At 39.5% G+C, this 72,089-nt stretch overlaps 2 protein-coding genes across 3 annotated transcripts in view; one reads left to right on the forward strand and one right to left on the reverse strand.

Moving 5' to 3' along the window:
- The first annotated feature begins 272 nt into the window (after positions 1-272).
- On the forward strand, positions 273-38,558 carry LOC118800366 (Wilms tumor protein 1-interacting protein). Of its 2 annotated transcripts, XM_036560569.1 has the most exons (9): positions 273-694; positions 817-2,050; positions 9,790-9,891; positions 24,869-24,936; positions 25,304-25,366; positions 27,977-28,107; positions 31,355-31,406; positions 36,442-36,510; positions 37,690-38,558. In XM_036560569.1, the coding sequence occupies exons 2-9, from the start codon at positions 859-861 to the stop codon at positions 37,804-37,806; spliced, it is 1,794 nt and encodes a 597-aa protein (XP_036416462.1). In that variant the 5' UTR covers positions 273-694; positions 817-858; the 3' UTR covers positions 37,807-38,558. The 2 variants fall into 2 exon arrangements, with proteins under 2 accessions (XP_036416462.1, XP_036416461.1); XM_036560568.1 differs by having other exon boundaries at positions 273-2,050.
- A 26,002-nt stretch (positions 38,559-64,560) lies between these two features.
- The window catches only part of LOC118800381 (immune-associated nucleotide-binding protein 13-like), a 30,648-nt gene continuing 23,119 nt past the window's right edge, over positions 64,561-72,089 (reverse strand). Inside the window, exon 3 of the mRNA XM_036560589.1 lies at positions 64,561-66,901. Within this exon, the coding sequence (XP_036416482.1) occupies positions 65,404-66,901 (1,498 nt within the window). The 3' untranslated portion in view covers positions 64,561-65,403. The remainder of the gene's footprint in view (positions 66,902-72,089) is intronic.

A 72,089-nucleotide genomic window follows, 5' to 3' on the forward strand; every position in this document is an offset into this window, starting at 1 on the left:
ATAGTAAAATTACACATCACAATAAACATGGTGATCAAATTTCAGGGAGGCAACTTATCAAGAAATGACTGTAACATACAGTATAATACAGTAGACTGTCACTGTTCCCAGAACACTTATGAAATAAAATAAACTACCTTCTGATATATAGTATAGCATTAACAACACTTTAGAAGTTATTATTGAGTGAAACAGCAGTAATCAGAGGATTCCAGACTGTGTTGGTGGGCTGTGCTGAGTTCAGACCCTCCTGTGTTTTTATGTTACTGCGCCTTTAAATACTAAAGAAACACTGGAAGCAGAGCTGCGTGGTACATTCAACCGTTTAAGCCGACTGAGAGCTGCTCATATCTGACTGCACAGCGAGCAGCTGAGAGAGAGACACACCGCGCCGGAGGGGTGAGTCCACACACTCTCTCACAGCTCGCGAGGAACTTCTGACTGAAGTTTGTGGAGGTGGTCTCGTGAGCGCGAGCGTCTTAAAGGCGGCAGCAGCATCGCGAGGGAAGAGCAGCTGAGGAGGATCTCTCTCTTTCTCTCTCTCTCACTCAGCCGCTTCATTCACTCTTACGCCGCTTTGAGGACGGAGTTTGATCACATTTTCCCTTTTTAAAGTGTAAAGAAGACGTTTTCTGTTATTTTCCCCCCACACGGATCACAGCGAGCTGTTCCTGGATAGAAGTTCATTCCTGCTGTAAGTACAGTTACTGCTGGACTCGCTTGTACTTTTCAACGTGTTTTCATTTGAACTGCTTACTTTTTAACATGGAAAAAGTCCACATTTTGAAGTGACTTCTTCACTCCCGGTCCTTTCAGTAGTTAACAGTGTCCTGAAATACTGATAAAAGCTTCGCAAACATGGATAAATACGAAGACTTGGGGCTCGAGGCGAGTAAATTTATTGAAGACCTCAACATGTACGAGGCGTCGAAGGACGGTTTGTTCCGAATGAAGAGAGACGCGGGAAACAACCCCGACTTTGAGGAGACCCGGAGAGTGTTCGCCTCGAAAATGACCAAAATCCACATGCAGAAGCACCAAGAGGAGATGGCCAAAAACAGCCTGGCGGCGAGGCTGAACGGGGGTCACGGGAAAGTGTCAGACGGCACGTTTTACACCAAAGACAGACCACCTATCAGTAGCTGCAGGCAGGGGGGCGAGGCTGCAGCTAAGCCGCCCATACTGTCCGGGCCCATGCCAAGCGCAGCCAGCATTAATCAGTATTCATCATATGAGGGCCAGAAACATCATCCAGCCACCCAACATGACGCTCCCGGCAACAGGGGTTATAGCTATGGAAACAGCCATGACCATAAGGAGCGTGTGGATTCCTACCATCACTCACCAGTCAGCCCTGGAAACTCTCACATCCAGTCATCGCCTACACATACAGGCCACCCTCCCAGCCCTTCTGGTACTTGGGCCACTAGGAACAATCCTCCCTGTCAGGCATCATCACCCACCCTTAGCAACAGTTCAACAAGTCCGAGCACACCAGGAGCTGGTCAGAACCATGGAGTCACTCCACCACTTCATCAAAACCTGCCATCCCAAACTTTTCCAAGTACTGGCAAGCCTGATTCTGTCCCACGATCACCCACAGGCACCTACAGAGCATCCACAGACTCCTACCACCAGCCTCCGACTCACGGGACCCCCTCTCATCACTTTGAGCCCACCCCAGCTCAAAGGCCTGCTCATGGAGACCCACGCCTCAATGGGGTTCCTCAGAGCATTGGGCCTACCCAGGTTACCCCACCAGCACACAGCCAGCCAGAATCTCATCAGAGCAGTCCCAAAGCAGGCCATGGTCTAGCGCAGGGGGGTCCGGCCATGCCAGGCAGCCAGGCAACCTCTTTCGCTCAATTAGCTGCAGCCGAGCAGCCGGCCCGCAGCGAAGCCCCCAGCCCCCCGCGGGCACTCAAACTGCCATGCCATACTCTCCATATACAGCAGGAGCATGGGCCATCTGTGGCTGAAATAAAATTAGAAGCTCTAACCGAACGCCTGGAAAAGGAGATGGACGCCCAGCCTAAGGCCGACTACTTCGGTAAGCCTGACGTGATCACTCCCTCCCGTTTTTTTTTACTTCTTCTTCTTCTTTTTAATCGTTTTCTCATCTGTAATTTTTGAGAGGCAAACTGTATTTGACAGCCCAGTGATCGAAAAACACGCTGCCGGTTTCCACTTGACCTTCACTGTGTGTGTGTCTATGTGTGTGTGAGTGAGAGAGTCTTGCCAGCTTGAGCGAAACAGCCAAGTGTCTGAGTGGTGTGTGTGTGTGCGTATGTGTGAATGATATACTGCTGCTCCCCACTGCTGGTCCGTCTCCAGCCTGTGGAGTCATGACTCAAGTCTTGTGTTAATCATTTGTCTCATTTGCTTCATCTCATCATCCTTAAATCTCCTCAGCCTGTCTCTAGGCCTTGGTAATAAACTATCCTAGGAAAGCTGTTCAGCTCTCTTATAAATCTAATAAAGAGGTCAGCATGTCATTAAAAAGTATAGTAAAGACTTGCATAGAATTAGAAGTAGAGACAAAACACAACTTGAGCTGGAGTAAAAAGTAGGGATGCACTGATCACGGATTTTTAAGGATGATTTTTGTGGCCGTTTTTTTTTTTGTACCCAGAGCTAATAGGGAGTGGGATAAATGAACAAATGGAACCCGCTAGAATATTTTAAGCACTTTTTATTATCCAGAGTCACAATATAAATAACATTATTTAATCCTTAACAGTCCAAACTGTTTTTATTGTAAATATTGTAAACAAAAGTTTCCTATTTAAATAACTATGCTATGCTACAACGTTTTGGTATAGGTGTAGCAGCAGCTTTCAAATACATTGTGAATTCACTGGCCTACCTCACATCATAAAAGTACTCCAACTGACCAAAATAAAAATAATAAATTGACCAATAGCTGATTGTATGGAGCAAAAATCTGGTGATTCTGCATTCTTAGTAAAAAGTTAACAGACCTAACACTCCTCATGTACCCAGTTTCCTAAAGAACTGCAGTGGAATGTTTTGGTACTTCCAGCATCTTTAGCATATGAACTGAGGACTGTTAGGAGCTTTTCATTTTTGTGATCTTTTTGGTCTAAAATTAACCTGGAATGTGAGAAGCAGTCCAAGAAAAGCTCTAATCCATCAGAATGTCACTTTTGTGGAACCGAGTAAACACCTCTGGGTTTAATGGCGTTATTAAAAAGTCTTGCACTCTGTTTTTGTGTAGGTTAAGTGTGTGTGGTTGGTAAGTACATGTGTAAAAGAGTTTTTTGGGGAGATTTATTTTATGAATGGCCCTTTTTACTAGTGGTCTTGTAATAAATTGAAACAGCCCTTAGGCAGCTATTAAGAAATACACAAGTTTACTAAACGTAATGGAGCAGTCAGACAGTGCAGAAAAAGTGGGTGTGAAAAGCAGCTTGGAGAGTGCTCACAGATGTGACCAACTGAATTTTTTTGGGGGGGAGGGTGTGGAGGGTGTCATCAAAACCTAGCTTGTAAGCCAGCATTGCCACACTTTCAGTTCCTTTTTTATTACTGTGTATCGCACTTGTTTGCTTCCTAGTTACTTGGTTTTTGCTGAATTGTGGGAGTGTGAACTTTGACCCTGTCTACCAATCTACTTATCTCCAAGGTTTTTTGTTCTTGGCTTTTGGAATGTTTATCGTGTATTATTCACCAAAAGTTTAGTCGTTTCTTTATCTGAACCCTCCTGAAGTGCTGATATGGAAATATTTTAATAAGGGTCCATGGAAAATATGCTGAAAAGTTGCACCCTACAAATGGTCCTGAATTTAGCTTTGTTTAAGAGGATTTGAAGGGTGAGGGATGACTGCATCTACTGTAAAGCAACAGTGTTCTGACTTGCACCGACTTAGATGAGATACAGAAGTATGTAGTTATACAGAGACCCAAATTCTCTGAGTATCCCAGCAGTCCAGCACATTCACTAAAGTGTTGCTAAGCCTACTTTAAACATACTAGTGCAACCACTAAGTGATTGCTAGCTTTTGTGCAACTAAAGGATCTGTCACATGATGAGTAGTGCGTGCCTGGCTGCCTGTCCTCATTTAGGTCCTGCTGACCCCTGTCCTTTTGCTTCAGACTGAGAATCTTTCTCTGACTCATACGCTGTGACAAATGAAGATTTTGGCCTTGGACATGCATATTGGACAAGCATATTTCCAGCCTAGTCATGCTTTTGATGACACAGAGAGTGAGAGGTGAGTGAGAGTTGAGCTCTGTGTCTATTCTCAGTCTTTGGTCTTTAAAGATGGCATTGCGTTGCATGATGCTCTCCACTCAGTGTCTTGAATTCTTTGGTCAAAAAATCATGAAAGTTTTCTAAGTTAAAAGTCTGCAAATCTGTATAATTCATTTTTTTAGGGATGGAGCTATTTTCCCCAGTCTAACATAAGAGATTACCTTTTTTTTCTACACAGAAACATCTTCTTTGATCTAAGCTAGCTCAGACCTTTTTGAAGCTTCCATACATGCAGTGTGCACCTCACTGATAGGCAAAGCAGTGCACAAAGTTTCTGGGAAAATGAGCACAGAGCCAAAGTGGTGCACCAGGGGGATGTTGAGGAATGTCTGGAAAACTGGCTCTGGAATTTACGGAGGGCCAGGGCCAGGGCCATGGGATGATAATAAATAGGGAAGAGCTACAATAGAGTCCAAACGTGAGAGGGACTCTTGCTGTTGACATCCAAATGGAAAAGAGCTACAGTGACCTTCCTTCTGTCTGGAGTCAGTTAAGCATGGCCCCACCCTGTTGGTCTCTTTTGTTTTGGAAGAGACAGTGGATGAGATATGAGGAGGGGGTGAGCATGGAGCAGGAAGAGAAAGAAAGGGGTGGTGGCGGGGGTCCCGGCTTGCACACGCAAACACACCAGCAGGGGACAGTTGCAGTGGTATGTTCAGTGCTGTTTTGATAAAGGATTACTTAATCTTTCTGTCCACCGAGTGTCTTTATCTTTATTCTGCCTCAAGTTTTCTTGGCTGCCTCTCTTAACATTTGAACTTTAGCCAAGTGAAGCCAATCTGAGCTTCTGTGTGTGTGTGCTTTTATGTTTGCGAATGCTTGCTGGATCTGTCAATAAAAGAATAAAAGAGCCCTTTTCTAATCCCTACAGTTTAGAGCTGATTAATCCACCATAACAGATTATGTCAGATTATGTCTGTCGAGTGTCTGGCTGCTCTCTGACTCTAATGTGAGGTTTTAGGTAGTTGATGCCAGATTGTCAAAGCTATCAAGAAAGTATACAGGATTCCATAAACATGACTGTTCATCTAAGGTGGTGTTCAGCAGTTGGATGCTGAGGGTCCTGATTGGATTGCCGCTCTAAGAGAGTCCATGGGTAATTAAACCTTTTCCGTGGTGTTTGGATGTGTAGGCTGATTAGCTGACTTAACATTAGCTTAGTGAACAGGCTGTAGATCCAAACAGTGCCACACACTACAGTACAGGTTTGATTCTGATTAGCTGGTGCTCTGCTGAAACAAGTTTAGATGATAAAAACAAATGTCCGTCAGAGCAGAGTTGAGTGACTGGTATTGGAGAGACATCATGTAGAAGTCGAACCTGTTCTGTGGTGTTTGGGATTGTAGCATTTTGGCTAAGACAGCAATAGTTTTGTTAGCAGGCCAAACATGCCACACACCACAGCACAGGCTTAGTTCCAGCTAGCTGATGTGAAAATGACGCCCATTTTGAAGATATCATGAGAGTGTAAAGTCGAGTGATCAGTGTTAGAGTGAAAGCTGAAATGGAACATGTTCTCTGGTGTCTAGCTCTTAGCAGTTGCTAAGCCGCTATCTTCAACTCCAAGCCGTACCTATCAAACTGTAAGCCCCTCTAAAATATAAATGGGTGGAGATTGTTTGAAAGTTCAGACGTGGATTAGAAATGTGACACATAATCATTTTTAAATACCGTGGTGTACCTTATTACTGTAATACCACCCAACCCTTGCTGAGGAGCGAGTTCATGCATTCTTACAGCAGATCCCTCACACAAAGGAGCACTCACAGACACCCTCTGTGCACTCTTACTGTGGACCACATCATTGTGAACTCTTAACCAAAACTCACAGGACCAGTCAAAGTGGAGGGCTTTGTTTACAGCTGCCTGACCATTATGGCTGGAGAAGATATTCAAGTCTGAGGTAAAATGCATTTGTCTATAAATTCAACTTGCCATTGAGCTGCATTATTCTTGTAATCTGGATTGAGCCACTGTAAATAAGAAATAATCTGATTTAAATCGCTGAGTATGATTGCAAGCATCACTTCACTTGGTACAGAACATGTGCAGCCTATTAATCGCATGGGTTTCTCCCAAATGCACACTTACCTAGTAGGTTTCTTGCCCTGTACTTTCAAAAGTTATTGATGTCACCAAAGTGCAGATGTTGAGTAGGACCACAGGGCCTTATAGGACAGGTCTTTAGACTGGAGTGTACTTGTGCCTCTGACACTGAGTGCAGGTCACTGGGTACAGAGTCTGAACACTTCCCCCCTCCTTATGGCAGGACATGGACTGAAGACTTCCTCTTAGCGGGAGATATTGCTGAGATTCTACTACACAGGAAGCTTATTTTCATTCCAGGAACTCTGTATTTTGACATGGCATTTAGGGCTGGGCAGTATGAATGAAAACCATTTTCGCAATAGTTGCACAAATCATCACCAAAGTATTACCAACTATGTGAAACTTCCTAATAGTTCTGCTGCATGATGGATTTCTAACTTCTTTATGCAATTTGTGTTGTGACTTTTAAATGTATTTTCATCTGATTAAAATATTTCATAGCATAATGTTTATCACAGATGGCACAATGCTGCTTTTTCATTTCTGATACTGAAACTAAGCTTTAAAATGAAATATGTATCTGTTTATATACCATGCCAAGAGTGCTCAAACACTCTACTACCCCACCTTTACTGTTATCATGTGACATTATGTGGTTACTGAGGTATCGTGTGAGCTACTTCTCTGCTATTTTAAGATGGATGTATTACAGAGTTTATATCAGTATAATAACATGCTCACCAACCCAACAACACTACAGCAGCGCCAGGTCCCAGTACCAGTGTCTCAGCTGAGTAAGGGATTTGCCTATGTAAAGTAATATTACAAAGTATAATGGAGTAGCTTGATTCAGTGGTGTTCTTGTGTGGAAAGCTTTGCTCATAAGGCAAGCAGTGTGGGTGTGGTAGTGTCTTCTAGTAGTGCTAAAAGCTCGAGGGTGGTTGGTTCCTTTAAGGCAGGCTTTACAGAGTGGGCAGAGGTTGGCTGCCTGATGTTTGCTGGATACCAGAGGAAACAGAGGCTTCTTTGTGAGAGTCCATTCCAGCTTCTGGCTGGGGAGCTCTTCCTCTGAGGAGAGTTTGCTCTGGGTAATGCTGTTAGCTCTGTGGGATGTTGTTGATCTTGCCTTTTCTAATCTGCTGTGAGCGTACTGTTAGCCACGCACATGTACAGAAGGAATGTTGTGAAAGCCTCACAAAGGAAACTCTTCTGTGTTCTTTTCATCAAGCGGCACAGCCATAGGTCTTGTGATAATCGTTGGGCGTCCTTCATGGAGCTGACTGAAGTGTTTTTTGAATTAGGTTTTATTCATGTGTTAAATGCCTGGTATTTTATCTGGCAGTTAGCTCAGTTTCTTATGTTCTAAATGGTGATTGATGCCCACACATGACCACCTAGAGCTAATACATCAACAGAAGTCCTCCACTCTCAGTGGGTGTCAAGTTGTGTGGAGTCTTCTCCTTGTCAGATTCTTGTCAGTGTATTATGGGTTGTAAAAATGCATCAATCTGAAGGTGGCAATTCAACTGTTTTGGAATGTTTGAATCAGTTATAAAGGGCTTGAATAATGTTCAGTAAAGTACACTGCTATGTAAAAGCCAGATGCCACCCTTAAATTATTTAAGTCAAATTGGGTATTAAGGACAAGTTATTCATTTTTAAGAAGACATTTCTGAAGAGATTAGATGTAAGACAGTCCACTTGCATAACGAAAAGGAAAGTCAAAGGGAAATAAGTGGAAAAACAAATGTTTTCTAAACAGGAGTTAAAAAATTATTTAGAGATACAGAGGAAAATATAGACTACTAACAACTGTGCAAGACCTGGTAGACCAGCAAAACTGTCACCATCATATAAACAGTACTTAAAGCTTTCGCCTTTGATAAATAGGGGAAACTGAAGCTCCACTCTTGCTCAGATCTGAAACAATCCACAGCATTTTTTATCTTGTGAGAGGACAGCTCAACGCTATGGTTCGGGAACAATGTGTAGCTGTCAATAAGCTGTTACTGAGAAAAGGTAGTAGACAAAAAAATTGTGGCAGATCAAACAAAGAAGCTGCTGGTGTTCTCGGAACAATGGACTGACCACCCCAGAGTCCAGACCTCAACATCCCTGAATGTGTTTGGGATTACGTGGATTGTGTGAAACAGAAAATGCAACCAACTTCTAAGACTGAACTTGGAGGTGTGGAATTCCCTGGAGATATCTCTGGAACAGAAATATCCCTGCAGATTTTTGTAAAAACTGGAAGCAAGTCTTGTGAAAGGAGTAAGCTGTGTAAAAGTAAAGAATGGGCACACTAAATACTGAACAATGTCATATCATACTTGGTGATGCAGGCTTATGTGTATTTTGCTATTAAATAAGTTTTCTAATCTGTACTAATTGGCCATTTTCATTGGACATCAAATAAATGAAGGGTGGTCTCTGACTTTTGCACAGCACTGTATATGCTTATTTTTTGGACAAAATAAGACTTGTGAGAAAAAAAGTTATAGTTCTTGTCACATTTGTGTATTCAGTATTTTTAACATAAATCTGAATTGAGTTTTTCCTGTGTTGTTTGTATTGGTTGGATTTCACCAGATGGGAGACTGAAAGTAACACATTATAAAGGGCTCAGTTTCCTTTTGCTCTCTTGTATGGTTTCACTGTGCACTAAGTGAGAGTCGTTATTGTGACTGGGCCATAATTATGTCTCTGCACCAGTCCTGTGGAGCTGTGGAGGCTGAGCTGGCAGACGAGGTGAAATGGAGGGATTGGAGGGGAAATACTGTAATCAGGCCTGTCCTCTCACAATAAACAGCGTGATAGGAAATGTCACAGCACACGGCCCTCACACTATGCTTGCCTCGAGTTGGAGTATGGTAAAAGTTTGTCCTAGTCTTTCTCATTCTCATTCCTTTTCTCTTTCTTTTTTTATCTGTACTTTGCTTCCTAATACTTTTTTCCACATCCTGTTGATAGAGAGTGTGTGCGTGTGAGTATGTTTAGTATGTTTGGCAGTGTTTGGTGGGAACCCTTCGTAGTCTGATTACTGTGTTCATGGGGCAGAATTCTCAGCCTGTGTGCCAAACCAAACAAGCGAATTGGATTATATTTCCGTCTATATTGATACAGAGTGTTACCAGCCTGTTCTGCCTTTCACCTCTCCCACCTCTCCCACCTTTTTTTTTCCCTTTATATTGGTTTGACAAATGGTTTTGTATACGATTTCATGTCGTTAAATGAATAGATTTTTTAAATATAGACTGGAACACAAGCGGTGTACAGAGAACTGGCACCACAGAAACCCAGTGAGTGCTGTTTTGTGTGGTTTCTACATGAGATCAAACCCACATCTCTCCAGCAGCGAGCCTGCAGACTTTACCACTGCTCTGTTTATTGAACTTTGTAAATAATAAGAAGTAGAGTGTTGTGCTGCTTGGCTGATATGGTTGTCTTGTGGTACTTCTTTGCAGGCAGTTGTGTGAAATGCAGTAAGGCTGTGTATGGGGCCAGCCAGGCATGCCAGGCCATGGGCAGCCTCTACCACGACAGCTGCTTCACCTGCAGTGCCTGCAGTAAGTATCCTAATTATACACACTTCACACTATCTATCTAATCAAAGATTAATAGTTTTTATATCGCAGTTTGAAGAAGTACAATTTTAAAAGTGCAAGAGCTGTAATTTGAAATGTAGTTTACATTGTCAACAACATTTGTCCTAAGTTTTAAGTGGGGCAATTTAACCTAATAACACTTAAAAAGCGGATGTGCTAGTGGCCAAAAAAGAAAAAGACTATAATTTGTAGAAAATAATCACAGTTTAAATTGCAGTCACAATATCAGTAAGAAAAAATGCAGTCTGATATTTTCTCCAAATTATTCTGCCCTCCTATCTATTAGAAGTGTAATGATATACATATTTTCAGGCTTTAAATGAAAATATTTCAATTCTGAGTTCAGGATCAGGCGGCACAGTGGCGCAGTGGGTAGCGCTGTCGCCTCACAGCAAGAAGGGCCTGGGTTTGATTCCGGGCCGGGGTCCTTTCTGTGTGGAGTTTGCATGTTCTCCCCGTGTCTGCGTGGGTTTCCTCCAGGTACTCCGGTTTCCTCCCACGGTCCAAAGACATGCAGTCAGGCTGCTTGGACATGCTGAATTGCCCCTGTGTGTGTGATTGTGTATGTCTGTCTGTCTGCCCTGCGATGGACTGGTGGTCTGTCCAGGGTGTAACCTGCCTTCCGCCCAATGACAGCTAGGATAGGCTACAGCACCCTACTGTGACCCAGAAGGATGAGCGGTTTAGATGATGTGTTTGTGTGAGTTCAGGATTCAATGAGACTTTCAGTATCGTATGTTTGATTTCTATAAAGCTCTAACTATAGACTACACAGATTAGTTTGGCTGTGCTAGCCCACTAACAGGATAATACTACAGGATAGTATGCACCCAGATGCTGAGTTTTAGTCATTAACATGGTTTCCATGAAGCAAAAGCTGTTGCAAACATTCATTGTTTCATTTGTCTCTAAAAGACAACGCTGCTTGTTGAAGGGATAACTGGCACAAATCATTTTCTTGGAAGGCATAAAATAAATAAAAAAGAATATAAACAAAAGGGCAATATCTATATAAAAGTAAACTATAAGGCTGTATCTGAATATAAAATAAACTGAGCATTACAAGTTACAATATGATCTCGGGTTTGTACACTTACTTTCTGGCTGAAATGGGTGAGAGTGGATTTTTTAACGTAGCTCAATCACACCTTGCAAAGTGTGGAATCTACAGCCAGCTAGAGGTGGACCAAATAGTGGTGAAAATTGTTAGCTATTAACATTCCTGTGGAGAGAGTTATTTGTTTCGCCTGTTCAGAATCGGCACTTAGCAGCTGCTCTAATCCTGCAGGGAGAAGTAGCTGCCGAGACTCGCCAGCTTCAGAATTTTCCCGTTCCACCTTAAATGGTGCAGCAGTTACATTCTGGGGCCTCAGGCACCATTTAATTCCTTTAATTTGAACAAGAAGCTGGCGAAGGAGAAGCACTTCAGCCTAATACATTTTACAAGAAACTATTCTACTTTTGCGGAAAGGGTATCCTGCCAGATACTGGCAGGTGCCAGAATGAAACTGCTGCACCATTTAAGGTGGAATGTAAAAATTCGAACAGGAAGCTGGCGGGCGGGAAGCTGAATCCAGTTTTATTGTGTTTGACAGTTTCTTGTTGCAGATTAAATGTATCAGGATGCCAACTGGAGTGCTTATAAATAAGTCCATTCGTCTTTAAATTATGGATGTTCATCTTGAATCTTTTAAAAATTAATTTTAACGTGTATCATGACACCCCTAGTATTGGAATCATTACATACCTACTATATCTGTCTGTCTACCTCTCTAGGCATCTTGTTTACTAACATCCATTGCGGCTGCACACCTGTGCACACGGACTGTTAGTCACTATCTGTTTACTAAGAATTAAAGTAAATCAAACATTGCTAAATAAAACGTTAACAAAATCAATCGTATTCTTTTTCGTCATATTTAACATGGACATTATTTTAAAGTTAAAGTTTCCCTTAGGAAAGTGTACATCTGAACCGCTTTAAACAGACTAGTACCAGACGTACAGTACAGGCAGTAACAGTAAAATTATGAATAAATATGAAAGTGGTTAAGGCATGTTTAAAGCTGTTGTAATACTTCATATTCGCACAAGACACCACACATTATTTATATCATGTATTAGCCAGACCTTTTTAAAAAACGTAGCAAGGAGGCCATGTATTACAGCAATTTTATAAATTTTTATAGCCAAGTATCCATAAGAGTTCACGAACGGATTACTGGTTAAACATGAAGAAGGAAAAACATTTAATTTAAATGAATGAGAGGAGAACAAACCATGTTTTATTATACAAAAATAGCTGAGGGAAATGGGTAGGTTTTCATGTCAGATAAGTGATACAATGGACACTCAGGTGAGCTAACAAGCTAAAGGTCAGCTAACTAGTACAACACAGGATGCTCATGGGGAGTCGTCGTCTTCTACAGGTGTTTTTCTCCTCTTCAGTTGACGATGTTAGTTTTTCAGAAATATATTTAAACTGGTTCTAACAACAGCTTAGCCTGTTTAGTTATAAAACCATACAAACTCCATCTCATTCACGTTCTCAGTGTGTCTTTGGCCACACGTCCATATTACGGCACTATTTTTCAGAGTAGCAAAGTATAGGATATTTGGCATTTTACTTAGTAGTTGGTCTGTGTATTTTCTCTGTCTTTCCATATGGAAATGCTACAAGTACCCAAAGAGTGATTTCAGTATTTGAATACTGCCACCTCAAATGGTCAACCAAGTTCTCGAGTACCTGTGAATATCCCTTATGAAATCCCAAAGTGAACTACAACTAAAATGCAGCAATGTGGGCCAAGAGTACCAAACTAGCTCTTAGTGAGGTGCATCATCTGCAGCAGATAAAGTGCTTGACTTACTCTTTAAAGGCATTGGATCTATGAGCAGTCGTTTGAAACTGAAGTATGAAAGGCTCACTCTGCAACTGCTTGTGCTCAAGCTAGTGCACAACTGTTAAAATCATTCTTTCATCAGCCATTGGCACAGAGGTGAGTGGAGAAAAAGAGCTGGCTGGCTGCAGAAATGATCACAAGCCACGTGGCATGCAGCATTTGAGGGTGGACAGTGGTGACTATGATAGCAAAACAGCTGCCAGGACCTGGATATCGTTGCTGTTGGGACCAAACCTTGCATGAAATGGTCCAGAATTACTTGGAATAAAGTTTTAACTTTAACTTCCACTGAAAGATAAGAATGTTTAAGAAAGTTTGCGTTTTTGAATACAAGATTTGTTCCAACAGTAATGCTGTGTAATGTTCTGGATCTGAAGATGTTTTTGATGCAGTTAAATTTATTCAGTTAATGTCATATTTCAGTACATATCCATTAGTTACCTGTGTACCCTGCAGACACTGCATGTCCCTTTTCCCCTAAATCTCTTACAGTCCTGCCTCTCTTGGTCTTTTGTGTGTGTGGTAAACTGGTTGCACTCACTTATTTGGTTTCAGGGAGTGTCTGTGTTCAGGTCGTGTCAGGAAGGTGTAAAGAAAGGTCTGAATGGAGGGACACCGTGGAACTGAAAGATCATGTGTCCTGTGAATATGGATGTTGTGGTTGGGTTGGGCTGCGTTGTATATAGCAGACATCAGATATCATGTCTTCTGAATCACCTCTGAATGACTCAGGGATTGACGTTAAGCTTTTTTTTTTAAGAGAGAGGAAGTCTTTTCTTATGGACAAGTAAATCTACTGTTTACTTGTCTGAAGACCAGAATTACTTGTCCGGAATGAAGGTCAACGGTAACATTTGCAAATGACTGCTGTATTACATGAGTTTCTTACAATGTTAAAATCAGCACTGAAGAATTTGTAATGTGTGTGAGAAAGAGACCACAAACCTCCATTTTTCCAGCTCTTCTCATCCTCTGATTCGAGAGAGAGAGAGGTAGAGAAAGGGAAAGAGAGAGATTTAAGGCCCAAACATATTTCACCACTTGCCCCTACCACTTAGCCCTTACCCCTCCGTTTTACGCATTCATGTCTGGGGTAGGGTGTCCCGATTTTTGTTGAGATAGAGGGGTAGTGCAAAGTGTTTGGGCTACATGACCCTCCAAACGGAGGTTTTTCAGATGCACACTCCAAATGAAGTGTTATGAGGGAAAAAAGAAAAAAACGATATGATGGCATGAACGAAACCCACAAATGTGAGTATTTTCCCTGTTAAAAAGTACGATAATCATGTTATTATCTTAGTTTAATGTCGTTTCAATGGTATTATGGTCCTTTTCTTCATAACAAGTATAAAAAATCACTAATAGTATGCTGAGGTCTTGGTAGCTAGTTAGCCAAATTTCTACACAATTAAGATTTGGGCTGGTATTGTCAGCAACTTTGAGATACTTTACATGTTACAATACAAGCGTCACGATACAAGACTATGTGATGACACAGCACATCAGATATACAACAGACACTTGTACTCACAGAACTTGTAGTTGAAAAAAAAACTTTATAAAAGTAAAATAATCAGTGAACAACAAAATCTTCACTAACATGGAACACAGATCCCATACATTACAGGTACATCATCCGTTTAGTAGTAATGTCGAAGTCAAAGCAGTTCTACAAACATGTAACTTAAATGCTAAATGTTACGTACTTGTCACAACTAATATAGCCGACTACATCCTCAAATTAATCTACATCTGTGAAATTGATTCTAACTCGAGTACACAACTAACAAGGGTCATACAGGCTTTAACAACTGTTAGTAATAGATACTTTATTCATGTACACAACAGCAAATGGTAAACTAATGTGCTCCATTTGTTCCGAACGTGTGACATGCTTAAGTGCAATGTCTTGTTCTCCAATGCAGCCTTTGGTACAAATAATAATAAATAAAGAGCATGTTTGCTACATTTTGGATGTTGTAAACGTCGCACTCTCAGACTTAAATGCAGTATCAGTTTTACTCACACATTAACATGGTGTAGAAGAAAATACAGAAATATTGATACAGCCACCACCCTGTCAGTGCTCGTATTGCCACAAGCTTATCCACAATATATTGGCATTGTAATATTTGGAACACAGCCCTATTCAAGATATATACTGAAATTATTATTCCCTATTCTCAGAACACATTTGTTTTTGTTTTGTAAAATAATTTTTAAGCCTGTTTGTTATTTTCCTTGTGTATTTACTTCCACTTGTCCGACACTAACTCTCACTGGTAATAGATAAGCATTATTGCTGAGCACTGTGTCTGGTTTATGTGTTTGTAAGGGGTCATTGTCCACAGCGCTGTCAGGTGTTCGTGTAGTTGTGTGTTGAAATCTATATGGATCAGGAAGCTGGAGGTCAGGGCTCTGCTTGGTGTGGAGGTGTCAGGGTTAAACTGTGTGTTGGCTGCAGCGTGTGAGGACTCGGTGGACATGCTGTGAGGTGTGAGACCAGGTGCTGACCAAACGTGAGCCACATGTGTGAGTTCAGCAACATCCTCTAAATCGTTTTAATAAATACCCCCTTTAAGCTTGGCAGCCACTATTGCAGTAGTGCCCAAAAACTACTGAAAGAGAAACTTGGTGAGGCATTTCTAAGCTTTTCATCTGCATGACTGGCGCTCTGATATGGCTGAGTTCTCCAATTAAAATTTCTCCCCTAATTACTCAGGCAAACAGAGAGGGCCTCTTGATGTCTGCTGCTAGCCATTAACGTGTGCCATGAAGCTGGACCTTTAGCCTGATCCGTCACTCATCGTGATGACTCTGAAACAGCTCTTGTGTGGCGCTGTGTGTGGCTGTCAGTAGTGCTGGATAATATATGGTCTGTATCAGTGTCACACAACAATATTGATTTTTATTTTTAATGGAATTCATAAAATCCATAGCCAACTGCAATGTGTGTCATATGATTCAGAGTGTTTTTTTTAATAGGAAACTAGCTGTTCAAATTTAAATGAGGAGCAAGTTTCCTTTTCTGGAAATGTGCTTTGTGTCTGCAATATTACGTAAGGTTCCCTTTGGCTTCATTTAAAGAGAAGAAAACAGTCCATTCAAAACGAACTATGTCAGGTTTGTGGCAAGTTTTCATTTGGAGTGCCAGTATTCAGGGAGCATGGGTTCCTTTACTTTATTAAAGAGGAATTCAACCGATTTTTCAAAATTTCTGCATAAATCAATCATTTAGATGTAAAGAAAGCCATTCAGGGTGGTTTGATTTGAAATGGTGCAATACAGATATTTACCTACTCAGGATTTTCTTTACAATGTGTTAATAGGGCCAATATATAATACAGTGTGATTTAAAAAGATTCATCGGATTTCAAAATGATTTATTTCACTTGTAAATCATTACAGAACAATGCAGTAAATTGTAAATGTTTTAAGTGAGGATAAAGTTTATAACATAATTTTACAAGTGCTCAATATGAACCTCCTCCAGCTGTACGGACAACATCAACGCCATAGTCAAATTCATCCCATACTCAATTGAGCATGTCGGGCGTCACTGTACTCTCAGCTCTTTCAATGCAATTTCGGAGATCCAATGTTGTGGAACCAGCGCCGAATACTCTGAGCTGTTGGAGGTTCACTGTCAATGAAAATCACGCTGCACAGTTATGACGGATTCACTCTTATTGAAGTGGAGAATGCAAAACGCTTTCTGCTCAGGGGTCTCCATCTCCTTGCAGACTGAAGGGAGCCATCTTCCAGTGACAGTCAAAAACTCTATGACCCCCTCCTTCAATTGGTATGTGATTGGTTCCTAGGCACCTCACGGTTGTAAAAATATGGTGCTTTGAAAGCAGATGAATCTTTTTGAATTACCCTGTATATGCAATATGTACAATGCAGATCTAAGCATTTTATTTACAATCAAAAACCAGTTGTTGTGCGTAATATTGATAATGTTAAAATGGTGGTGAATCTGAAAAAATTCACGTTTTAGGTATTATTTCACTATGCATGTATCTGTCCACCATTTAAAGATTTTTTAATAATAAATAAAATAAATAAATAAATAAATAAAAATTTTAGGCAAAAAGCTAGACAACTATCAGATAATAATGTTGTAGGCATCAGGTTACTTGTAACTTTCATGTAATAACTTTCTGTGAGGGAGCTTTTAGAAACATTAATCGCTTCAGATGTCTGGTTCCTTTCACCACCACTGTAAACAATACTGACCTGGCATTCCACATCAAATCACTCTGAACGACTTTGTTTACATCTTAACCACTTAATTATTTGGAATTTAAAAAAAAATCTGAGGAATTCCCCTTTTAGTGCAAACCTAAATATCATCTGTTTCAGTGATAACACACATGGCCGTAACTAGTATGAGGGCACAGAGGCCTGGACCACTGTAGTTTCAGAAGGTTTTTTTTCATGTTTTTCATCTCCATTCATTAGATTTAATATGGAAACAGCAACATTCTAATAATTTGGTAGCATACTCACAGGCCTACCCAGTCAAATGGGGATAGAATATTTATTATGCCCCAATTTTTAAGACATTTTGCTGTCACTGTGTTATGGTCAGTCAAAATCATTAGGCTCTAAGCCACACTCTACCTTATTTTCTCAACCCTCCAATCACTGCTTAGTAACCGCTGCTATCTGCCTTTGCCTAAAGCATTCAGTTTGTTATCAGCACCCACCATGTCTGTAACTAGCACAGGGACACTAAGGTCCTCGGTAGTTTCGGAACAGTTTTATGAGATTCAGTGTGGAAACAGTGGCAAGACTACACAGACAGTGACTGGTTTTCAGCCAACCTCAGAAAAAAAGTGTTGTTTGACCATAGACTGACTACTATGTTTAGTAAGTATGGGTTTCAGCTTGGATTTACAGCTGAAAATAAATGGATAAATGAATAGTTATTTCATTAAAATGACACAGAGTAAAGAGTTTATGGAAAAGTAATAACATTTTATGGGAAATTTGAGGGATGGGAAAGGATATAAAAATATAAATTAAAGGAAAAAGACACGACAATTATGGAAGGGTGCAAAATGAGTAATGATCGGATTTTAAAAAAATCAAAAAGAGAAATTGACAGTTGGTGTAATATACATATTCAGCAGTTAGTTTATTCACAGTGTGATGTAGGTCACTTTTCTGCATAATGGACCTCCCTAAAAGTTTGATCCTAGTTATGGCCCTGATATAATAATATATTTGGAAAATATCATGAAATTGAACTTCATTGATATTATTAGCTAGGAGTAGGAGTGCGAGGAGTGCGAGTACCAGAGTCCACCTGTGTTCACTGTTTATGAGTCTCTGTAGGTGGTGAGAATGCACAGTGTAAAGTAGGGCTTCAGGGTGCAGGGAGGCTGAAGGCTGAATGTTAAGAGGGGCCCTGCTGGAAAGGAATGTGGCCAGTGAGTGCAGTGTTTGGTCCATGGGTGGGATGAGCAGATGGAAGCATGCTTGGTGTGTTATGTCAGCTGGACCCTGAGAGGGAATGAGGCACCAAGAAGGACAAGAGGAGAGAGAAGAGTGTCTGGTCTACTCGCCACATTTAACACACTAACAAACAGTAGACCTGTCATCTATGATAAAAAAAAAGTTGTATACGAATATTTTTCTTTTTAAATATGATGGGTTAAATTTTCAACTACATTTAAATACTAAATGTGTTGTTTTCCTGTCATTCTCAGCCACAGTTTGTATCGTTTATTTGTTCCCCTCTGTATTGTATGTTTTTGTTTCATTATTGTGCATCTCTCATGCAGAAACATTCTCATTTCTGTGTATGTGACCAATGGATATGGCCATAAGGTAGATTTGACACAGGAATGGTTAAACTAATAAATGGTTAACCATTCTGCTAAAAGTGAAAATACTGATACTGAGAATACTGATTATCAAATTCAGAAAATTTTTCCCCAACTTGACCAACTGGACAAGTGTACTGAAAGTTTACATTGTCGCAAACAAATTTTTGCTTTTCCTTTTTTTTTCAAAGATATGTAAGCACACATGCATAGATGTATTTGGGGCAGTAAATTTACTCCTAAAATAAACTTAATAATAATACTAATACTACTACTACTAATAATAATAATAATCAATAATTGATTATTGAAAAAATGAAAAGAAACAGATTTTTCCACAAGGAAATAAAGTTTCCAACATAATGTCAACATTTTGAATGAAGCTTCACTCTACAGACAATTATCATCAATGTGACTGGCTATATTTAACTCAAGACACAAAAGGATTAGACCATTTTTCTTACAGTGAGGTAGTGTTTTGGATCTAAAAGTGAATGAAATCAATTTCAAGTACTGTACATGGTTCATTGACTCAGCTGTCTCAAAAGTCAAAACATCAGCTTACCCAGCTTCATTTTCACTGCTGTCCTAACTTAGCGTTTACTCGCCCAGGGCAGTCGTTAATGTTCAGCCCTGAGCTGAAGTGTATAAAGTCCACAATGGGCTGTGAAGAAAATGTATTGTCGTCATTTTTATTTTGTTTAGTTTTTAGTAAATTTTGTTTTATTTTTGTGTTATTTACATAGTCGACCTACCTCAGACCAAGGTATCAGTTACAGCGTAAATACAAATGAGACGGCTGTCAATAAGTGAGGTAGAAAAAGTCCATATTATTAAAGGCATGCAGTGTTTTGTGACTCAGGAATGATTCCATGAAATCATGCACTGCAGTTTCTCTGGTTTTTGAAACTTCTATGCTGAAGAAGCTTTGAAGATTAAGGAAAAAGTAATGTTTATGTTAAAAAAGACCCTACAACTGAGAAGTAGTATTGTATCCAATGCAGGGCTAGTGTTTTGGGGCAGGGCACCCACAGATAAAAGACACAGTTAGCTCCATGACCTGAGGAGCATTGTGGTTCACAGGCTTGGTCACATTTTATGGACAAAAAAGTGTCAGTATTTTTACTATTTTTAGTAGAAGTTCTCACTAATGAGGGATTGTGATGTGCCGCTAGGTTTTCTTAAAGACTTATATTTTATCAGACATCTAGCATCCTTCTTTAACCTTGTGTCAGCAGTCTTTCACAACACCATAAAAGCCTCTATCAGTCCTCACATATAAGTACCTCTTGTCAGTACCACTGCCTAGCACAAAGGGCTGCTGTATGGGATTGTGTATGGTCTAGAAATAGGGTACTAGCCAAGCACAAAGGCCCATAAAAGGGGAAAGCAGAATCAGAGGCAGAAAGCAGATCTCTCACAGGCAGAGAGAGGGACTTCTGGGAGATTATGGTCCCTCTTCTCTAAACATACCAGGCGCCAGAGAGTGGCACAGGAAGTCCGCTAGGTACAGGCCACTGGTTAGCAAGGCATGCTTTCGTATCTATATTTACCCCTATCTCTGTGCCATCCTCTTTTTGTGAGGGGCTCTTGGTCAGGGCAGTGAGACGGACTGCTCCTGTTTTCCCACCTGTGGAACATCCATCACCTTTGGCTACTCTTGATTTGCCCTTTCAAACCCAATTTGGCTCTATTTGATGTTCTTTATGGGTTGACTGTTAGCCTTTCGAGTTTGCCAGCTGTACCGCTGATGGTTTGTTTGAGAGAACAGAGTGTTGATTGTTGGAATGCTCTGAGGAGCAGCCGTGCTCCTGGTCAAAACTAAACCCCTCAGTATCAGACAGTTTTATCAGCCAGGCCTGGGCACACAGCAGAAGAAAGCCTGCAGTTAGACTTTGAACTCCTTTTCATGAATACTAGATAAATAATCTTCTTGCTGAAGGGACCACTTCAGGATTTCTACCAATAGTTCTGTAAGACCCTCGCTCTAAATCAAACCAAACAACAAGGAAAAAATGTTGTATGAATATGAAAAGGGCATGGACTGGGCATGGGCTTTTTTCCCTGCCTGGCTTTTTTTTCCAGGCAGTATTTTTGTTTTTCATCCTTCAAGTGAAAGGGGATTAAGTGGGATTGTGTGGGATTTATGTCTAGAGAAAGCCTCCACAGTCTCGCTCTCCAGTTCGCATCAGAGAAAGGAAAATTCTTCTGTGTTATGAATCGATGCATGACATTGTTATTTGTCAAAATCTGCGTGTTTTATAGCAAAAAATTCTTATAGCTGACAGTCTGTCAGGCTGTTATGATTATTTAAATCCTGGAGACCTCAAAGACTTAACGTTCTCAGAAGGTAATGTAAAATATGGAGCCAAGGATTTTCATTGCTCGCGTGTTCTGAAATCTTTATCAGGGTAAGTGGTCTTCATCCTTTTATTTGTCTTTTATCAAAACACAGCCTTGGCTGCTCTTCTCCTCCCTGGAGACCCTGATGGCTCTATCAGGAAAAACGACAGATCGAGAGGAATGTGAGAGGCGAGAGCACTCTGTCCAGACTTCAACCATTCATCCCTGCTTTTATTTTTCTTTCTCTCTTTTTTTTGGGAGAATGTGGAAGTACATGACAGATAGCAAGAAATGATCAGCTCTCAGAAATGTGTAGATGAGTTATTTCAGTAATAGGAAAGAGATGCTGCTGAGGAAGACTGAAATTGACCCCTATGGAGTATTCTTCCATTTGGTGAGGTGAGGTCAAGGATAATTAAACATCTAGATGAGAAAGCAGAGAGATATTTTACAACCACAGCGAATTCACATTATAAAATTATGAACTGGTGTGTAGTTATTTCATTATCCATGAAAGAACCCCTCATCCTGTGAGGCAATGCAATCAATTATTTCATTATGTTAAATAAATTGATATTAAGGCAGGCGAATGAAAGCAGTTTATTTGCAGACAAAGAATTGAAAAGCCTATTGTATTTTTGTTCTCAATAATTACACAATAATTTGTTTTTCGAGGACAATTTAAAATATAATATCGCAGCATATTGTCCAAACAATCTACAAGAATGTAAATGTACAATTTAGAAGAATGTTCTAACATTTTAAATACCGAGTAGTTTTTATTAAGCCCTATTTAAAGTTAACATGAATTGGAAATCGTAGAGGTGGCGATATGGAAAAAAAAATATATTGCGATACTTTAGGAAATTTTCACAACACACATGAAACATCATTGGTTAAAGCTGCACTATGTAAGATTTGGGGATTTGGAAACCTCTCTGGTGGAAATGTGTAATTGCACGTAACGTTCAGTAGAACATTTTGTAACATCGATTCTGACCCCTTTTCTTTGGTAAAGAATCATATCTTCATCATGTTGATTTGCACCTTCTTTTTGAGTCTGTACATGTGACCTCAAGGTGTAAAGATGTATGAAGTGGTCCGAAAAGCTACCGCAAAATACGATCTGTCACCTCTGACATTTAAACAGTTATTTCAGGCTTTACAGGGCAACTCGCAGCACTAGATTAGCATTATTAGATTGTAATGGATTTATTGTTGGTTGTAAATAGCAGAAAGCTGATTTAATTAAGTTTTAAAAACTCAGATCGCCATTTATGCTGATGTTTCTTAACACCAGGATACTCTTTGGGTGCTACTTCTTTATAAGCTTCATAATTAAGCACATAAAGCCTTACACATAAACCATCATTAAAAGGCTGTAACCATTATTTTATGAGTTTGGACTGTGCCTTAAATGTATGGTGGTAGTATGAGGAGAGAGGACTTGGATAGGACAAACATAGAACTGAGGAACAGGGACGAGGTGGGGTGATGGTGAGGATTGTATTACGGGAAATGGAAGGTAGAGATGGGAATTTATAGGGTGTTATATTGGAAGGAGGAGGAGTTTCAGGCATCGTATCTAAGCATTTTGAGAATATCAAGTAGAAAAACTATTTATATTATTTCATACGCACAGTTATTTTTTGTCATCTTATCTGCCTCAAGATTTTATGAGCAATTCTGAAAATGCTTGAAATATTTTATAAAACATAAAAATGGCTTTTAGTGTTTTGTTTTTAATATTGAAATTAATATGACTGTGATTCTAAACTTCCAGTAGCATATTTGTTGAGAAATAGTCTTTCTAGGAGCAGATTTCTGTGCTGTGTGTATTGATGGTATTGTACTGTGCAGTTGAGAGCAGTCTTTACATTGCATTTTGAACATCTGGCTGTGGCAGAACACCCCTCCTCTGTATTTATTAGCTTTCTGTACGAATCCAACTTTAGAACGTACAGTGGACCCACTGACCCCGGAGAAACATGCACATATTTTTTTAACGGCTGAATATGTTCTCTATCTCTGTACCAGCGGTGTGTATACCACCGGAATGTTAGTAGCAAATAGAAGAAGGCTCTTATTGATGCCTTTTTTCTTGGTGGTTTGTAAGGGTTAACTACATTACCCTGTACACCCCTCCTTACAAAATGTGTGGAATGTTTCCCCTTTCCTGTGGGACAGGAGTTGTGTGAGTGGGAGGGGGATTTTGTGTGTGTGTGTCTGTGTGTGTGTGCATTTGCATTTATGTTTATGGAGAAGGGAGAGCCAAAAAAGCCCCGATTCAGACAGGAAGTGCTGACAGTCAGCTCCATCCTATGGACTGATGGAAAACAGGGTTGATGGTCTGAGCTGCCTTCACTGTGTCTGGGAAATATATTTATATATAGCACTGTTTCTGAGACCAGCTGTTCATTTATTTAATTTCTTGTACTGCCATCAAGTACAAATTATTCATTTTTCACTTTCAGAAAAACTCATATTTAAAAAAAACATATATTTATTAGCAGTATTTTATTTGTCCACTCTTTACTTTTGTCCACTTTAACCATCCTTTCACCAGTTACAGCTGCATCCTCACAACAAAAGCTATTCCCAAAGGAGTTACTGATATTGTGTTCCAGACACTACCATTTGCACAAGCAGCCACCTAAACACACCTTAGCTGCCTCGCAGATTTCTTCTTCATGTTCATCTAAAATGGCTAAAGGAGATACCTGTGAGGTGCGGAGGTTTTGTGGACTGTGGAAAAATATCCCTGCAGATTTCCTGAAAAGAGTGGAAGTTGTAATAAAGGCAAAGGGTGGAAACACTAAATACTTAAAAAAAATCTGATATTATTAATATGTGTGTAATGACAGTTTTGACTGGATATTAAATGAATGACTAAACTGCAGTGTATCTAATTTGCTGGGTGTTTTAGATTGTTTACATTCAGATCACCCAGCACTATAACAAATATATGGATGTAATATAGTTGTTAGAGCTTTTTGAATTTTAAATGGAGGACAAAGTATCAGATGATTGTTACAGCTTTTGATTGTGCAACAAAGGTTTAATGTGGGAATTAAGTTATAATGCTATTAGAAAAGAAACTAAATTAGAATAAAGGCGGTCTGTTCTGAAAGACATGAAACATGATTCCTGTCATGCCCCCCCCGGGGAGACTCTGCTTGGACTCTCCCTGGCTCCACCCACTCTCTTTCTCACTACTCACATATGATCACATCTGATTCAGGACTCATTAAGACTGCTACTTGTACTACTTTGTTTCCACCGTATGTCTGCGAAGTCTCTGTGTTCTTAGCCTGAGTTCTGAGCCTGTTTATTGAGTTTGGTTTTCCCTGGTTTTGACCCCTGCTACTCTTTCTGATTTTCTAATTATGGATCTGCATCTTTTCTTGCCTGCTTGTGTTTTGACCCCTGTCTGCTGTGACAGTGAGTACTGGAATGCCCCTAATAAAGTCACTTCACATTTGCAACCTGTCTCTGCCCCTACATTACAGAGGACTTCACGAACACTCAGTAAAAACTAAGCAGTCTTAATGAGTCCAGAATCAGATTCAGGTGTAAGTAGTGAGAAGGAGAGTGGGCAGAGCCAGGGAAAGTCCAAGCAGAGACTCCCCAGAGGGGGAAGACATGACAAGTCCAATTGTATATTTATTTTTTCATGAAAGTATGCTATCCAGGGAATTTCCACCATAAAGAAAATTTCACTTATCATATCTTGCTCTTTTCCCAGGCGTAGGTGTAATGAGAGGAAATTTAAGAACTTTACTGTGAGCTCTTGCTCAAGCTGTCTCGAGCTCTGCTGAAGTGATATTAATCGTTCTGGATTCTCTTTCTTGCCTGCAGGTCGGAGGCTCAGGGGGAAAGCGTTTTACTATGTCTGTGGGAAGGTGTTCTGTGAAGAGGACTTTCTGGTAAGCCGTCTGCCCCTTGCTTTGTTTATAGAGCCAAATACGGTCGGGCCTGTACCTCTTTAATTGTGTTTACAGTTAAAGTTTATGTCCTAAAAGCGTGTTTCCTACAAGTGTGTTTTTATTTTACTATGTATGCTGCAGACATTTTTTAGTGTTTGCATAACTGGAAAGTATCTCTCACTGATTTTGACTTTCACATTGGTAATGTTTCTGTAAAACAAAAGACTGAGTGCTTCTAGCATGGTTATGAAGTCTGTATTACAGTAAACAAAGTAAACATGAGGAATGTTAACATCTTAGCACTGTTACTGGCTTCTTCTCTCTCCTAATGAGCCACCTCGGCTCTCTGTTCTTTTTGACCAAACAGTACTCTGGATTCCAGCAGTCGGCAGACAAGTGCAACGTGTGTGGCCACCTGATCATGGACATGGTGAGTCTACTCCGTGTACAGCACTGATCGCCAATAATTACCTACTCTTTTACAACATTATCACGATAACATTATCACAACAATTACCTACTTGTTTTACAACATTATCACAATATTGCTTTAACAAAAAGCTACATGTATGGGACTGAACAAACTACATTCTCAGTGTCAATTTTATTTATTTTTTTTATTATTATTTTTTCTTTTATTTTTTTTTTGAATATGAATGTTTCAGATTTATTTTGTTTGTGATTCATTTTTGATTATTTTCCATTTAAAGAACAACACCCCCATTCCAGCCCCGACCCACACACACATGGGACAAGAGGTGGGGGAAAAAAATAAATAAATAAATAAATACCAAAAAAACAAAAAACACAAACAAAACATAGCTACCACATAGGACACGGGAGAATTACATCATTCAAAACTTAAACGCAGCATATAGTTAAGCAAGCACAAGGGTCCTGACTTTAGAAATTCCATGAATCCATGTATTAAGAGTTCCAGGGCCAGCATTGCCAATTCTTGCAGATGACAGTTTCAGTGTCAATTTTTAAATAGCAGTACACTGTACAATCAAATGATCATTAATGATAGAATAAATAAAAACACATACTCAGTGTGTGAATAATTATGATATAGACTGATTTACAGTTAGGAAGGGAGAAACCCTCCAAAAGAGCACTGCAACCCTTTTAGAGCTTTCTGGCATCTGTGAAAATGCTGCAATGCAAATAAAGCAAGAGACGTACAAGTTATTTCTTAACTTCTTTAATCATATAATCATAAACATGCATCAGCCATGCATGTCATCGTACAGGGTGATCCAAAAAGATTCATCCAATTTAAAAAGCCCTATATTTTTACAATCATGAGACACCTAGGAACCAATCACATACCAACTGAAAAAGGGGGTCATAGGGGGTCAGTTTCTGACTGTCAGTATGGCAGTGAACCTCCAACAGCTCAGAGCATTCATCGTTGGTACCAACAGTTCAAAGAAAAAGGTCACCAGCATCTCCAGATGTCACGCCATGTGACTTTTTTTTCTGGGGTTACGTTAAGGATTCTGTTTATGTGCCACCACTCCCAACAACACTGGATGATTCCCGAAATTGCATTGAAAGAGCCGTGAGTACAGTGACACCCAACTTGCTTAATCGAGTATGGGACGAATTAGAATACTACACAGCTTCAGCCTACGCACTGATATTTGAAGCTTTTAACAGACACTCATGTAAAATATTTTTACTTTTTAAATTCCAGTTTTTTGTTGGAAGAAAAAGTTCTGAGCTGGTTACTTACATTTCTGATCCGTAGTGATGTGGATTCTTCAACTGACTCATCTGAGAGTCATGGTTGACTCTTGGCCAACGACTCTAACAGTCAAAATGCTTGGATGTGATTCTTTGTCAGCTCTACATTATTTCAAACATAATATCATGATTTATTATATTGGCCATGAGACTGCTGTGATTCATCACTCCAGAGTACATATTTCCACTGTTCCAGAGTCCAGTGGCAGGCTGCTTTATACCACTCCAGCTGACACTTGACGTTGCGCATAGTGAAATAGATGCTTCCATTTCACAATAATAACAAAACTGGCTTGTGGCAAATGTGTCGTCCTATGACAATGCCACTCGGCTCTTAGTACGACCCATTCTGCTGTCAGAGTTTGTCTGTGGAGAAGTTGATGCTTGATTTTATACACAAGTTAGCAATGAGTGTGGCGGGTTGCTTGCCATAAAATCTCATTAAATTAACATAAATTAAAGTTTTCCCTTTCTTGTTACAAAAATGCATGTGACCAAAGGAAAACAGTGTAAAATGTTTTTTGTTTTAAATCAGTTTGAACAGGATGGGGTTTATTTCTCTGAACCATGGGAAAATGCACAAGTCAAATAAATGCTTTCCCTTCCATTCTCCCTGAGACCAAATTAGTTTTTTTTACTATTTTTTTTTCCCAGTTCTTGTTAAAAGAGTATCTGGCTTGATACTGTTTGAGTTTTATGATGCCTGTGCTCTTTAGTGGATGTGTAAAGCACCCATTTGGAGTAGGAAAGATGACAGTGTGACTTGTATTATTAGTCATTTCCCATGCTTTTATTTACATTCGTATGGGTGGCAGCACGCAAACGCATGCTGGATTTTCCCCCCGAGACACATGTGGAGAAGAAATTGAGAGGACGTAGTTATTTCCATGCTGGCCTCAGAGATGCCCCGCACATGGACACAGACACACAGAAAACAGCCTCATAATTGTGGCGAGGGCATCACATCGCATCTGTATTCATCCACAATGTAGGCTATGTTGTGGCTCTTCCTTGTTGTGGCTCTTGCTAACTGTTCATAGCCACAGTATCTAGCACTGTGAGCATACAGTGCAAGTCCACTGTGTTAGCTGTTAGAACACACCATAAAGCTTAATATTTAGACATTCAAAATAGTTAGCTGAAACAGTTATAGTACGTACAAACAGGGCATAAACATGGGTGTAAATTTTGTTAAACTCAGTGCACTGTATGCTGATTCAGCAGTAAACTGGGCTTTGATTAATTACCCTGTGGTGTGTTCATAGAGCACTAACATGGCACTCGTCCACAGATCCTGCAGGCGCTGGGCAAGTCCTACCACCCAGGCTGCTTCCGTTGTGTCATCTGCAATGAGAGTCTGGATGGAGTGCCTTTCACTGTGGACACAGAGAACAAGATCTACTGCGTCAAAGACTACCACAGGTGTGTCTCTGTATCTGTGTGTGTGTGTCTGTGTGTGGGGGTTAAAGATCAAACACATTAACCCCTTAAACCCTCAGTCTTATAACTGGGTTTTTCTCACAAAAATGACAAATACTGGGACCGAACTTAAAAAAGGAGGATGACTAAAACTTTTTTTTTTTTATTAAACTATGATGTCTGGTAAAACAATTCAGCACAGAGCTGAATAATTTAAATGATTTTAAAAAGAGTTTTAGTAATATTTTCCAATATAGGTGGCTAATTTTCATCACTGCAACATGGTAAGACTTAAATCTCTAAATAAGGATTTTTCACAGCCTTTCTTTTTGTACCTCTTAAAGCTGATTATTAAAACACACATTTTACGAGCTATAGTATTTTGCAATTTTATCTCAGTACCGCAACACATTGACAGCCATTAAAGTTTTTCCTTTTATTTGTGCCATGTCACATTTTGTTGTGTTGGTTTACATCCTTAGAAGGAAAACATTAAAGAGATATAAAAGTATTACAAGCTTTTTTTTCTAATTAAAGAAAAGCAGAAAAAGATGAATATCAGTCATGGGAAACAGACCTATTGGTGCATCTGGATAATGAATTGGGATAAAAATGCCAAAAAAACTTTAAAATAAAAAAATTAATAGTTTAACTTTTTGTTGTACCTAATAGAGCTTCAGTGTATGTTTATCTGTGTGATGACTGACTGATATTTATGGACAGTTTTGAGGTGTTTTGGCCCAACTACATAACTAACATAATACTCTTAAAAATAAAGCCATTTTGGTTCTTTAAAGACCTATTTTTATAAGTATGAAAAACCTTTTTAAAGCTTAAAGAACTTTCACATAATGAAAAGTTCTATACCTATTTAAGATTTTTCCTAGATCCGTACATCTAAGCCAAGAGGTTTCTGTTTAGGAAAGTTTGTCTAAGATTGTAATCACCAAATAATGAACATAAGTAACTGAATAATGAGTCTTCAGATTAATAACTCAGGGTTCAAGGTGTTCCCACTGTAATGAGGCATCATATATTTCAGTTGTGATTACATCGACAGGTTTTATTGTTGTTGTTCCCCAGCTCAAAGAATAGGTTTGGTTGCAATTGCCTGCCTGGTGCCAGTTTTATTAAGTAGCTTCAGCTGTAAACTGCTACTGTAGTTATGTGGCTACTGGTTCAAGCAACTGATCTTTGCTAGTCGCCAGTCTCATACTCTAGCAGTGCTTTATGGTATTTAGACAGATGCACTAAAATAATCAGAATTGTATGAATTCTCGATATATAACCAACATATTCACATTCTTACCTTCGTGTACTGGAGTTCATATGTCATTTGGTCAGGAATTTTGTGGGCTTTGCTCTCTCTATTCCCCTGGGGTAATCTCTGAGCCCCCCAGTGACAGTATGCTTTTGCTGAAATTAAGAAAAATACAAAAACATTTGGAACCCTGCAGGACTCCCACACTGAATCCATGTTATGGCAACAGAGTGGAACTAGCCCACATTATAGCCCCATGGCAGGGACAGGGTATTAGAGGCTTTTGGTTTGTTTTGTGTTTACAATGATTTGTGTTTGGAAGGATTCTTTGAATGAATGAGAAATGCCATGAATACTGGGGAAGAGAGAAGTGGCAAGTGTCTTCATCTTAAATGTGCTTCTACTGTCAAAAACCGTGATATTACCATTGTAATGTAAAATAGCTCCCAAATCATAAGTCACGTTGAAAGTCAACTAATCATGGAATGTAATTGTATAACAAACACAGCTAGAGCATAAATTAAAGTCCTTAATCTCTATGATCTGTTATAGAGGGACCCTCACCCTCCTCAGCACTTGCACAGCAGTTTCATTTTGCCTGTAAATTGTTGTATCATGTGTTTCTGTTTTTCAGAAGCAGAGGAAGTGTTTCTAAAATGTGTGGGAATGGGTTAGTCTAGATTAGTGTGCTTTAAAATGTGCTTGAAGTTAGTGTCATTTTAAAACCTCAGACGATCAGGTGGTGGCCATATGCAGGAAAAAATCCAGGCACGGAATGAAACGGAACTTTTCCTCTGGTCTGTTTTTCTCCTCTTTTCTGCTCGGGGTTCAGTAATTCACGAGGCATGGGAAGAGCCAACACATCTGCTGCTTGGCCCACCACCTCTGTTTCCTCTCCCCTCCCCCTCCTCTTCTTCCACCTCTGTCTTTTCAGACCCAGACAAGGCTCATTACCTATTTTCATCACTTTGAATATTTTTATATAAGAATCTTGAAGAATACCCCTTAACGTTTTTATGCCAGCACCCACTAAATAATCTGTAAGGTGAAATAAAACAAATGCTTCATAAAATCTTGAGGGTCTTTTAGCTTCAGCCCATTTTTACTCAGTATACTGTTCTTTCCTTCAGTAAGCACAATAGCAAACATGATAAAAGACTGAAACATTTGTAGGCCTACACTGTTATACTTAGTGAGATTCTGGAATATAAACATAACACCAACACTTAATTATTCTTTGTAGAGATGTAATCAGCCTGGCTCTTACCTTCAGTCAGAACACTAATATTTAGCTGCACAACAGTTGTCTTATTTAAACTTGTTCAAATCCATGTTGTCTGCTAGATTAGTCGGCTACCCTGTGCTCTGGTCACCACTCATCAGGCTAAATCAAGCTTGTTTTATACTAGAAACAAATCAAGCAGGGCACAGCAGCGGAGCGGAACATATATAGAGTATTTGGTACGTTTCTAGTGGCAAACAGATATACTAGAAGCTTTGATCATGGTGTCTATCGTCATTTGTGCGACACTTAATAACTGCATTTAAAAAAAACGCATCACCATGCGTGCTGCATGCAGCTGGAATGCCACACTGATAACACAGGAGTGCTCTGCGAGTGTTAGCGGTGCAGTGCAGAAACAGCATGGCTACTGCTTTAGATCTAAATGTGCTTCATATAGCTTTGCTTTTGGGGAAAAAATTATGTGTTGATGCAGCTTCCTCACAACCAACTCAGCCTCACACTCAGCTTGAAAACCACTGCATTAAACCCTGAGGGCCTATATGTGGCCCTTCAGTTGTTCTTCACTGTCATAACTACAGAACTTAGTAGTTAGTTACTGAATAATTAGCATTACAGTTAATAGCTGAATTCTAAGTCTGGGGTTCAAGGGGAGAATGTCTGTCTCTTTGAAAAGTTGTCTGTCTTTGTCACAGAAGTTGAAGAGGTTGATGTGTATTCATGTATTTCCCTCTTCTCTTACATAGGGTCCTTGCGCCTAAATGTGCAGCATGCAACCAACCAATCCTACCATCTGAGGTAAGTCACCTGACTTCACACAGTAGTATCCATTTTTAGCTGCAAATGTGCAAGCTTTCACAGTGTAGTGTGGAATCTGTGGCTATGTTCTTCAACTCTGAGACTGTGTAAACATTTGTCTCCAGACAAAATGGTATACAGTGTGTTTAATCATTGATCTACATTACACTGCCCTACGTGCCCTACTTACTGATAAGAAGAGGACTATACTGAGAGCTCCTGCAGGTGCAGCTTTTATTAGCTGAGCACTAGAATAGTTTAACTCTGTGGTTTCTGATCAGATCCTGAAATAGTGTGACACATTCTTACGTGTCCATAGATGTTCAGATGTTTATCTTTTGACCTAGAAGGTGAGAAATGCCTTATATCTTAAAGATCAAGTGTCCTCTAAACTTCTCTGATGTCATTTGGAGAAGGAAAGGGGATGTCTGGACATGTGGCCAATGTCTCAGTCTCACTTTCCTCTTCACTGTTCTAATGCTAAACCTCCATAAGTATTATATTTAATTACATCGACAGCGGTACAAGATCAGCTTTTATCACATTGATAGCAGTTTTCAGTTCTTTCCATGTTTCTATCTATGCTACTGCATTGAGTAGTAATTACTAGGAATGCTAATAGATTAGATTGCTAGAACTGATTGAATATTCACTGAAGAGAGTGTATGTTAGTACACAGAAACACGTGATGCCCTTCACATTTAGAAGCATAATACTCTTCTCCTCGTGGTATTTCTATCTGCTGCCTCTTTGACCTTTTCCTCATCCGTCAGACCATAATTAGAGATGGCCCCTGTGGAATGTTGCCCCTTCATGAGGGCCCTGAGGGCTAGAATTGAGAGCAGGGGTCAGTTTATCTTGTACCTGTTGAGAGCTCTGGACAAACTTGAATGGAATTTCATGCTTCCCCTCTCCAATGCTGAGAGCATTTGTAAGGTTCATTCGACTGTGTTTGAGTAAATAAGAAACTCTTTAATTCTCTGTATGTTGTGGACCCATGCAGGGTTATGCAGTGAAGGTGATTCTACATATAACCCTAGAGAACAAAATCTCTGACTAGAGTGTAGCCACATGCAGTGATCCTGTCTTGCAATTACCGTTAAGTTGAAATTCAAACCTTCTGATCTGCAAACACTCCACCACTAAGCCTCAGCAGGACTTGTGGAAAGACAAATATTTCTGAGACAGTATATACTGTACTTGCTAATATGGTTGATTTAAATTTAATTGGATGATTTTTAAAGTTTTTAATTTGACATTTGAAAACTTTTAATGTAAAAATATTGAAATTTTAGCCTGAATTGGCCAAATATAGATTTTCATGTAAAACCTGTTCAAACTAAATTTAGCATACTTCCTCAATTTGCCATTCTGTATATATGGTCACAACAAGACAATCTTTGGTGGACTTAAAGCTTAAAGTCAGAATAACCCAGCTTGATACTGTTGTAGCCTCACAATATGAAAAAGTCATTACTTTTAAAACAATTATTAACTTAAAATGACTTACTTTACTTAAAATAATTATTTACTTAGGTCTAGTTTGCAAAAGTAGGTTTCACATTTTATGCTAATTATCTCGAAACAGTGAGAGGCATACTGTAGTTAAGCCACAAATTTTGTGTTTTTTAACTTATAGTGTATGAAATTCAGATGCCAGAAAAAAGACAAAAGTTTAGACAGTGTGCTCCAATCTAACAGTTTCATCTTGAAGACTCCACTAGCCAAGATCAGTCAACAGGAAGTGCCCCAGAAAAAGTAACATTATAAATAAGGCATGTGGTATGATCTGAATTATCATCTATCCACAGAGGTGTCATATTATTCCCATTGGTCATATTAATTAGACTCGAGTCTGACTCAAATCATGAATTTTAATGACTGAAAACAAAATAAAAAAAAAACTTGTGATTTGGCTTTGACTTGAACACCAGTAGCCACCTTTACGTGCAGCCTAACAATCCATTACTAATCTGACTAATAGCTCGGACTAGAATACCTCCATGTCTACACCTCAGTCATGATAGACTAGTCCGATTGAGGCCATTCAGAATTCAATATCTATCTCATTGATCGAGGTGGGTAATCCTGTAAATAATCAGTTAAATAGAAGGATAATAACCATGTAAATGCCTGTATCTGATTATATTCCCAATCTGAGAGTTTAAGTACGTTCTGCGCATGTGCATGTGCGGCATAGCTTTATAACAAGTTTATAACGTTCAAAATGGCGAGGGCAGAAACTGGTCTGCAGAGGAGACGAAGTTTATGCTTTGAACTTTAAAAGACGGCAGCAGGACTGACGTCCAGCTTAAATGTCTCAGAACATGACGTCTTCCTCTCTGCCTTCTTTAATAAGCACATGTGAAGTACATTTTCCTGAGTCTGACATAATTTTAAAGTACAACCCCATTTCCAAAAAAGTTGGGATGCTGTGCAAAATGTAGATGAAAACAAAATGCAATGATGTGCAAATCATTTAAACCCTATATTTAATTGAAAATAGTACAAAGACAACATACCAAATGCTAAAACTAAGAAATTCTGTTGTTTTTTGAAAAATATTTTCCCATTCTGAATTTGATGACAGCAACACGTTCCAAAAAAGTTGGGACGGGGACATGTTTACCACAGTGTTTCATCACCTCTTCTTTTAACAAACTCTGGAAGCCTTTGGGAACTGAGGAGACCAAATGCTGTAGTTTTGAAAGTGAAATGTTTTTCTGTTCTGGTTTGATACAGGATTTCAGCTGGTCAACAGTTCTGGCTCTCCTTTGTCATATTTTTTATTTCATAATGCGCCAAATGTTATCAATGGGTGACTGCAGGCAGGCCAGTTTAGCACCAGGACTCTTTTAATACAGAGAAATGATGTTGCAATGCATGCAGAATGTGGTTTGGCAATGTCTTGCTGAAAGGCCTTCCCTTAAAAAGATGTCGTCTGGATGGCAGCATATGTTGCCAAAACATGTATATATCATTCAGCATTGATGGTGCCTTCACAGATGTGCACATCACCCATGCCATGTGCACTAATGCCCTCCTATTCCATTATGAATACTGGCTTTTGAACTGTGCACTGATAACAAGCTAAGTGGTCTTTAGCCCTGGAGGACACAGTGTCCATGATTTCCAAAAATAATTTTAAATTTTGATCGGACTACAGGACTTTTCCACTTCACCTCAGTCCATTTTAAATGAGCTCCGGCCCAGAGAAGGTGGCAGCATTTCTGGATCCTGTTTATATTTGGTTTCTTCTTTGCGTTTTAGAGTTTTAACATTTGCGGATGCAGCGCCAAACTGTTTTCACAGATGGTGGTTTTCAGAAGTGTTCCTGAGCCCATGCACTGATTTTCACTACAGAATCATGTTTGTTTTTAATGCAGTGCCGCCTGAGGGCCAAAGATCACCGCCAGCAAATACTGGTTTTTGGCCTTGTCCCTTGCACAGAGGTTTCTTCAGATTCTCTGAATCTTTTAATGATATTATGTACCGTAGATGATGAAAAGCAAAAGTTCTTTGCTGTTTTACGTTGAGAAACATTATTCTTGAATTGTTGCACTATTTGCTTGTGCAGTTTTTCACAGTGGTGAACTCCTCTTCATCTTTACTTCTGAAAGACTCAGCCTCTCTGAGATGCTTTTTTATACCCAATCATGTTACTGACCTGTTGCCAATCAACCGCCAGGTGTTTTTTTAGCATAACACAATGTAACCAGCTTTTTGTTGCCCCGTCCCAACTTTTTTGGAATGTGTTATTGGCATCAAATTCAAAGTGGCCATATATTTAAAAAAATACAATTTCTCAGTTTCAACATTTGGTATGTTGTCTTTGTACTATTTTCAATTAAACATAGGTTTTAAATGATTTGCACATCATTGCATTTTGTTTTTGTTTACATTTTGCACAGCGTCTTAACTTTCTTTTGGAAATGGGGTTGTAATTAAAAACACAAGCACTGCTTGCTGCTGCTCGTCTCACACTGACTGGACTTATGTGATGCTCGTTGTCATGGTAATGTCTACACTAAGTGGTACTAAGTGGTATTTTAGATCAGATTACTTGTGTGCATGTAAATGGAGATTTCTATCAGATTGTTAAGTAGAGTGAGCATATAAACACCTCACTCTTCATCTATAATCAGAATGTATTCAACCGAATTGGTAAAACTCTTTGCATGTAAACATAGCCAGTGATTTGGATTTTGACTTGGACTCGAGACCCAAAGTGGAAAAAATGTGGAGAGGCATCTGACTGCAGATGGGACTCTCTACCCAGTCAGTTACTTTCCATGTGAATTAATGTGTCCTGTCGTAAATTTGATATATAGCAACGTCGTCAAATGTCCATTACTGTGCTTATGTTTGGATAATTTTAGTTCAGAAGACAAGTGAAGGATGAGTATTCAAGTTGCCTTCATAAGCTAGAAACAAGTAATGCATCAATAGCATCAATAAGCTCAGCACAGTGCTTAAAATCCAGTCTTACTGAAGAAACTTACCAGGTAAATGACTATTTTCCTCATGTTAGTTAAACGAAAGAAATAGCTCACTCTATTTGGATGATTTTAACAGCTTCCTCATAAGGCTAAAGTTGACTTTTTATTGGCCAGCTTCATTTACAGAATTTACCGTTCAGGCTGTATTACCGTTACCACTGTTTTTGGTATTTACTATTGAAATGGCCTTAAATTTGCTGAAGAATGCATACTCACTTTAGGTCTCAATAATTAAGAATTGGGACTCGATTTAAGACTCACCAGTACTGACTTAGGACTCAACTTGAGACTCAACTGTACCGACTTGGGAATTGTATCGAGACTTGACTTGGGACTTGACTCGGGACATTGAGTGTCAAGACTTGAGACTTACTTGTTACTTGCAACTTAGTGACTTGTTCCCACCTCTGTCTATCCATATGATTTATGAGACTATATGTGGCCAGAAAAGAGGCCAGCTCACTGTGTGTGGGCTAAAGTTAAAGGCCAGATGGTTGTTTGTCCATTTCCATTTCACCACCTGTCTGTTTTTTCAGGGGTCTGATGAAACTATTCGAGTGGTTTCTATGGACAAGGACTATCACGTGGAATGCTATCACTGTGAGGTGAGTTAAACTTAGGAGTAAACATCAAAAATACTAGAATATTGCATACCAAGTGGTACATTGCAAGCTGATAACCAAACAGCGTGTCCTGCATTCAATGCATGGCATTGTTTATTGTTTTATGTGCAAGATCTCTCGGGTCAACATAGTAAATGTTTGCTTTCTAGTGATTCCGGCAGTAATGCGAAGAGAAGAGCATATGAGTACTCTTCTGCAATATTTCTGTGCTCCACAGCTGTGCCAGAGGTTGACTGACAGATATTGATTAAGGGAACACAGGCAATCAAAGGCTACTGTGGAGTATACGTTTTAAGTCACTTTGCTGCAATGGCTACATTAAACATCTTACAATGGCTCTTGGGTTCTCTTATGTTTAGTCAGCTGCTTTCTTGTCCCATTGACTGGTGAATTTAAAGGGGCACTCTATCCAATATGAAAAACTGAACCATTGCTGCGTCAGATGTAAACATGCCTATTTGCCTCCAACAGTGTAATACAGTTGGCTCAAGAGTGAGATTTTCTGGTTTAAAGACAAGAAAACCCTCTTTTCATGATATTCCCTGAAGGTGGGAGGAGCGTTTGACAATCTACAAGGGCTTTAGGGCAGATACATCAGTGTGGGCTTTTGATTTTTTTTCCCCACCAGCTGACAAATGCAGAAGGAAGCCAAATATCTAATGTTACTTCTATATTAGCCTGGGGTTTCCCAGTGTTGTATTTGTGTAATGCATGCTGGGTACTGTAGTGAAAGAACATTGATGGACGAAAACACAAAGATCATGTGAAACTGATAAAGCAGAGAGATACAGTGCTGTGCTACAGAATATTACATAGCATGACAAATAACAATAAATGCTAGTTTTAAGCCAGAATGCATCTATAAGGTGAAATGAAGGAACTTTTTCACAGTCATCTTTTAGAAATCTGTCCTTTGACTTCTGCAACCACCTGAAAATTCAGTAACCCAAACTTGAGCCAGCTACAGATTCTTGCTAAAAAACATCAGTTTTCACTTAAATAGACTGAATATTCACAGTCCTTTAATGTTTTCTTGATGCACATTCATGCAGCAAAAAAACAAAATTACAAAATTATAAAAAAAAACAAAATAACTACCAGAGAGGACTACAGATCGCCTACCCCGAACTGTCTCTTAAGCATGTGCACTTCTCTCTACAGGACTGTCAGATGGAGCTAAACGATGAAGAAGGACACCGTTGTTACCCGCTGGATGGTCACCTGTTGTGCCACACATGCCACCTTAAACACATAGAGTCAAACTGCCCTTCGGTCTGATGCTGCCAACTCGCATAATCAGTTCTGGATATCTGCTGCCCTCTAGTGGCTGTGAAGAGACATCAGCAATGCCAAAACCACACACCTGAATACCTACCAGTACAATCTCAATGATATGAATCTCAGGTTACCCTGGGGTCACAGGATTCTGTGTCTGTCCGTCTGTGTGATTAGAATTTAATATGTAGAGTATTTTATTTTGCCTTTTTTTCAGGAATAGTTCAGACTTTCTGTGTTTTTCTATAGAATCTTGTCAGATACACATCTTGCATATTTGCTGTGTTTAATTCAGCTGCTCCTTCCATGCATATGTAATAGAAAAAAACATGAGTAATCCAGGTTAGGTAACCAGGATAATACTAAATAATGAGCAAAAAATTGTGTACAATGAAATGTTGGATTATGAAATTAAGTAATACATTAGATTTTTTCCAGGCTGTTCATAAAGATCCGTAAAGAGCCATAACCCCTGCTGCTCATAGTTTGCCATTAAATTAACTTGTAAGCTGTTTTAAGTATCTAAGCTTAAATGGTAAAATGATAATGACTGAAGTGTTTAATGATAGATTACAACTGCTTTATTCTACAGAAAAATAACTCTGTTTTTTATTTTGATGTGTGAGTGTGACTGAGTGACCAAGAGAGATGAACTGTTGATGGTGCTTCACTGTAGACATCAGCTTTATTTGTCCTGTATGTGTCTGTTATTTATCCTTCCATTCTTGTTACATAAATGTAGCCTGTGAGGATGATGCCGTCTATCATTATGCCTATGAGAATGCCAAAATACAGTGTGTTTGATTTCTGAATCAAATACACTCTTTTAAAAATGTGTCTTTCTTCTTTGTGCACCAAATCTTTGTTTTTACATTCTAGGGCCTGTAAAAGCTTCATGAAGTAGGACTGTTGATTTAACATCAGATTCCTCTCTTGTTGACATTACTGACTAGAACTGATTCAGGATCAGCACTCAGTCTGAAGCTGCATGAATATGGGCCCTGGTGTGTTAGGTTAGTGTTGGAGCTGAGCTCTGCATGGTGGTGGACCTCCAGGACCAGGACTGGGCACAGCTACTGTAGTCTGTCTTTTACAGAATGGCTAATATCACTAGCTGCTGAAACGCTGCTAGTTTTACAGAGCTGAGGCAGCAAAACCTACCCGAGGTTTGTTACCATGTCATTGTACTAATTTTTAAGGCCAGCACATCACACTCATATTTATCAGAATCAGCATTCACAGGAGTTTTTAATCACAAGTCTATCAGTTTTACCTCAGATCATATCGGCATGTCTTTAACTAACTACACACACACACACACGCACATCCTCTAATCCGCTTATCCTTCTGGGTCGCGGGGGTAGCTGAAGCCTATCCCAGCAGTCATCGGGTGGAAGGTACACCCTGGACAGGTCTGACTAACTACAGAGGACTTTTAATTGTTTATTAGCAATTACTTAACTGATCGTGTGTAAGTTTTTCTGTCTTGTGAGGCATCTTGGATAAAAAATATGGTATATGCAAAAAGCATCTTTGCAGGTCAGTCTGTGTACAAGTTTTACAGCATACGTGCGTATACGGCCGGCCTGTTATTAGCAGTAGAGATGCATGAATACCGTGTTCATTTACTCGCAAACGAGGCTCCGATACCTTGTGCCTAGTGCACGTCAGCTACGTTACGCTAATGAGAAGACAACTCAAAATGTCGGCGATCTGGAATTATTTCACAATCAGTGATGGCAAAGCAGACTGCAAACTGTGCTCTGAAAATATCAAGAGAAGGTACTTCTGCATCTCCCTACAACACAAGTAACCTGATGAAACACAAAACTCAGCACGAGGAGTTCGCAGCTAACAGACCACGCCATCAACCAACACTGCAGCAAACGCTAGCTGGACGAGATACAATGTCTACACACAACCCTAGATCTGTGACAATAACAGAAGCTCTTACCCAGTATATTGTTCTTGATGATCAACCATTCTCGGTCATCGACAACCAGGGATTTCGGCGCCTTCTTGATGTGTTAGAGCCCAAGTACGAAATTCCCAGCCGTTATCATATAACGGAAACTGTCTTACCAAAGATGCACGACACGGTGCAAAAGCATATCAAGAGCTTGTTGCATGACATTCCAGCCTTAAGCTTTACTACGGACATCTGGAGCAGCAACGTCTGTCCAATGTCTCTCATTAGCCTAACTGCACAGTGGATAGACGATGGTTTCATTCTCCAGCGAGTTGTACTGCACGCAAAACAATTCCGTGGGTCCCACACAGGCCAAGCAATAGCAAGCACATTTGAGGAAATGCTCAAGACTTGGGAAATTCCTAAAAGTTCTGTCCATGTCGTGGCGCGCGACAATGCTAAAAACATGACAAAGGCAGTGGATGATGCTGGACTGCCTAGCTTTTCATGCATTGCACACACACTTCAGCTGGCAGTAAACGAGGGTCTGCTTGCACAGCGGAGCGTCGCTGACGCTGTGGCAGTCGGACGCAAAGTTGTTGGGCATTTCAAACATTCTACTTTGTCGTATTCCCGCTTGGAAGACATTCAGTTGCAGCTCAACCAGCCAATTAAACGTCTCCAACAAGACGTGAAAACACGGTGGAACAGCACATTCTATATGCTACAGCTGTAGACTAGTCCCTCACTGAGCAAAAACGGGCTCTCGGGATATTTGGGTGAGAACATGAGCTCCCCGACAGCCTCAGCCTTAATCAGTGGAACCTACTAGAGAAGGCAAGGACAATTTTGGCGCCATTCGAAGAGTTAACTCGACAAGTGAGCTCCTCTGATGCATTAGCCTCTGATGTGATTCCCGCTATCGCCGTATTATAGAGACTGCTGTCCAAAGAAGCCGATGAGCAGCCGGGGATCAAAACAATGAAACGTACTTTACTTACAGCAAATCCAACTCTTCTCCACGCTTCTCGATCCAAGGTAACTAATGTGTGTGCATCTCATGTTGCTAATATATTGGGGGTGAAATGCGGGAAAATGCTCAAATAAAATATGGACAGTTCCAGAGATGAACGATAACGTTTTCTATTCTAAAATATCAAATAACAAATTGATTAATTTGTACTCTTTTGTTGTAGACTGTGTCGGTCTATAATTCATTTACATTTTGTTCTCTCGACTACACTTTAACCCTCTAAGGTCGGTGCTTCTGCGTGCGTGATGATGTCGCCAAAACATTCAACAAACTCTCATAAATACTGCTTTTCAAGTAGTCATCAGAAGCTGACATTTTATTATTCGTTAGATTATTATTTTTCAAATATTTACATTACTGAGGTTTTTTTTTTCTCCTTGCTTATCTGGGTTTTATTTTTTAGATTTAACATAAACACGCATGCGCGCTAAAACGTGACCTCTTGATACAAATCAAAAGTAAAATATATTTCTGTATGTGTGTCTGTATTCTTCACCATTGTTTCTTCACCGTTTGACATCCTGGGATCACATTTTGCTATTTATTTGGACACCTATAAGTCCTATATGTTCTCTTTCAGATATAAGGACCGTTTTTTCTCAAGCTCCAGCACCGCTGAGAATGCCAAGGAGAAAGTGATGCAGGAGCTGCAGAAAATATCTGGCAGAGACATATAGGCCAACAGGAGAATGAGGAACCATCTGTCAAAAGGCCAAGGAAGGACCAGTGCAGCAGTCTGGTGTCAGTGTGTTTGATGAAATCGCTGATGAGCATGCTTCTGTATCATTAAGCAATGTTCCACGGGCTGCTGCCATACAACCGGAAACATACCTTAGAGAGAAGACAACTTCTCGCCAGCTCGTATTATGAAATGCGTCGTGACACAATTTTGAACGCAACTACGCGCGAAACCCCGTCTGCGTAGCTCGAAGCGTCTGCGTTCGCGTCCTTGCGTGGAGTATGTTTCGGGCCCAACAGTGTCAAAGTTACAGCAGAGTTCTCCCCCACATCAGTGTGTATTCTCAGTGTGTTCTAAATGAATTGGAGCTTGTTCAAAAAATGCTTTTGGTTGTTGGTTTTGGGTTACTTGCTCTTCAGCATTTGAGTCGTTCTGTGGAAACGTCCATTTTTGTGTCCCTAGCATTTAAAGATATATTGCACTTCAACAAAAACATGTTAGGGTTATAATTTATGTATATTTTTCAATAAAACAATGTCATTTTAACAAGTACACATTCTTGAGCCAACAATTTAGCAATATTGGTTTATAAATCAATTATATACAATTTCAAGCACCACAGAAGTGCTCATCCTCACAGACCTGTAAAGGGTGAGGCTATATTTTGAAGAAAAAAACACATTTCTCTGCCATTTTAACTACAATAATCTATATATGACTATGAAATATATTTTATTATGAATATTTTATTTTGAAATAAAAATCACACTGATAACATCACTTCCTTTTACCTATTTTCTGAAAATCTATGAAGCACAGGGTAAGTCCACTGTGTCTTTTCAGTTAGAATTTTTCTCATTTCGCTCATCATTTCATATGAAGCTTTTAGTTGAAGTCACTGGTATGACCTACTTTATTCTTAGGTAACTGTGAAATTCATACATATGGATTAAATTACATATGTTAGTGGATATTCCATGATTGACAGCATGTGGTTTGATGCTCTGTAGCAGTCATTTTGTCTGTCTCTGGTGTTACTTTTCTTACGTGTAACACCAGTGATGATTGGTAACACCAGTGACTCCCAGATACAGATAAAAAAATGGACGTTTCTGTAGAATGACCCATTTATTCACAGGTTTATCCTGCTAAGGACTCTTATTCTGGAGGGAGGGGCTAGTCAGGGGCTTCACTCAAGGGATATGTTTCATGTGAGCGGAGAGCTGAATAGTGAACAGGCTGTTAATAAAGAGAAAACCCTGCTTATGTTTGGCTTTGGCCAACAACAGCTGGAGAACAAAGCTCCACAACTTGTGCGAAAGCTGTGTTTCTTTTAATAGTGGTAAAACTGTATTCAGAAGTTTCGCTGCAGGGAGGCATTCTGACAATTCAGCCGCTAGCAGCTAAGCTAAGCTATGTAGCTCTGACAGAAGGGACAGAGCACTCCGTTTGTGTGAAAATAGAGGGAGACAACAGCAATAATGCATCTGCAAAAGCATCACAATGGGGGCTAAGTTGTACTGCCTAGGAGTGCAGTGAGAGAGCAGTGGCTGTGAAAGAAGAGCCGGGCTGGGAAGTGCAGCTAGCTCAGTGGGAAACCACCACTGTGCACCATCCTCTGCATATGTAACATCAGCTGGAAATCCGGGTGCAGATGTAAACAAAGATGGGAACGCCCATGAGCAGTGTTGAATGGTAAGCACTGAGGCGTGTCCCCCGTAGTGCCCACTGTGTGAGACTAATTACACGGCAAATACTCTGGTAAAGCGGACTGGGAGGCTTTCCATACCCAATTTTAACTGGTGGCCAAACTGTGTGAGTGGTCTGATGAACAGAGAGCCCTGCAGCTGATGCTTTGTTTGACCAATGATTACAGCCTGCTATTGCTATACACTTGCAGGAGATCTGATTTCATTGAATTGGTTGGTGGGTCTTCAGTGCCGGGCGTGTGGTCAATTGGGGGCCGCAGCGAGTGAGAGATACTGCAGGCTCCTGCATCCATGTTCTGCACTTCCCAGAAGAATGCTACCCTAGCCACAAAGAACAGCTGCAGCAGCGAACAAACAGTGGCCTTAGTGTGGCAAACATCCATTTCAGACTTCTCCTTCAGCCACATTTCCATCTACATTGAAGGGGTTCCATGCACTGCATTGGTGGACACAGGGTTGACAGTCACAGTGGCCTGGCCAGAAATTGTACCTGCAGGTTTTCGGTGGAGGACACAGCAGTCCATCTTAGCACAATGACCAGTGAGCTAACATCAATGAGGGGGAGAGGATGTCTGGCGCTGACAGTTGGGGGCAAGAAGATGTACCACTTAGTTGGGATGGCTGAGGCGCAAGACATGTTCTGGGCCTGGAATTTTTCAGAAACAATGGGTGCCAAATGGACCTCGAGAGTGTCACATTGGGTTTCAGAGACAGCCATGTGGTGACAATGAAGCCACCAGATGTCCAGTGCACAGTTGAACTCACAGTGTCAGAGCCAGTTAGAGGATTTCTGGGGATGGGGTGCGCTGTCAGGTTGGGGGCAGCATGGCTTTTCGTGGGTGAAGCCGCTGGTAATGAAGGAGCCGAACACGCAGCGCCCGTGCCGGTGCATGTATTTCAGAGGCGCATGAGGAGCACTCTCATCAGCGTTGACGATGCAGAGGATGTCAGAGAAATCAGAAGGCAGGCAAAAAGAGTGCTGCTGCTTCTGCTGTCATTGCCCTCAGTGGCTCTGGACCTGATGCTGTGGGCTGTGAGAAGTTCCATTGTGCCCAGGTGGAGAACACAGAGCTGTGTGTGCATGGCAAGGACAGGACCATCGATAGAGAGGATACGTTTTGTTATTTGGATTATTTGCTCTTCAGCATTTATCACGCAGTATTCTGCTAAAGACACTTATTGTGGAGGGCGGGGCTCATTCACGTGTTTATATGAGTGGAAAGCTGAGAAAGTCAGACGTAAGCTGGATAGCAAACAAGCTATTAGTAAAGAGAAAACTCTGCTTATGTGCGCCACAGCTGTGGCAGACAAAAGCTGGAGAATAAAGCACCATGATTTGTGTGACAGCTGCTCTGAAACCAAATATAGCTTGAGAGCCTAATGCCAGACATCAACTCAACTCACAGCACTAAATTTTGAATCTGATCTTAAGTACTGCGCAACACAATAGTGTGTGAATCTAACCTGAGTGTGTTGTTTTACTTTTGCACACACCCCAAGTCTTTGTGTACCTCAATACCACCACAAGTGATTCCTGTGTCATTTTAGTTCAAGGTAGTACTAGTAGGGAGGAAAAATTAAGTAGTGAGAAAAAACTAACCACAAACAGCTGGACACTCATAACTATCCAGTTTACACTGTGGTCTTCATGTAAAAAGGGACAAATCAACAACTTGCTTGCCCTTGACAGGAAGTTTACTGTTTTACTTAAGAGGACAGGCATATGATGGTGCCACAAATATGGCAGGGAAATATTCAGGAGCACAGGCTATTATTAGAAATACAACCTCTTGCTCTGTATGTCCACCGTAGTGCCCACTGTGTGAGACTAATTACACAGCAAGCTTGTACTGCCCTACCTGTTACCTGTTGCTCAATACAGTGGGTTCATGAACTGGGACTTTTGTTTGGGCATCAAGTAAACTTAAATCTGTCTTTAAAGCAACTGCAAAGACGAATTGCAAATGCCTCTTTGACCCACAAGGTAGACAATTTGCTCAAGTGCCATTCATAATCATGATCTGTTGATGGTAACTCAGAGGCAGCAGACAGGGCAAATTTCAGATAGATTTCTTTAGGGAAATGTAGTTCTTGGTCTCTTGCTCACATAACCGAGGAGACAGAGGAACTGGAGAGCCAAAATGTATTGCTCCAAATTCAAACCCAGCACATAGATGGAGTGCTTTCTGCTGTAGCCTATGTGAAAGACACACTTGGGAAGAAGAGAAATCAAGACAGTTTCCAAACTGTTTACACAAAAACAAATATCTGAAACACTTTGCCTCCACATTGTATTACCATGGCAGTAGACATTTACCCTCCTAGACATTTCATTGGTGAGGTTGTGCACATTTACATGCATCCCCATATAAGAACTATAGAGCAGAGTTTTTTAAAGCACAAACAAAACATGTCATTTGATCAAGGTGCCAAAACATTTGCATATAACTATCTGTGGTCCCCCTCAATTTTAAAATGGTTACTATGGCCCTTGCTTTGATTAATAACTGTCAGTCAACCCAGCTGTGGAGCACTTAAGCTAAGCCAGACATGACAGAAATATTAGAGAACTGTAATTGCAGATCTTTACATGCACAAAAAGCTACATAACACACTAAAGGAAAGGAAGAACACAGAAAATCACAGCAGCACCTCATCATCAGTCCTGCTCCTCATTTTATCACCACTAAAACACTGCACTCCTGCTCCTCATCATCACTAAAACACTGCACTCCTGCTCCTCATCATCCCTAAAACACTGCACTCCTGCTCCTCATCATCCCTAAAACACTGCACTCCTGCTCCTCATCATCACTAAAACACTGCATTCCTGCTCCTCATCTTCATCACTAAAACACTGCACTCCTGCTCCTCATCATCACTAAAACACTGCACTCCTGCTCCTCATCATCACTAAAACACTGCACTCCAGCTCCTCATCATCACTAAAACACTGCATTCCTGCTCCTCATCATCACTAACACACTGCACTCCAGCTCCTCATCATCACTAACACACTGCACTCCAGCTCCTCCTCATCACTAAAACACTGCACTCCTGCTCCTCATCATCACTAAAACACTGCACTCCAGCTCCTCATCATCACTAAAACACTGCATTCCTGCTCCTCATCATCACTAACACACTGCACTCCAGCTCCTCATCATCACTAAAACACTGCACTCCAGCTCCTCATCATCACTAAAACACTGCATTCCTGCTCCTCATCATCACTAACACACTGCACTCCAGCTCCTCATCATCACTAAAACACTGCACTCCAGCTCCTCATCATCACTAAAACACTGCATTCCTGCTCCTCATCATCACTAACACACTGCACTCCAGCTCCTCCTCATCACTAAAACACTGCACTCCTGCTCCTCATCATCACTAAAACACTGCACTCCTGCTCCTCATCATGACTAAAACACTGCACTCCAGCTCCTCATCTTCATCACTAACACACTGCACTCCTGCTCCTCATCTTCATCACTAACACACTGCACTCCTGCTCCGCATCTTCATCACTAAAACACTGCGCTCCTGCTCTGCATCTTCATCATCACTAAAACACTGCGCTCCTGCTCCTCATCTTCATCACTAAAACACTGCACTCATGCACTTCATCATCACTAACACACTGCACTCCTGCTCCTCATCTTCATCACTAAAACACTGCGCTCCTGCTCCTCATCTTCATCACTAACACACTGCACTCCTGCTCCGCATCTTCATCACTAAAACACTGCGCTCCTGCTCCGCATCTTCATCATCACTAAAACACTGCACTCCTGCTCCTCATCTTCATCACTAAAACACTGCACTCCTGCTCCTCATCTTCATCACTAAAACACTGCACTCCTGCACTTCATCATCACTAACACACTGCACTTCTGCTGTTCTTCACTGACACACTAAATTAATTCTTTTAGAATCTGTATTAGTTACACTCTTGCTTTTGGCCGAGTTACGCAGACTGAGACATCCAGTGAAGCAGTGTGATGACAAATGCAGAGATGTAACCGTTGTACTGTGAGGAAAAATTTGTATGGTGTCAAAAATTTTTCAGCATCAGTTTTTAACATTTAGAGTTCTACATGTGAGAAGTTGATCCTGCGAGAATCTCCCATCAACTTTTGTTTTAACAAAAGTTCATTTTCTTATTGTGTCTTAATTGTCTTAAGTATCTGTTAAAACATTTTTCCCCCAAGCTACAAACAACATAATTGTACTCTCAAATATACGAAATGGTCCCTAAATTCACTTTCTTGGCAGAAACATGCATATTTTTACATTTTCATAACTCTTTGAATGGGCTGATGGGTGCATGGAGTCAGTACAACTTAAAAAAGAAGCCAAGACACAGGAGTTGCAGGCTTGTCAAGTAATGACTTGAACACAAACAGCACTATTATTATGACCCAGAGTGACAACAGCATCCATGTGCTACATCATCTTGGTCAAAGTAATGTTTGGGTCAAAAAGGTCTTTGTCAACATAATGCAAGTACTTGGAGAGAGAAAAGACAGAGTAGCTCAACTAGATGCAGCATCAACACTAGAAGGCCAAACTCAAATTGCATCGGTGTTGCATCTTCTACTCTTGAATCCAGCATCCAGGGACACAGGAATCACCTCCTACTTACAGCATGCAGCATCATCTTCATCATCAACATAATAATAATAATAATAATAATAATGATAGTTTTAGTTAAATACAATACAACCCCAATTCCAAAAAAGTTAGGATGCTGTGTAAAATGTAAATAAATGTAAATAAAAACAATGCAAATTTCATAGACCCATATTTTAACAGTAGAACGTAGAACACATATCATATGTTGAAAGTGAGACATTTTTCCATTTCCATGAAAAACACTAACTATATCTCTATAGTTCTATATTTGAAATAAATTGTAAAACAAAAAGGGTGATAATTGAAATTTAACTGAAAGATCAGAAAAATAAGCTAAGACTTTATTAATGTATAAATCTCCAAATCTACTTATGCCTTTTTTTAATGCCAATTATTAAAAACCTAGTCCATATTAGCAGGAATAAACAAGTGATTTTTACAAATGGGACCTATATTACAAAATCCAGTGCAGCCACAGTGCTGTACCTTCAAAGTAGATCTAATAACAGAGCAAATAATACAGTTCAAAGCAGACAGAAGTAAATTAGCTGGAAGTGAAGACTGCTCTAGTTTAGTTGTGGGGATTGATACCAAGGTACTACCATTTGCACATTTGCTGCCCAGTAATATCGCAGAAAGTCAGGAAGTGCCAAGCCACCTTTTTCTTCTGTCACTGAAGTGAGATCTTACATATCCTAGAGATTTTTTCTGCTCACATAAATGACAGTATAGTACTATATATACTAATATACAATATAATACTATACATAATAATGTTTTGTGAGAAAAAAGCCATGGTTAAGTATACCAGAAAACATTAAAATAAATATATATATGGGCAATACTGCTTTTTTTTCCTTGCCAATGATAAATGTAAGGTTTCCGACTTCTGAAAAACTTGTTTCAGGCTGTCAGCAGAAAATTCTTCAAATAAAATTCTTCAAATAATTGGGTGGTATTCACTTCCAGGTTTTTAAACCCTGTTAAAGATATCGAAAAGGGTAACACTGTACTAGGATGAATGCTATCTTTATTAATAGAGGTACTGTGCAGGTATATTTTTTGTTCATGAAGGTACAAACAATGTAAATGTACCCTCAAAGGCACAACTGTGGTTTTAATGTCCAATAGTGAACCTTAAATAAGCTTTTCCCGGGGGAAAAGTACATTTTTGTACTTTTTTATAACCTAATGTTTTAAAACAGAACAATAAAATAAAACTTAGAAAATATAATTTATTTATTAATTATGGTGCAATGATGCTGCATGACTAAATGTACTGAAATGTACCTTTGAGGGTACCATCCCAGTGACAGTTTCATACCTCGTGTACCAGTGTTGGAAAACATATGAAAAACACTGAAGAGTTAATTTTATAACTTAAGAGTCTGCCAAAATGTGTTAACCTTTATATAATTTGTAGTACAGAATATGGTGTATCAGATATAAATAAATGCAGGTAATCTGCATAGAAAGCAACTCTATGTTCTGTTCCCCATCTCTGAACACCTTGAAGGTTAGGAGCTGTTTCGAGCCAGATTGATAAGGGCTCGATTGCTAATTCAAGTAAACTTGGGCAGAATGGGCACCTTTGTCTTGTTTCTCTAAACAGGAGAAAATATTCCGAATATAGCCCATTAGTGACTACAGAAGCTTTAGGAGATGTGTATAAGAAACAGATCCAATATATAAATTTAGGGCCCAAGACCAAATCTTTTCAGTACTGCAAACAGATACTCCCATTCCACTCTATTGGATGCATTTGATGATGCTAAGAATGCTAAGAAGATGCTGTGAATGTTTGAAAATAGGTTGTGACCATGCATGAATCCTGTCTGATATGCTGAGACTAATTTGAAAATTACCTTTTGAAACCTTCAAATCTGCATTTAGTAATGAAATGGGTTTGTATGAACTACACCTGTTTGGATCTTTTCCAAGATTTAAAAGGGGTGTTATACTGGTTTCTGTCAAAGTTTGTGTTGAACAAACAGACTCCAAAGCACAATTATACAACTGCAAAGGAAGAGCTGCTAATTTATTAGTTTTTTTGTGAAACTCTATTGGATAACCGTCCAAACCTGGGGCCTTGCTACTTTTTAGAAATTGAATCAGAATATTTCCTTAATATGTACTGGCTCATCTAACTGTATTTGAAGTGCAGAATCAAGCTTAGGAACATCCAATCCTTCCAAAAATGTAATCATTTTCAAATTTTCACTTAAATCGTCTTAAGAGTGAAGTCGCCTACAGAATTCTTTGAAGGCACTATTAATTTGTAAAGGTTAAAGGTAACCAAAAGTGCTGCTGAGAAATGCCAAATTTTTTGTTGAAGTTAATTAAAAGACATCAAAATGTTATCCTGAAAGAGATCATCAATGGCTTTCAGTTCTCCATCATGCCAGTAATCGAATATACTGTTTGGGGCACCTGGTGGGCAATTGTTATTTTTAATTAGCAGTGCCAGACCAAGTAATTACCTCCTCACATGTACTTTCTCACCAAACCATAAAAGTGCTGAATAAAATGGGATTTTTTCTAATGTCAGGAGGTCTTTTATTTGGGGTAAGTTTACTTAATAAAGGAAGAGGTGACATACACCTCTCATCTATTCAAGACTCTAAGCATAAATGACACAGTGATCATTGTTGCATGTTTATTTATAAAACCTTAGCTTTGGTAAGACAACCTCCCTGTCTCTATCAGGGGTTGGAGTATATTGACTGTAGTGGCATTTATCCAAGGCAAACTTACATGCAAAGACCATTTTCAGCACCGTACATGATAGGCTTATGCAGCAAATTAAATAATGTCCAAAGTTTATTGATGTTTACAGGGTTTATTCCACTAGCAAGCAACAAAATTTCCATTGCCTTTCTTCCTAACTGCTGTTAAAAACCTGTGTGGTACCCCTGGTGCTGCCCTGTGCTTCTGTGGTACCACCATGTATGCACCTGTGCTCACCTGTGCTCACCTTCGCCACCCAGTGTCACAACTAAATCATTGCATCACATTTTCAATAGTAACCTACACACCAATACAGCTCCTGCACACCGGCCCCTGTTGTGCAATACAATGCACACAATATAAAAGGAGCTATCAAAAATACACTTTTCCATAATCTACTAAATGTGAATGCAGTTATTCTAAATAACCTTTACAAGAGTCCATATATTCACGATACCTGAAACATAGTCCTAATATAAGTCCTTTTAGTTCATTGCTTCTAACAACAGATAGATTTTGGTAACAGGTATTTGCAGTGTGCTGTTCTTTGTTTTCATTCTTATGGTGTATACCAAAACTCTTGAATCAGGTTTAACTTCCAAGACTCTTCCCATAAGCCATGATCCTCCTGAAGCTGTAGCATCTGCAACAAAGACAAAATCACCTGAACTAAGATTTTCCTTTCAAAGGATCTTCATGTATCCAAATTTCTATGTCATATTCATCAAAGACTGGGACATTCAGGAAGAAATCATATGCTGAGTCAGGACCTTTTCTGTCTCTCTTGCATCACTGCCAAATATTCACTAAGCCATCTTTTCCAAAACAGTTGGAAGAATGTATTGTGCTTGTCTCAACCTTCTCACACAGTCCCTCTGATCAAAGAGTCCAGGAGGCAAGTTTTTCCTTTCAACAACAAAATATGATTTGGTGTAAGAGACTCCAAATCATTTGGAACATCTGAAGCAGCTGTAAATGGCCTGACATTTAAGATTGACTCAACCTCACAGAAGACAGTTTGCAGTCCCTCATCATCAGGCACTCGCTGGTAGAGAACTTTTCTAACCATCCTGATCAAACACTCCCAAACACCACTATGATGGGATGCTGTTGTATTATTGAGGCTCTATTTTATTCCATCCTGCAGCAGGGGATTCTTTCTATGGTTCATGATGTGTAAAGCTTCTCTCTGTTCTCTTTCTGCCCCCTTGAAATTACCGCCACAATCTGATCTTAAACTTGTTATTTGTCCTCGTCTACAAATGAATCTCTGTATGACATTTATACAGGAATCTGTGTCCAAAGCATGTGCAACTTCAAGATATACAGCTCTGCTGGTCAAACAAGTAAAAATGACTCCATGTCTTTTGCACAGAATCCTCCCTCTCTTCACTTCAAATGGCCCAAAATAATCCATTTATACATGGGTGAATGGTGGCTCATCAGCATCACTCTTTCCTTTGGCAAATGTGCCATTTTTTGCTTAGTAATCTTTCCATGTTGACATTTGCATATGACACAATCTGATATAATTTTCCTAGTGGCTGCATTTGCACTTGTTATCCAGTGTCTTTTTCTAAGATGACTCAGCATATGATTTGTATGACATAGCAGAAATTTTCACACATGAAGATCCTTTGAAAGGAAAACAGGATGTTTTGCTTCCTCTGGCAGTGCTCACTTATTAAGATGTCCACCTACTTGTAAAAGTCCATCATTCAAAACTGGATCTAAAACTGTACAGTTGACTTTCTTTGCTAACATGCATGACACCAGTTACCAAACATGCCATCTCCCCTGGAAATCTCTGATTTCGCACAAAGCAAATAATTGCCTTTTTTGCCTTTGCCAAATCCTCTGGACTCAGTTGCTTATCAATAAGTGATGATAAATTCTATTCTCCAGTGTTTTCACAGACAGTCTGAATTCTCTTCTTTTTTTTTGTCACAACATTATTATTATTAAGCAATATTATTGTCGTTATTAAGGAACACTAATTTTAGTATAAGCATTACAGCCAAAATGTCTGTTGAGCCATTGATTTTTTATATTTGCAGAGTACGAAATGTGGTGCCACTGACTGAAAGACAAATATTTACCTTCATAATTCCACTTTTGTTAAACAATCTTGTGTCCTAAGATTATATTAATAAAGTGCCAGCGCAAGACTTTCTTTCCCACCAACACTAGTTTTAGTATAGCTGTTACAGCCAAAATGTCTAAAATCAACTGATTTTGTGTATCGCCTAGTACAGAACGTGGTGCCAAAGACTGAAAGACATATTTTCCTTCATATTGCCACTTTTATAAAAGATTTATGTGTCCTAAAAAAGATTCAATTAATAATGTGTCAGCGCAAAACTGCATTTCCCAGGAAATGTCAGCCAACAATGCTATTGGCACCAACCTAAATCTGGTGATGACTCCAACAAGTGAACTTGTAAGCTCTGGGCCTTGCAAAAGTTGAGAATTCAGTGATGTTCCTTTATATACAGCTCCACAGTCAAAAACAACTCTCATTTTGCCCTTTTTTGGATGACATACAGCATGGTGAGGAATGTACCAAAACCTTCCCTTACCTGGGCACAGCTGATTGGCTGGCACTCTTTCTGCATATCCTTGTTCCAATATGTCATTAAGAACAAGTGCATAGTCATTACAAAACTAATTTATCCAGATTTCCTCTTTAGACTGAAAAGATGCTGTTCTGCAATTAAGGGGATCATTTGGCGTGACAGGATCCTTGTCTAAACAGCAGGTCAATACAGTAATGTCGTACAATAGTAGTCATAGAAAATTGTGCTGTTTTCTTAATGTTTTGAGGTGCATTATCAGAGAAATATTTTGTTTATTATGATAGGTAGTGTTGTATGATCATATTGTAATCATATTTTGAAAATATAACCTTGAGTCTGTCAATGTTTTGAGTAATAGTGACACCTACTGTTCAAAGCAATGAGCTGTGCTGAATGGGCAATATGCTGTGGTCATATGATCAGGCTGGCTGGTTGGGGAATGGAAAATGTAGGCTGAAACTGTGTTTTTGCCAAAGAAGAGTACCAGTTTGACACTAAAATTGTAACAACTCCGGAGGCGCACATGGTGTGTAATTATTTGTAATTTAGGTCACTTTTGTATATTATGTCATAGTTGCAACACAACCACTCTTCTTACATTTACTGTCTTTGCTGACTTGATGAAGACCAAAAGACCATCCTGTTTTAATTATTGCACAGGGATTATCACCTGAGCTGTCAATTATCTCCCATGGTTCTATGATCTTACAGGCATTGGTTACAATAGGTAAATCAATGTCAAAGTCAATATTTGGAACTTTGATTTCTTTCAAATACGACCACTAGTCAACATCTTCCTGTTTTGGAATACTATGCTTAGATACAGGCACAACTTTGTGTTTCCAACTGCCAGCAGATGGCGTTGTTACTCCAAATCAAAATCCCAGAATACCAGAATAATCAGTACCAACCAGGCACATCTGTTTGTCCAGGCATTTAAGGCTGTGGCAGACAGCACTTCCTTGTCACACCTTTACAAAGCGTAAAAGCCAACTTTTTGCCCGGGTGAGTGAGTCTGGTTGTCTGTCCAAAAAGTTGGCACCACAGTTCTTGGGGCTGTTTAAAGTAGAAAGGCGTATCAGCCCAGTCACCTATCGGTTGCGTCTCCCACCTTCGATGTGGATCCACCCCACGTTCCGCGTCTCTCGTCTCCGGCCCTTCCTTTGTGGTACAGAGGCTCGTCCAGCCTGGCCGCCTGCACCTTGTCTTATTACTGGCTCCCTGGCCTACACGGTCTGTCGCCTACTGGACTGCAGCCAGGTGCAGGGTGACAGCCAGTACCTGGTGGACTTGGATGGCTACGGACACGAGGAGCAGTCATGGGTTCCTGCACGCCACATTTTGGACCCAGAACTCCTCCTGGAGTTCCAGCTTGCACGTGCTGCAGGCCCGGAGACTTCTGGAGCCGTCTCTAGGAGAGGAGGTCCTGTAAAGGATCAGCCTGTGCTGTTGGCTGAGAGAGAAAAGAAAAGGCTAAAATTTAGCCAGCTCTCCATCTCTCAATCATTATTTATTACACCCCATCACACTATAAAACTACCACAAAAGCTTATATATAAGTCTATTTCTTATATTGCTTTTACAGTGCCCTCACAGGTTTTCCTCTGTGCGCTTGGGTCCACTCCTGTGACAGCAGCAGAATGCAATTTCTTTTTCCTTGTAAGTTTCGCATTCTCACAAGATTCTCTGTGCAAATTGTTGCTGAGCTGCCAGGATCTTAAAAGGCATATGTTTGGACTTTGTTATTAAATTTCTGATTTTTCACTTTAACTAGAACAAAGAAAAGACACAATGTTTTTCTTGACCGGCCCCAACATGGCCACGTGTTTGCGGTGAGGCAACAACCATACTCTTAGAAGACTTCTCAAATCGGCTTGTATGTTTCTGGGATACTCCTTTGTTGTGTTTTTCCGATATGAAGGACTCTGGCATGCTTTTGGTTACACACATTGCAATCCAAATGACTCTTATAGTCTTTACTCATGTAGCCCACTTTCAAGCAGCCAAAACAAATTCCAGTTGCCTCAAGTCCATCTTGTCCCTATGATGTCTACTCTTAAATTGTAAGCACATCTCGAAGGGATGGTCACTTCCATTGCAAAACAAAAAATGATGTTGAAATGTGGATGAGGTGCACTTTGATCTTTTTTTCTCTTTGGCCTTCAATTGCCCTTTCTTTTAAAGTGGCAACAGTTGTAGCAGAGCTGCTTCTCTTTGGTTTCTTTTCTTTTGTCTGGTTTGCAGCTAAGCCTTTATTCAACATTGGTTGGTTGATTATCAAGAATATTACCGAACACTGGATCAGTGAGTATCTTCACTTGTTTTTCAATGAGACGCACCAAGTCAGAAAATAATGCCCTCTGACCACAACACTGTTGAAGCTCACAAGCCGTGGTCCTCCACTTTTCTCTTAATTTATAAGGTAATTTCAAAACCATGCTTCTTGGTAAATTCAACTCTTTCATGTATGATACCTGTTCTGATACAATGCAACATCCTCTAAGAAAGAGAGAAAAATCTTCCAAAGCTGCAGGATCTTCATCTTTTAATAGGTGTCCGATTTAGTGCCTTGTCCATAAATGCTGAAGCAATTTTCAATTCATTTCCAAAATGTTCTTTTCAAAGATTCTTTCATAGCCTTGATGCAAAGGAAGAGGTTGGTAGCTACACACAGTTTCCATTGGTTGACACTTAGTGTATTGTTTGAGAAAGTACAAGCAGTCATTTAAGTCAGTTGTCCTTTTGTTCTATCCCATTCTCAAATGCTTTAATGAGGGCTTGGTATTGCATTGGATCTTCATCATAAATTGGGATTTATGATGAATATCATAAATTGACTCATATTGAGTCAAGCCATTGGGCGATTTATAGACCAGTAATAGTATCTTAAAGTCTATTCTGTAACAGACGGGTAGCCAGTGTAAGGATTCGAGAATGGGGGTGATGTGTTCCCTTGTTTTACTCCTAGTGAGACTCTGGCAGCTGCATTTTGAAACATCTGAGGATGTTTATGTTTTTTGGGAGTCTAGTTAGGACATCATTACAGTAATCAATCCTGCTAGAAATAAAAGTGTAGATGAGTTTATCCAGGTCTGGTTTAGTCCGAAAATCTCTGATCTTGTTGATATTCTTAAGGTGATAAAAAGCTGATTTAGTAAGTACTTTGACATGACTGCTTACTTCAATAGACTTTAGGGCTCTTGAATCCAAATAGTCAGCTAGTCCTCACCTCTCATTGCTATTCCAAAATAAAATAATCTGTTTTATTTTTATTCAGCTGTAGAAAGTTTTGTTCCATCCAGTTAGTGATAGATAGTGACAGAGTGATTCAATGGGACCATAGTTGTTTTGGGAAAGGGTGAAGTAGATCTGAGTAGCATCTGCATAGCTGTGGTAAGATATCCCATAGTCTTGTAGTATTTGGCTAAGAGGCAGCATGTATAAATTGAATAAGAGTGCCTCAAGAATTGAAAGGTAGATTTGAAATCAGTCTGTAATTACTCAATAGACTTGAGGCTTCTAGATTTTTTTTTAAGATAGGCCTGATGATCTGACAAATCGACATCCTGATATGTTGACACCCTTTGAGATAACCACATCCAGAGTGTGGCCATGAGTGAGGTCATATGTTGAAAGAGTCCAAAAAAGTTCAATATAGCACAGAGTACCTTGGCATAACTGTCGTTGGAGCTGTATGTTAAAATCATCCGCAATAACAAAATTATCAAAATCAGTCGAAATTAAAGCTAACATATCTGTAAATTCATCAATAAAATTAGCATTGTACTTTGGAGACCTGTAGATAATTACTAGTAATATTTTTATGCCCCTTTCAGAACCACACAAAGACACTTAAAGGATGTGAAATCACCCAATGATAACCGCTTGCATTGGGGAAAAAATCATTTAAAATGTGGAGCAGCTACACCTCCACCTTTCCTGACAGCATGTGAGACATTTATAAAACTAATGTTTGCTGGAGTTGACTCGATTAATGCCGTTTCAGCACTACATTCAGGTAACCATGTCTCTGTTTAAAGCATAAAATCAAGCCCATGAGCTGTAATAAAATCATTAATCATACAGGACTTGTTTGTGAGAGATCTAATTATATTAGATCTATATATATATTAGAGCTAACCTGTGCACTTTGCTCCAGAAGCTGTGACTAACATTTTACATATTGCAGATTGGATAAATTGTGTGAGTGTGTTGAAGAGATCATTAAGGTCACTTTTTAATGCTTCAGACTCCTGCTTCCTTGTGTCGTTCTTGCCTACATGAACAATGATCTGCTTCACTGTTGTGTATTCGGCCAATACTGTAGGAAGCTACAGTACTGTTTAATTTAGCTCAGAGACTGTGATGATTGGCTCACAGTGAACTATGAGTTTGTGGTACACCAGCTCACATTTCTGGTTCTTTCTGCATTCTGATCACTGCCCCTAGGGCACTTACTGTGGCCTTGCAGTGGGTCAAATCTGTTCTGCAAATAGAGTGGGTGGGACCAGTATTCTACTCTAACTTTGTGCCATGGTTTCTGAGCAGCAACTATAGCATTAGCATTAGCCTGATGAGCTGTGCTAGCAGGAGTGGAGAATGAGACTACAGAGCTGTATGTAGCATGGCGATTGGGTTTAGCTCCAAAACACTGTGTTACATACGGCTAATTTCTGCCAGCTTTACTCACAATAGCAGCTCCATATATATATTCTGCTTGATTTTTGGTATTTTTTTACAGTACTTTTATGGTATCATTTGGATGCTTTTGCTGTGCACTGACACCAGATGTTGTGCCTGTTGTATAGCACATCACACATTAAAAAGCAATATTTAAAAAGAGAAATACTGACTAAAATATCCGAAATCTATGAATATGAGAGGCTGTTTAGGCCAAAATTCTAACTAACCTCTCACACAAACTATCAAGCCCTCTCACACTCACCATTAAACCCTCTCACACTCACTATCAAACCCTCTCACACTCACCATTAAACCCTCTCACACTCACTATCAAATCCTCTCACACTCACCGTTAAACCCTCTCACACTCACTATCAAACCCTCTCACACTTGCCATTAAACGCTCTCACACTATTAAACCCTCTCACACACACTATCAAACCCTCTCACACTCACCATTAAACCCTCTCACACTCACTATCAAATCCTCTCACACTCACTATCAAACCCTCTCACACTCACTATCAAACCCTCTCACACTCACTATCAAACCTTCTCACACACACTATCAAACTCTCTCACACTCACTATCAAACCCTCTCACACTCACCATTAAACCCTCTCACACTCACTATCAAGCCCTCTCACACTCACTATCAAACCCTCTCACACTCACTATCAAATCCTCTCACACTCACCATTAAACCTTCTCACACTCACTATCAAACCCTCTCACACTCGCCATTAAACCCTCTCACACTCACTATCAAACCCTCTCACACTCACTATCAAATCCTCTCACACTCACTATCAAACCCTCTCACACTCACCATCAAACCTCTCACACTCACTATCTAACCCTCTCACACTCACTATTAAACCCTCTCACACTCACCATCAAACCTCTCACACGCACTATCTAACCCTCTCACACTCACTATCAATCTCTCTCACACTCACCATCAAACCTCTCACACTTACTATCAAACCCTCTCACACTCAGTATCAAACTCTCTCACACTCACTATCAAGCCTCTCACACTCACTATCAAACCCTCTCACACTCACTATCAAACCTCTCACACTCACTATCAAACCCTCTCACACTCACTATCAAACTTTCTCACACTCACTATCAAACCCTCTCAAACTCAGTATCAAACTCTCTCAAACTCACAATCAAACTCTCTCACACTCACTATCAAACCTCTCACACTCACTATCAAACCCTCTCACACTCACTATCAAACTCTCTCACAGTTGCCATCAAACCTCTCACACTCACTATCAAACCCTCTCACACTCACCATCAAACTCTCTCACACTCAATATCAAACCCTCTCACACTCACTATCAAACCCTCTCACACTCACCATCAAACTCTCTCACACTCACTATCAAACCCTCTCACACTCACTATCAAACTCTCTCACAGTTGCCATCAAACCTCTCACACTCACTATCAAACCCTCTCACACTCACCATCAAACTCTCTCACACTCACTATCAAACCCTCTCACACTCACTATCAAACCCTCTCACACTCACCATCAAACTCTCTCACACTCACTATCAAACCCTCTCACACTCACTATCAAACCCTCTCACACTCACCATCAAACTCTCTCACACTCACTATCAAACCCTCTCACACTCACTATCAAACTCTCTCACACTCAGTATCAAACCCTCTCACACTCACTATCAAACTCTAAGACATTCTTGAAAGTGAGTGTGAGAGAACTTGATAGAGTGTATGAGAGAACTTGATGGTCGTGTTTTCTGATTGGCCTAGAGAGTTATCATTTAAATTAGCAGTTTCCGATTTGCTCATAGTCAAATATGCCCATTCCCCATGTGTGGTAGTTTACTCTAAAAAGAGATGGTTCTTCAAAGGTCCTTTAGTAAAGACAGTGGTTCTATATAGAACTAGGAACACAAAGAGAACCATTTGTGTGATTAAAGAGCTATTTTGCATGGTAAAATGGTTCTTCAGATTGATAGAGAGTGTGCTGTAGACAGTTATACGTATGACTGAAGTTGTTTTGGTGCTATAGTGGTCCGAGTATTCTCGTCTTTTATTCTGTTATTCTCAGTGGAAAAATCATGAAATAGCTTTATTTCACAGTTTCACACACTAAGCATAAAATAAAAAAAAGAAGTAGAATAAAGGGTCGTATTTTATTTATTCAAGTGTAAAAAGTTCTATCACTTGAACCAGAAATAAACGTGTAGAGGGCACGTCTGGTCGCAGAAGCTTAAAAAATCAGGCGATCGCTGAGTGTTGAGAGGATAGGACTAGTCCGGCATCTGGGGAGGCAACATTACGTTTTATAGGTGTTTGTATATTTCACAGGGGTGAATGAAAATCCCTACTCAAGTACAAGTACTGTTACTGCAGTGATAATTTACTCAAGTACAAGTAAAAGTATTAGTAAATAAAATTACTCAAGTAAGAGTAAATAAGTAGTTCATTAAAAACTACTTAAGTACTGAGTAAGTTCATTACTTTTTCGTATTTCCGCTGTCACAGCCTGAACATATTTTTGAGCTCACTCGGCTACATCACTGGAAATAATCTGTACAGAAAAACACTAAAACAAAAGCTGTTTCCAATAAAGCATTTAGAATCCCTAGACAGTGCAGAGGTTGTTACTGATCCCTTAAAGAAAAAAATAGTCAACATTATGAGTAGATTGATTAATTAATAATATAATTGCAGTGAGACCTGCTGCCCATCAGCTCCCTGGACTCTAGCTTCCGTTAATAGGTGTGAACCTCTACAGACAGTAAACACATTCACAGCCTTCAAACTGTACATTTTCGCTGATATCTATTCAGAACATTTCTACCATTAAAATCAGCAGCAACATCAGCAACTTACCCAGCTTTGATTTTTTACTGTAATATATTTCACTAATCATGCTGATCACTTCATACAGAACCAGACATTATTACTGCATTAGACAGTTAAACAACTACACAGCCTCTCACAGCTAAAGACAAACACTAAGGCAGAGAGAGAGAAGAAGAAGAAGAAGAAGAAGAAGGAGAGAGAGAGAGAGAGAGAGAGAGAGAGAGAGAGAGGGAGGGAGGGATCAGATCAGATCAGGCCAGTCAACGACAGCGTGACAGAATCACTGTCCAGAGTTTATGAAGAGCCGGTGAGGCCTAGATTTTCTACTGTTTACTGACGTTTATCTCGAAAACAGCAGCTAAACTAGGCTGTATAAACTGTAAACTGTAGGCTGTTGGCGACACCTGTGAACTAAAGCAGCTGACAGACACTGTAATAAAATATACGCAGCAGATTTTCAGTGTAATAAACAGAAGCATTATAAAAGAAGAAAACCGTAAACACGGTAACCGTTTAGCTCGGATCAGCTAGCTCGGGCTTACGCTGCCTCAGGGTAGAGTCGAGTTGTGAGAGCGGATCTCAGCAAGTTTTGTGTTTGGCCGCTGATAATAGTGCAGTTTTCTTTAGTTCATGTTAAATGAATACAGATGACCTTTTTGCTGCGGTTTGTTCCTCGTATGTGCTGGTTCAGTTCTCCTCTGTCCTTCTCCACTAAACTGGACATCTCTGTAGTGTTTTTCCTGTTGGAGCTGCTGTTTTTTGATTGGTGAATCTTTTGAATTTAACCGTGCCTTGTTTTTATTGGTTTCTGAGCTGATACACTCATAGTTTATTTTTACTCTGTGATGTTATGAAAATTAAATTAGCAAACTAAAAGTATTTCATTAAAATCTCAACTTAACTCAAGTAAGAGTAAAAGTACCATAATTTCATTCTACTCAAAAAAGTACTGTTACAGGGAAGACTGTACTCAATTACAGTAACGAGAGTAAATGTAATTTGTCACTTACACCTCTGGACATGACCCCAATTGGCCTGATGGATGTGCTATCGAGCAAGATTTTATTTTTTGTCCCATATGTCCTGGACCGTGAGGCCTACATTAAAAATTCTTGCTTCTACATAATCCTTTTCAAGATATCTACACAATGTTGGTTTCAAATTGTTCAGCGGAGTTTGGAGGTCAAGAATTATTTAAAAAATTGATATTTTAGAACAATATGCCAGTTAAGCTCTTTCGGCTTTAGCTTATTTCACAAAAAGGGCTACAGTTGGGAACTGCTTTGGCCATTCTCATGAATCTTAGGAGTCTAATACTGTACATGGTTTTCAGGAAGTTCACCAAGGTTGACACCAATTATTCAATAGGTGGCACTATAATATCCAAAAAACTGTTTCTAAGCAGCCACCTGGTCAACTGAGCTGAAACTTTGTATGCTGTATCATTGGGCTATTTTATAACTGAGATATTAAGGACAACTTAATAATTGGACACATATGGCCGCCATTGGCCAATAAGCTTTCAACAGGCATTTGGAGAGCTTGACATTGGCCAGTCTTCATGAAAATTATATGACCTGTCCACATAAGCATTCTCTAATATATATGCCTATATTACACTGAGTCTGACATTGTATTAATAACAAGTCTTTGAAAATTCTTTAAAATGTTTCTGCATTTGTTCTGAGTTTGAAAAATGAGCTTTTCGATCTAGTCTGTGGATTTTAATAAAATTGTCTCAATAATCTGTGGACTCTGTAGGTAAATAATTATTTTAGAAATCTTGACTTTATTGCAGAGAGTGGCCACATCAGTCAGTCTGTTCAGCCTTGCTTTTTCTGATTTAAGGGGCTACAAATCCATCAGTCTTTCTCAAAAAATAACCAAATTTGGATATACTGTAAAAAACAATCATCTGAGGAAGGAAGCAAAGTTTTGATAAAATTGGTCTCCATGGGCCCCTACAATGCATAATCAAGTGCACATGTATAAAAAAGTCATTATTTCTTTCTGGGATTAAAATAAGTAAAAGACAGTGGTTTCCAGCTGCACATCTTATTAACATATAAACCTTTGCAATTATATGTATGTTCTAAAATTACACAGGAAATTACACATTTGACTTAAATACATCTTGACCACAGAACCAGGAATGACAATGTATTCTCTGGCCACCAGAGGTTCAGCATTAACTGCAATTTACAACTTCAAACATTCAAAATAGTTACAAGCTTTACTATATTTATATTGTGGCACATTCTCTCAAATGCGATCTTAAAACAACAAGTGAATTCTCAGGGTCAATAATTATTAAAAATCTTGACTTCTAAGCACAATATAACTGCAAGACATGAATCAATCAGTTCAGCTCGGCTTATTCTGACTCGAGGCCATAAATCTATCAGTGATGCTCTGATTATGACCAAATTTGATATTTATGTTCACAATAATCAGCTGAGGAAACATATGAAAATTGACTTTAATAGGCCTAAGTTGTCTTTTACACTGCTCAGTGTGCTGTAACCAATCTAAAATATCACTATTGCTGTCTAAGATTGAAATAAAGACATGACAATGGTTTAATTACATTATGTCTTAATGAGCCTTAAGACATTGAAAATATGTGTAAATTGCTTAATGTCACAGGAAATCCTGTAATTTGATTTCAACAAATCTTGATCACAGAACCAGGTGTTATTCTTCTTTCCTAAACAGTAACTGCAAATGTTGAAATACACCATTAGTCAAAAGGTTTACTGTGTTTATCTTTTGGCAGAATGCATTTCTGAATGTTTTTTTTTAAGACTTTCTGCATGAAAGTCTTTTAATATACTCTGTTGTTTTCCATCAAATCATTAAAGTTTGACAAGTTTTTTTATTGCATCCTCTCAGACTTTGTTTTAAAATAACCAGGAAATTCTCAAGGTCAACAATTATTTAGAAATACATTTTTAGCACATTAGAATGAATTAATCAATCTGGCCTGGCTAATTCTGACACAAATGTTTCTAAATCCATCAGTGATGTTCTGATTGTGACCAAATTTGATACACATTTGCACAATAATCAGCAGAGGAAGCTTTCAAAATTAGCTTGCATCAGTCTTAGCTGGACCCTACAGTGCCAACAATTTAAATGATCAAGAAAACAGCAATGTGTCCAGAGAACTCCTTAAGACTTAAAACTAAGAAAATACATTTATTTTCCTAAATTACACAAGAATTTGGGTTTAAGTTGACTTAAACATTACATTAATAAAATATTGCAATATTTCATCCAGTTAATTGCAAATAGTGTACCTCAAAACATAGAAACTAACATGCATCTTACTGTATTTCAATTCAATCACAAATTGTTCCAAGTCATGCTTTTCACCAAGTGTGACAATTGTGCAAATAAAAGTCTTAAAAAAAACTTGTAGTTGTGTAGTTGTTCCACAATTGTTACAACTTACTACTCCTTGAGTTTATATCAAAATACCTCACATTTGTTCTTCAAGTTCTTTAAAACAATCTTTAAGTGTGGTTGCAAGATTTGAACAAATTGGTGTGACCTGGCTTTTTCTGACTTAAAGGGCTACAGACATATCAGGAATTATCTGGATATAACTGAATTTATATACATATATACAGAATAACAAATTAAGGGTAGATGCTGTATTAATTTTTAATGACTTTACTCAATAATCACAATAATTTAAAGAAATTTAGGAATCTTGATCTGAAGAAATGGTGTTTTCTATGACCTGCACATAAGGCCTCATTGACCTAACAGTGCTTGGACCCAGCAAATTGCCCCTTGCAGCTACATTACAATGTAGTTTTCATGTGGTAATTAACTATTCACTGTTAGTGGAATTGGATGTGGTTTGTAAAAATTATACTAATTTCGGCAGATGGCAATAAGGGTCACTGTAATTAATAAAAAATATATAAAAACAATAACACAAGGCTACATTTCTTGTTTATTGTTTAATTAACATGCTGATAAATGGTCTTTACAAACTTTAGATGTAGCATGAATAACACTTTACAATGAATTCAATAATTAGCATGAGTACATCTGTAACACAAGCTGTATTTTCATGAAATCTCGGTGCCACAACAAAAGCCTGCAAGTACTACATATTTAAGATAATAAATATAGCTAATATTACTGCTACTGTTGCACAGCCTTTTCCTAAAGTAGCTCATTCAGCTTAGAATCGTCCACATAATGGTACAAAGAACCAACAATATTATATATTAACTGCACAAAGTTTTCAAATCGACATTCATTCATCAGTTGTTCCAGGTTTTGATGGTTTATGGTGGAGTTATGATGTGCTGCTAGTTAGCTTAGCCCAGTGCCCAGTGCCCAGAGTCACTTTTCTCACAGGAGTTGTTGGTATGTGCCTGTTTTAAGTAGCATGTGCTATATCTGCATGGCAGGTGCTGGTAAGCGCTAAAAACAAGTGGTGTGAGCAGAAAGTGTCGTTCATTGACATTTAGAAAAAGCAGGTACCATTCATGACGTGGCAAATGAGGAAATGTGCTGGATTTCCAGATGGTGAAGTGGTGACTTCCTGCTGCAAGATGCCAAAGAGGGACTGAAGCCCCTCTCAGTAATCTCTTTTTTTATTTAATCTGAAAATTTAATCATGTATGTAGGCTAGGCAAATATAAACTAGTGGAATGCAATGTTCTTTATTCCTCCTGTTTGTGGTAAATCATTTTGAGTAGACTGTTTGAGGATGATTTTATTTTTCATCAGGGTCAGTCATATATTTACTTTATAGATGTGAAGGACCTTACATTTTCTTCAGTTCTTCAAGTCTCTGAACTCCTTCTGTTTTTCCTATTTCCTTCATTATCTCAATCAGGAAGTCCAGATGCTGAATGACAAACGCAGAGTCAGACTTTAAAGCAGTCACCTCCAGAGTGACCACATTCTGGTAACACTGTTCAACCAGATATTTTTTCTCCACTTCATTTTCTTTGATTTCATTCTCTAGACTGCTCATCACACTCTTTGTCTCTCCAGACTCTTTCTCATATTTCTTCATCAGATCTTTGTATGTCCTCTTCACCTTCCGAGTCTTTGACACATAGATTTTCTCCCCTCTAAAATGGTCTTTAGCATCACACTTTCTAGTACAACTTTGGCATTTTCCTTTTGACATGACACTGCACCATGAGACATCTTTGACCCACCAGCATCCAGGATAATGACAGTTCTCCTTACACACTCTGCAGCAAGTCGCCTTTTTGCTTTGTATGTGCCACCATTCAGACTCTATTGGCACCATTTCTTTGTAGACCTCATCAACTTCATATTCAAAGTTATTCATGTCCTTCTTTTCTTCCTCATATTGCTTCAAGGCTTTTTTTGTCTGTTCAAGCTCAGTTTTTTTCTGGTCTGTCTGTTTGATTCGATCCTTTAAATTGAAGATGGATGCTGTCAGTTGTTTGCGGAGTTTCATCACATTTTCGGTCATCTTTAAACTTACAGTTTTACTGTCATTCAGAAAAGTGAAGAAGTTCTGCATATTTTCCTCATTTTTGTCCCATGCTGTTTTGTCATCGTCTTCATTAAAGTCTTCGCAGTGAGAGTTGTCAAAGCTGAAGTACACAGGCTCTTTACCAGTTTTAGCACATCTGACGTTTGATTCTTTGATGGCTTTAAGGGCATTTTTAGGCTTTTTGGGGGCGTGAGTGATGAGCACAACAATGTTTCTCTCCACATCTATTCCAAATAAAGAGAGAATGGAATCAAACACATACAGCTGCCTGTCTGTGAGTCGAGTGGTGTTTGATGACACCACAAGACACACTAAATCAATCTCACGAACTCCATCTTTGGATCTGAATAACTCATGCAGTGTTTCAGTAACATTTAAGTCATCCTCTTTCCCTTCTGTGCTTCCATATCCAGGTGTGTCAATGATGCTGAGAGAGAACGGACTCTCCTCAGCAAACACATCATACACAGTCACTGCATTGGTCTGAGATTTAGTTTGGTCGTCTTTCGTCTCTATGATCTCACACCAGATTCTGTCTTCCCATTTCACTCCCAGCATGTAGTTGATGATGGCGTTGATGAGAGTCGACTTCCCTGTTCCTGTTTCTCCAACCAGTATTATGGTTTTATGAGGTTTGCTCTTGTCTTCTTCTCCAAATCTCTCTCTCCTCAGTCTTTCTCCATCAATTAGAGTCTTTGTGTTTAGAATGTATCTTGTGAGGGATCCTTTTATTGTTCTACTGTTTTTTTTTATTTCGTCTAGTTGTTTTCCAACTGAGTCCTCATTCCTGCAAGAAAATCAAAGAGACATGTAGTACATTCATGTAAGTTTCTTCACATTATTTTTTTGCCCATTGCTGCTATGATATATTATGAATGTTAGTCATTATGGGTATTATGTCATTTTGGCATAAAAGCAAAACAACTATAAAACTTACAGCTTACAAAGGGGTTTGAACTGCTTATACATACAGTCCCTTCCACAATTATTAGCAACCTTGGTAAAGATGAATTAGCTTAATCTCACACTGAAAAAAATGAGAAAAATCCAACCTTTAATTGAGGTCAATTTATTCTGAGAATATTCAGAGTTCAGTAAACCATTTTTGTGTCAATCTGGACATGTTTTTGATCACTGTCCTGTTGGAAGATCCAGTGATGACCCATTGTTAGTTTCTTGACAGAGGCACACAGATTTCGATGCAAAATTTCCCGGTGTTTTATGGAGTCCAGGATGCCATGTATCCTAACAAGGTTCCCAGGGCCTTTGGACAAAAACAGCCCTACAACATCACAGACCCCCCCACCTTACTTAACAGTGGGCATCAGGTTCTTTTCAATGTGTCGTTCTTCTGTTTATGCCAAACCCACCTGGAGTGTTTCTTAACAATAAGCTCATTTTTCATTTCATCTGACTCCAGGCACTTACATTTGTGGTTAGGCTTTTTCCTGACATACTTTCCTTCCAAATAATCTATTGGCATGGAGGTGGCATCCATGGTAGTTTTGGAGACAAGATGCTTCTTTTTTCTGAAACTCTCCAACCGTGATCCTTGGGGATTCCTTTGCCTCTCTTATCATCCATCTTACTGAGCATGGGGGCAAAATTAACTCGGATCCTGTCCAGGCAAGTCCAGGCAGTTAATTGGAACTTTTCAATTATTGCCCTGTCTGTAGATTTGGGCATTTTCAGATCAGTAGCTATTTTTATTGCCATTCATTTACTTAAGAAGGACAACACTTTTCCCTTATTTGAATTGTGTGTTCTCTTGTCTTTCCCATGTTGAAGAATGACTAATGGAATTTGACCTCTGTGTCACCTCACATATATACCCCAGTGAAGTGGATTAGTCAGGAAGTCATGGATTACTGCTTAAAAGTTCCTGGACACTCTGATCAACTTGAAAAAGTAAAATATAAACAGAAAAAAATCTTTCAGTTACATTTTGTTTCTAAGAATTTTTAGGGGTGCCAACGACTGTGTCATGTGTTTTTTTTTTTTCTTGATGATTATACTTGATAATAAAATACTTCAATTAATGGATGGATTTTTCTCCTTTTTTTAGTGTGAGATTAAGCTAATTCACCAAAAGATGATTTTCTTATAATTCTTTTTACACTTTTTTATATTAAGATTATATTAATAATTGTGGAGGTGATGTTTCTTTTTGTGGGCATATATATAGGAAAAGATGTTCAGGGAATTCTGATTCTGTTTCTAACTAAACTGATGTTTTTTTCTGTCTTACAATACATAGAAAATATATATATATTTGTTGTTATGCTGTAAGTAGTCAAATTTCAAGTCAAGTCAAATTTATTTATATAGCGCCTTTTACAACAGATGTTGTCACAAAGCAGCTTTACAGAGAATCTGGGTCTGTGCCCCCAGTGAGCAAGACTTGGCGACAGTGGCAAGGAAAAACTCCCTCAACAGGAGGAAGAAACCTTGAGAGGAACCAGACTCAAAAGGGGAACCCATCCTCCTCTGGTCGACACCGGATTACAGCACAGACACAAAACAGTATAAGTGGATGCAGTTTAACACCACTGTGCAGTGCGCCGGCCGCATCTCAGGTCAGACCCTCTTAGGACAGGCAGCCGCTCAGCTCAGGGAAAGAGAGGGGGAGGTGGAAGGGGGGGGGTAGGGGGGTTGGGGGATGAGAGGGACATAGTTAGGAAAACAAATTAACCAAAGGCTCGACTAAACAGGTAAGTTTTTAGCCTAGACTTAAAGATGAAGGCTGTGTCTGAGTCCCAAACACAGACTGGTAGGTTATTCCAAAGCTGGGGGGCGTTGTATGAAAAGGCTCTTCCCCCTGACGTAACTTTATTTATTCTGGGTACTAATAATGAGCAGCACCTTGTGATCTAAGTGGGCGTGTCGGTTGATAATAGGAAATAAGGTCACTGAGGTACTGAGGAGCAAGGCCATTCAAAGCTTTAAACGTCAGCAGAAGAATTTTGTACTCAGTGCGGAATTTAACTGGCAACCAATGTAAGGTACACAAAATTGGGCTAATGTGGTCGAATTTCCTGGTTTTGCTGAGAACTCTGGCTGCAGCGTTCTGGACTAACTGAAGCTTGTTAAGGTTTTGGCTGGAACAGCCAGAAAGCAGAGCGTTACAGTAATCTAACCTGGACGTGATGAAGGCGTGAACTAACGTTTCTGCATCCTGTAGCGACAGTGCATTTCTTAATTTAGCGATGTTACGCAGGTGGAGGAAAGCTATTCTGGTAACATTGGTAATATGCTCATCGAAGGCCAGACTGGGATCAATCGTGACACCAAGACTTTTTACAGATGTGCCTGGTGCAATTGAGAAACTATCGAGATTAAGAGTAAACGTAGGCAGATTATCCCTAGCAGCTTTTGGACCAAGAAGAAGGACTTCGGTTTTGTCCAAATTTAGTAAAAGGAAGTTGCTTGACATCCAGTCTTTAATGTCTTTGACACAGTCCTCTATCTTATTAAGTTCAGTTTTGTCCTCTGGTTTAGCTGAAATATATAATTGTGTATCATTGGCATAGCAGTGGAAACTGATGCCATGTGATGGTGCCTAGTGGTAGCATATATAAGGCAAATAACATGGGTCCTAAGACAGAGCCCTGTGGAACACCATACTTTACTCTTGTGAGAGCTGATGGTTCACCATTTACATTAACAAACTCAAAGCGATCACTAAGGTAAGATTTGAGCCACGAAAGAGCTTTACCTGTCACTCCTACTAGTTTCTCAAGCCTGTCTAATAGAATGGAATGGTCTATTGTGTCAAAAGCTGCACTAAGATCAAGTAAAACCAGTAAGGATATGTTTCCTTTGTCAGCGGATAATAAAAGATCATTTACAATTTTCACTAACGCTGTTTCGGTACTGGGCGGCACGGTGGTGCAGTGGGTAGCGCTGTCGCCTCACAGCAAGAACGGCCTGGGTTCGGTTCCCGGCTGGGCGACTAGGGTCATTTCTGTGTGGAGTTTGCATGTTCTGCGTGGGTTTCCTCCGGGTACTCCGGTTTCCTCCCACAGTCCAAAAACATGCAGTCAGGCTGATTGGACACGTTAAATTGCCCCTAGGTGTGAGTGTGTGACTGTGTATGTCTGTCTGTCTGTCTGCCCTGCGATGGACTGGCGACCTGTCCAGGGTGTATCCTGCCTTCCGCCCAATGACAGCTGGGATAGGCTCCAGCACCCCACCGCGACCCAGAAGGATAAGCGGTTTAGATGATGTATGTATGTATGTATATATGTTTCGGTACTATGGTGAGGCCTGAAGCCGGACTGAAATTTTTCATATACATTACTCCTATGCAGATGGGAACATAATTGTTTTGCCACTGCTTTCTCTAAAATTTTTGATAAAAAGGGAAGATTTGAAATACAGTATATATGTTTTGTAAGAGTTCACTGTACTTTCTGACAGCCCACACTGATCCAAACATGTGTACCAATAGTAATTCACTAGTTAGCATACTCTCCTTCTCTTGCTATCCTGAAACTCCCCAACAAAATCTCTACACTTACACGTGTCTATGCACTACACTTGCAATTTCTGCTTTTCCATGTGTAAATAAGGGTTAATCTTGAATATCTCTTAACATTTAACACCAGAACAGAACTTCAAGCCAAACAAAGAACAGTGATAGTTTAATTTAATGTATCAAATTTACAACGCTGATCGTTGGTGCAGCACTCGAGTGCCTTTCAGCCATAACGATACGTATTATGAGAACATTATGAACACAGGATATGGTTCTCAGCTTTAATTCACAAGTCTGGCACAAGTACCCAGCACACCTGTGAGGATGTGTTAGTTCTTTATTAGGAAAAGTGAGCTTAAGGCAAGATGGTGAGCTAAGCACATGTGTTTTGCTGAGCTCTTTGGCAAATCTGTGAATTTATGACTCAGTAGATAAAACTTTTGCAGAACAATTTCCATTTTATTTTTTAATACAAACTATTTACTGATAGTAAAACTGATTTGAACAAGAAAATGTGTAGGAAAAACAGTCCACGGTCCTCCAAAGATTACCACTCCAACAGGTAGCAGCAGTGATGCAAAGCTAACCTCATCCTCACCTTCTAACGATTCTTAACATAAATATGACAGGGAGGTTGACCAGAGAGAAAATGTAATTTATTACGCCATATCCAGTGTGCCAAGTTTGGGGGATGCGGTTCGTCAAAAAGTTGAGCTCAGTCAAAGGGTATATGAAAGGTAAACCAAGATGTTGCATGCTTTTTGAATTCAATGAAGCAACAAGAGGTATAGCGCCTGTCTGCTTAAGTCTTGCATCAACCGCTTCACCCCCATCACCCCATCTTCAGGGGGCAACAGAAGCAGCCTGTTGTTATGCTGTTGATATTGTTATGTAATTACTGTTTGCCCCCCCCCCACACACACACAGTTAGCCACTGAGAGTTTTCTCGTTTGAATATAAAATGAATGCTCAGAAAATGCGCCTTTCTTCACAGATGAGAAAATTCTAGGTTGCTATTCAAGAGCTGTATTAAAGCTTTTTTTTCCCCCTGACACATTACAGATTTCTTTGAAAGAACTCAAGGAAGTATATTAAACCAAAAAAAGAGTGAAATAGGACTGCTTTTTTCATTTTATTTTTTCAAGACTTTAGTTTTGTTAAAACATTTACTTCTTTTTCCTTACTTTTTTCACTCAACATATAATTTCATTGTTCACTGCAGTGATTATGTTCTTTGTTAAAGCTTCATTATTGTGCACTTCTTTAAATGCAACAGGTCTTCAAAACATTTATAAAATGAGAATTATTTTCCTGTTCTGCCAAAGCAAAGGTTCAGATTGCATTTTTCTGCAGGAAACACACTCCAATACAGACGACGTACTGTTTTGGATGTGCTGAAGACCCTGGTGTCTTCTTGAAGAAACAGTTCATTTGCAAAACTTCCTCTCATCTGGCACAAAATCTGGATACAGCCATTAACTGGGATTATGGGCTGGAG

The sequence above is a fragment of the Colossoma macropomum genome, unplaced genomic scaffold (assembly GCF_904425465.1).
Source record: "Colossoma macropomum unplaced genomic scaffold, Colossoma_macropomum, whole genome shotgun sequence".
Lineage (NCBI taxonomy): Eukaryota > Metazoa > Chordata > Actinopteri > Characiformes > Serrasalmidae > Colossoma > Colossoma macropomum.

Coding starts and splice junctions, on each gene's coding strand:
- LOC118800366 (XM_036560568.1), top strand. CDS start 859: ATGGATAAATACGAAGACTTGGGGCTCGAGGCGAGTAAATTTATTGAA. Junction 2,051..9,789: donor GCCTAAGGCCGACTACTTCG/GTAAGCCTGACG, acceptor ACTTCTTTGCAG/GCAGTTGTGTGAAATGCAGT. Junction 28,108..31,354: donor TGCGTCAAAGACTACCACAG/GTGTGTCTCTGT, acceptor TCTCTTACATAG/GGTCCTTGCGCCTAAATGTG.